Source organism: Ustilaginoidea virens, chromosome 3, assembly GCF_000687475.1.
Source record: "Ustilaginoidea virens chromosome 3, complete sequence".
Taxonomy (NCBI): domain Eukaryota; kingdom Fungi; phylum Ascomycota; class Sordariomycetes; order Hypocreales; family Clavicipitaceae; genus Ustilaginoidea; species Ustilaginoidea virens.
This window is the reverse complement of record NC_057318.1, coordinates 1,800,093-1,872,181: the sequence shown is the minus strand read 5'-3', so window position 1 is coordinate 1,872,181 and position 72,089 is coordinate 1,800,093. Positions and strand designations below refer to the sequence as shown.

At 36.5% G+C, this 72,089-nt stretch overlaps 4 protein-coding genes across 4 annotated transcripts; 2 read left to right on the top strand and 2 right to left on the bottom strand.

Annotated features, from left to right (window-relative positions):
- Positions 1 to 48,955: 48,955 nt before the first annotated feature.
- Positions 48,956 to 49,359, bottom strand: UV8b_03728 (uncharacterized protein; the record flags this gene model as incomplete). Its single annotated transcript, XM_043141226.1, has 3 exons — positions 48,956 to 49,069; positions 49,129 to 49,268; positions 49,332 to 49,359. The coding sequence occupies 3 exons, from the start codon at positions 49,357 to 49,359 to the stop codon at positions 48,956 to 48,958; spliced, it is 282 nt and encodes a 93-aa protein (XP_042997160.1).
- Positions 49,360 to 49,759: 400 nt separating this feature from the next.
- Positions 49,760 to 52,690, top strand: UV8b_03727 (uncharacterized protein; the record flags this gene model as incomplete). The annotated part of the gene is made up of 4 exons (XM_043141225.1): positions 49,760 to 51,251; positions 51,335 to 51,491; positions 51,542 to 52,553; positions 52,610 to 52,690. 4 exons carry the CDS (start codon positions 49,760 to 49,762, stop codon positions 52,688 to 52,690), a joined length of 2,742 nt encoding a protein of 913 aa, XP_042997159.1.
- A 485-nt stretch (positions 52,691 to 53,175) lies between these two features.
- Positions 53,176 to 54,084, top strand: UV8b_03726 (uncharacterized protein; the record flags this gene model as incomplete). Its single annotated transcript, XM_043141224.1, has 4 exons — positions 53,176 to 53,273; positions 53,344 to 53,401; positions 53,616 to 53,798; positions 53,968 to 54,084. 4 exons carry the CDS (start codon positions 53,176 to 53,178, stop codon positions 54,082 to 54,084), a joined length of 456 nt encoding a protein of 151 aa, XP_042997158.1.
- Positions 54,085 to 54,316: 232 nt separating this feature from the next.
- On the bottom strand, positions 54,317 to 55,462 carry UV8b_03725 (uncharacterized protein; the record flags this gene model as incomplete). Its single annotated transcript, XM_043141223.1, has 4 exons — positions 54,317 to 54,717; positions 54,772 to 55,118; positions 55,202 to 55,313; positions 55,411 to 55,462. The coding sequence occupies 4 exons, from the start codon at positions 55,460 to 55,462 to the stop codon at positions 54,317 to 54,319; spliced, it is 912 nt and encodes a 303-aa protein (XP_042997157.1).
- Positions 55,463 to 72,089: the final 16,627 nt, after the last annotated feature.

Sequence of the window (72,089 nt, the reverse complement as noted above, 5' to 3'; positions counted from 1 at the left end):
TTAAGCTTTTTAGCTATTTTTACGCAGTATTTATACTACTAAAGTTTTCAGTAGATCTTAACCCCTAGGAAATGGGCATACTATTTTGGTTGAATTATTATAATCCTAAATCGGACTAGCGTCTCGTCTGCCTTATAAGCGCGTATAAAATAGATAAGCTTACTCTTCCCTAGGTTAAAATTAAGCCTGGCTTATTTAGACTATTCTTTATAGATTATCTATACCTTTTCGAGTAGGGTCTAGGTCTCCCCTATACTCTTCCTATACGCTATAATATTAGTATTATCTACGAACCTTAGGGTAATAATAGAAGCTATTTTTTTAAGCCTCTTATAGAGCGGTATGATATAAACTAAGAAGAGGATAAAAGAGAAGAAAGACCTTTATAAGACCCTAGCGGTAATAAGTAGGTTATTGGTTAATTTGCCCTTAAAGTAAATTTATATTATACGAGAGTTGGTAAAATTGCAGACCTATACTATAATCTATAGTAATAATCCCTTTTCTAAGAGTAGGTAGGTAAATCGAATATAATTTACTATATTAAAGGCTATAGATATATTAAGCTAGAGGAGCGAGGCGATCTTACTATAGTGCTATACTATACGAACTATTTTTACGAGAGTACTAAAGGCTATATTTATAGAACGATTAGCTCTATTTCTTATCTAAAGGTCTAAGAGTAAATTGCCCTCCTTAAAGGTAGTAGTAAGCTAGTATGCTATTACGGCTTTTAGGACTTTACCGGTTAGATTAAATAAAAATATTAGTCTTTAGCCTCCCGCTTTAGAGTATTCTTTTAGTTTCTTTCCCGGCTTTCTTAATACGACTATATAGGCCTCTTAGAATTAAGCCGGGTAGTGCCTAGTATAGCAGGACTTATTGAGAAGGTGGGTGAGAGCTATAATTAAGGGGGGGCTATATGCCTTAAAGAATCCTATAAGTAGCCTATCCGGTCTAAGGGCCTTCTAGCTGGCTATATAGTAAAAAGCGGTATAGACCTTTTTATATATAAATCTCTTATATAGTGGGAACTCTATATTAGCGAATTAGGGGAAGGTCGGGTCTGGTATATCCTTAAATATTATATAGGACTAAGGGAAGAAATATTAAGCGAGGACCTATGCTTTTTTGCTATATATAGTTGCTAAGGGGTGGCCGGGGCTAGCGTATTTAAGTAGTAGGATCTCCCTAAACTCGGGGGGGAGGCCGCTATATAGTCTAGCCTATCGTTCTAAGGACTAAAGGTCTGCATTTTATATTATGGCTTTCCTTAATGCCTCTTTCTAAGAGCGTTATCGCTTTTCTTATACGACCTAGGTTTAGGTAGCTCCTATATCTTAGGCGGCCCTATAGTTTTTAAGGGTATAGTATACTACCTACTTTTAGTATACTTTCTTTGCGGCGATAGCAGCTATTTTTATGCGGTTATTTTACTATAGTTCTGTGGTAGGGGCTTTAGGGGTTTTCTTCGGGGCCGTAATATCTATAATTTCTTAGAGTTAGTAAGTGAGCTATTTAGTATATATATCTATTTCTTTAGGAGAGCTAAGTAGGGCTACAGTAGTAATAGGTATAAGGCGGTTTTTAGCTTTTGCCTAAGCGAGGTATTAATTAAGGGATTTCTAGCTGTTTTTCGGGTAGGCTTTAGCGGCTTATAGGTTGCCGGTATCGATATAGATAAGCTATAGGATATAGTCGGACCCAGCGAGGTCTATATTGCTGAGGTACTTAATAGTAAGGTTTTATATAACCTAGGTATAGTCTATAGTGCTATTTCTTTTACTTAGCGCTTGCTATATGATTTCGCTATAGGGGGTCGCTAGGCCGAATCTCTATTATATTATAAGGTTGAAGAGGGTATTAATACTAGGTAAGGTTCTATCTAGGCTATCCTATAAGGGATAATGCATATTAAAGTCCCCGATGAATGCGCTTTAGGGTTAGGGCAAAAGCCTTATAAGGTCTATAAGGGGGGTAGTCTAATTATATTTATAGCCTGGAGAGTAGATAGAGTAAATATTAGTTTTAAGGAGGCAGACTTTATATTAATTAGGTCCTTTCTCAGTAGTCTATATACCGAGACTATACCGCTTATAGATATATATTACTACTCGTCTGCTATAGGCTGCTAATATGTATTTGCTAAGGCTTAGGCTTAGCGGGGCGCGGCTAGGCGCGGCGGGTTCTTAGATCGCTATAATATTAGGTTTGCTTTAGTAGTAGAGTGCTATTCGTATAAAGGAGGTTTTCTTCTATATATTCTAATAGAGGACTAATATTATACGGATAGGTATATAAGGATCGGTAGTAGCGGTATATTAGTGGTTATAATAGAGGCAGAGGTTAGGGCCAGAGTAGGTATAGACTTTAGGGCCAATAGGGTCCCAGTCTATCCTAGTATTAAGACCGGTTATAAGAATATAGTAAAGGTATAGTTTAGTCTAGTATTAAATATTCCTTTAGAGATAGAGCCCCTTCGGCTAAGGCAGTAGCTATATTTATATAGGGAGGATCCTCTTAAGATAATACGCTTAATTAGTTCCATTAAGGGTAAGGCGCTAGCTACTCTATATCGGTTCTATTCCGCAATAAGAGTAGTATTTATAGATATTATAGGAGGCGCTATAAAGAGCCTAAGTCGGCTAGTATAAGAATTCCTGGCTAACTCCTACTGCTTATTTAAGGTTCTATAGAGGCGGGACTACGCTAGGTACGGGCCTTTGCAGTTAAAGTATAACTCCCTTTATCTATAGGAGACTATTAGGTAGGCTTACTCCCCTTCTAAGTGCTTTTCCGCACTATATCAGCCGCACTATAGGGCCGCTACGCAGTAGGCCGCGATATATCTAAACTTAAAGCAGTTGTAGTACTATTTGGGGTGTAGGGCGTTATTATAAGGTTCAGCTTTAAATATCTCTACCTAGTAGATAATACCAGACTTATAGAGCTTATTAGTGAGGTCAATAGAGTTTACGCCTATAATTAGGGGCGTATATATAGCGGTCCTATATAGGCAGCAGGGGGAGGCTCTAATAAAGCCTTCTCCGTTCGCTTTAGTAAGGTTTCAATAAATTTCTTTAGTTGCGATATTCGCTATATAGCTAGTAAGGAAATTCTTAATAATAAGACTGAATAAGCGTCGGTTTGGTTCTGCCTCCTGCCTAAAGGCGGGTCGGACTTAAGTTATATTAGCGATAAGACTTTTTACTGCTTCTTTTATAAAGGTAACGATAGTATCGCTGCTATATAGCCTGCGTGCCGCGATTATAGCATTTCTAGTAGTAGCTCTATTAATGGTATCTATAATTTCGATTAGTATTCGGTTGTATAAGACCTTACTAATACTATTACCTTTAATTAAAATTTCCCTATAGATATATAGCGGGACCGGAAGGGGAGCGATAGTATATTAGGGTAGTATAGTAGTAGCGGTGTATCCTTATGCTGCGATATTTGCCCAGGTGGTAGCCGGCGCCTATTTTAGGATATCCTAGAGGGCCGATTTAACGGCTTTTTTGATAATCTTCGAAATTATATCGATAAAGGTGCCGATAGGGTCTAGGGTGGCTTTACTATAGGCTATATTGGCTATAGTTTCTATAATTTCTCGCACTTATCTTAGTACTACTAGGGGGATATAATCCTAGAGCTTTTTTATCGATTCTTTAATTATAATAGTAGTAGGTCGCTTCTGCTCTTAGGTAGGCTTAATTTCGGTCTGGTTATACTACGTACTATTCGCGATCGTAGTAGTAGGGTTATAGCGGCTATATATAATGCCGCCCCTATTCCCTCCGTCGATATCTATTACTTTATTTGCGCCTGCCGCGCCTACTCCCTAGACGCGATACGCTATAGGCGAGGGGGGTAAACGGACGAGAGGAAGCGATTGGGATTATTAGAATTGATTTTAGAGGCGGTTCCGTGCCGCTACCTAGGTGCGGGCGAAATCGCGAAGAGTTTTTTTTTTAGGGCTATTGCTATATAGCTAGTAAATCTCTTTTGCGTAAGCCCTCCCCTTAGAAATAAAGCCGACCGATTAGAAGTATTAATAGGACCTCTTATATTAGGGCTAATAGTAGTATTACTACTTTCCTTCGAGCCGTCTTTATATAAAACTATAGAGCGACCGCGCCTGCCCTAAATGCCTAACCTATAGCTACCTCTAATATGCCGCTACTATTAACCCCCTTATAATTATCTATATAATAATAGTCCTCTACTAGAATATATAAAAAAACCACTCTTATAAGACTAGCACTTTATTATTAGCGTGAGCCCGATATTATAGCGATTTAAGAACCTATTCCGCCTAAATAGACCCTATTAAGCTTTAGCCTTAGAAGATATATATTAGCAGCATATAGCAGGAAAATAGCAATATATATCTATAAGCGGTATAAGCCTAGTATATAGTCTAGCGATAAAAGAACCGATTAATATAAGATTTCCCTACTATATACCAATATCTACTCTATCTACTCCTTAGGCTATAAGTTAAACTAAATAACCTCCTTTACCGCATTTACTAAGCTCCTACCCTGCCCCTATAGTGCCTTTATTAGGGACTTTAATATATATTACCCTTTTTAGGATAGCCTAGACTAGACCTCGCTTAATATTAATACTCTCTTTAAACTTATAATATAATAGTAGCTTAGGCTAATTACTCTTTATAATAAAATAATAAAAAGGGCCTTAGGAAAGAGAAATAGTATTATCGACTATATATAGGTTATACTAAATATTATAGTTAAATATCTTAAAAATGCCGACCTTATTAAGTCCGATTATATCCCCTAACTTATATATATTGAGACCGATAATTATTATATAAAAGCCCCCCTTTTAAAAAATAGTTAGAAATCTTTTAACCGATACTTTGCCTAAGCTAAAATAAAAAACCGATTTACTATCTGCTATATTAAGGCCCTGCTCTGCTCCCCTACTAAGATAGATATATACGCTAAATGGCTTACCGGCTAACTTTAGAGTATCGCTAATATTATAGCACTAAAGAGGGCATCTAAAGCTTTTAGTATAAAGCCTTAATAGAACTCCCGCGCTAAGATAGCCTAAATAGTAGTAAAAAAGGCCTACTAAAAATAGGTAGTACGCTATACCTTAGAGAACCTTAGTATTGCCTAAAAAGCAGGAGCGATTTAATCCTATATTATCTAGGAGGAATAGTGTTAAAATCCTATAGTAGCCTATTAGGCTGCTGGCCTAATGCTCTGCTGGCTTACTGACCTTCTGTCCCTTATACCGCCTCTTTGACTTATGGTAGTCTTACCTTAGGCCTTTGCCTTTTACCTTAGGATTTTCAGTGGATTATTTACTGTATATCAAGTAAGATAGGCCTTATTAAAAAAGGTGTGGCATTGCTAAATTAGCGTGGTGGGCCTACTAGTGTGGTGGCGGCCTACTAGTGTGGTGGCTAGTCCACTAGTGTGGTGGGTAGTCACTAGCGTGGTGGTTAGTCACTAGCGTGGTGGCTAATTACTAGTGCGGTGGTTAGGGTGGTTGGAAAGGCTGGATATAGTGGGGCTGCTGACGTATTATATACGTGGCATAGCGAGCATTACGGGGAGCTTTCTTACTGGCTACCTGGATGCCTGGGCCCACCCCTCCTTCGTGTATATATAGGATAGCTTTCCCCCTTCTTTCTAGATAGTAGAAGGGTAGCACAATCGAGTCTGTTAATGCACTATATGCCTCTTAACTTCCACCTTCCCTGCGTTTCTGGTTATCTTATATTTGCCTTGCCTTTACACTTGCCCTGCTTTATAGCACTTGTATAGTCTTAGGACTTAGTGAAAAATCTAGTATTTATACTAAGATTAGTTCACAGGTCGCAGACAGTCTTGCGCCATCTAGCTAGCTAGTAAGGCTTTGCTTTTATAGTGACCTTGAGAATTGCAATAAATAGTATTAATTATAGCGAGAGGCCTTTAATAAAGCAACTGCCTAAAATACCGACCTATAGTCTCTAGAGAAATAGGCTCGCCTATATAGTAGCCTCCTGCCTAAATTAAGAGAGATCCCCCTACTAGAATAAAGCAGTCTAGGCTTAAAGGCAATAATATATAAAAAAAAAGCACGAATATTTATTTAATAGTTCTTCCTTACCTTTTAGGCTATTTATAATAATATCCCCGATTTAATATTCCCTTAGCTTACTATTACTATATTCCCCTTTATAGACTCTTTTACCTATAAAGAGGTTTATTCTATATTACGCAATATAGTAGGCTAGAAAGTATCGGGCCCTAATAGGCTTTTAATAGGATATCTTAAAGTATATAGCCTTCTACTTATTTAAACCCTTATATACCTCTTTAACGAAATATACCGCATTAGGTATTACCTAGTATAATTCTAAGAGGCTAAAGTAGTAATACTATAGAAGCTTAAGAAAAGGCCTAAAGAATATTCGAAAGTAAAAAGATAAAGACTAATATCGTTATTTAACCTAATAGGAAAAATTATAGAAGCTATAATTGCAAAACGGCTTATTACTGCCTTTAAAGAGAGCAACCTCCTTTTAGACTTTTAAATAGATAATAAGGCAAACCGGTTAACTAATATAATACTAAGTATATTAATAGAGATTATTCGTATAACCTAGTATTATAGTAGGATCGCCTTACTCCTTTAACTAGATATATTAGCAGCTTTTAATATAGTTAACTATACCTACTTTATCTACCTACTCCTTAATAAAGGGCTCCTACTATAGCTTATAGTATAAGTATATAGCTTTATTAATTCGTAAATAGTATAAATCTACTTTAAGGGATAGCTTATAGAGAAATTACTAATTACTATTAGGGTACTATAAGGGTTCCCTTTTTCCTTTATCCTCTTCTTTATTTATATTATATTATTTTACGAGAGGCTATAAGAGATAGCCTTAACTATTATATTAGGCTTTACTAACGATATAAATATTATAGCCTATAAGAGAGATATAAGGGAGATGAAGGCGCTACTTAAAAAAGTATAGCTTATCTATAATAGCTAGTCTAAATAAGCTAGATTTAATTTTAATTTTAATAAAAGTAAGCTTATCTATTTTACCTATATATATAAGGCGGATAAGACTAAAGTATAGCTTAAGACTATAATAATCTAGCTAAAGTAGTATACTAGATTCCTAAAAGTCGAAATCTATTATAAGCTAAAATAGAAGGAATACTATATTAAAATTATAAAAAAACTTAAGCGGTAGCGATTCGCATTTATAGTAATAGTAGCCTTAACCTAGGGCTATTAATACTAAAAGGCACGCTTAGTCTATATATAGATTATCTAGACCTCTATAGCCTTTAGCGCAGGGGTATAATATACCTCTACCGCCCCTAGGGGGATAGCAAAAGGTATTACGAAATCCCTAGCTATAAAATAATCAGCCTACTTTCGTATAATTACTAAGGCCTTTAAGGCTATACTATTAAATACTCTTAAGACTAAAGCGGCTATGCCCTTAATTAATCTCTATCTTAATTATATCTATTAGCAGTTCCTAGAAAGAATAGATAAAATAGGTGTAACTAATAGGATTAACTATATATTAATAGCAGTAGCGACGATACTTTAATGCTAATAAAGGAAAGGCTACTAAAGACCCTTAGCCTATATACTATTTTTTAATTCTAACCTTAGCTAGCTTTTAGCTAAAGAGCGATTAATAAAAGACTAATATAACTAATAGTAAAGCAATTAAGTAATAATAAAGGTAAAACGCCCCTAATATGGGATCTTAGCGGCCGAAAGGGTAATAGACTTCTAATCTATAGCGAAAATAACTCGACTATATAAAGGCCTATAAAAACATAAGTCGGTAATATTTATCTAACTCTATATAGAAAAAATCGGCTTTAATTCATTCCTCTGCCTCTAATAAATACCCTTAATACTATTACCTTTTTACTACTATAGGGAAGGCCTAAAAGATTTCTATTATATTATCCTCTCCTACGTAAAGTATTATAGATAAAGGTATATACTCTTTAGATTTAATCCTAGCCCTAACTTATTTCGCAACCAATATAGTATATCTATCGCATTTAATAAACTATACCTTATATAGACGATTGCCTACTAAATATTTAGTATCGACTAATTTAATTAATTCTAGCTCGCTTAATCCCTCTAATATAATATAGCTAAAAGAGCTATTAAATACCCTTATATAGCCCCTATATAATATTTATAATAATCCTATAGTAAGAACAAAAAGCCCTAAGAATAAGTAAATCTTTTAGGCCCTATAGGCTAAAACTAATTGATAGTTATTATTTTAGTATTAGGGGTATCCTCTTTCCTTTTTCCCTTTTTACTCCCCCTACTATTTTCCCCCTGTTTATCTCTATTATCCTTAGTTTACTCCCCCTTTAAAGCCCCCTCCCCCCCCTCCTAGGCTAAGAAAACCTATAATAATATAATAATATCCTCTTAAGTATAGGCCTATTATTATAAAGTAAAGACCTTCCTTTCTTTAAGGTCTAATATCTCTTAAATTACCTTAAGAGCGCTAAAGCCCCCTACCGCCGCCGCTATTACTATTACTACTGCCCGATTATGCCTCTAAAAGGCAGATATTTATTTAGCCCTCTATTAGAAGGCCTTTTGGTCGTCTACCTAAAGGCAAAGATAGTTAGCTAGTAATTTATACTATATATAAATCGAAAATGCACTTTTATCCCCTTAGTAATAGTCTTTTATACGTTTAAGAGTTCTTATACTAAGACCCGGTTCCTAGGGGTCCTCTCTAGGGGTATATATATCTTACCCGCTAGGGTATAAGGATAGTAAGCCGCCTTAGTCCCTACCTATATTAGCCTTACTAGAGAGTAGGTATAACCCGGCCTATACTTTATTGACTGCAGTATTAATGCTTAGAGTCCTCTAAGCGTATTAGATATAGCCTATATAGCTATATGTATAATTCTCCGGGCTACTATATAAAGGTCAAAAGCGGTTCTATAGTATATAAAACCTATACTTACCCCTTTATCTAGTATCGCCGACCATTTAGGCATTTTTGCTTCTACTATTACTATTCTTATTCTTATTATTATTATTATAGCTATTGCTATTGCTATTATTGCTACTGCTGCCGATCTACTAATAGGATTAGTATCAACTCTATACCGCAATAGAGGGGTTATTATATATTTTAGAATTAGCGCTATAAAGGAAAAGAAGAAAAAGAAGAAAAGACATTAAATTAGGGGGTATTACTAACCTATATACTAATATAGTGTCTAAGGCCAGCCGCTCCTATCTTTAAATTCGGCTTACTTTTACCTATACACCATAGACTAATATGCCTGAGATACGCCCGGGCCCCTAAAGGCGTATGCCCGGCAAGAATACTATTAATCCTACCCCCCTAACCTTACCTTCCCTTTATTTTATACCCGATAGTTCTTCGACCTAGGCCTAATACTCCTAGAATTTATATTTGTATTCTTCCTAAGTAATACCGATAGATATGGTCCTAAGCGATTGCGCACTTTACTCTCTTACGCACTAAATACCCGCCGCCCCTACTGCGGGGCGATATAAAGCAGAAATCAAGATTGTAGGAAGGGTTTTCCTTCCGGCTACTAGGTTTTTCCTTTCCGAATTATCTTTATAGAAGTATTAGATAGGTTATTTAGCTTTAAATAGCCTCTAGCGTAATTTAATAATAATAATAATAGGCCTGGTATATAGTCTAGCGATAAAGGAACTAACTAATATAAGATTTCCCTATTATATATTAATATCTATTCTATTTACTCTTCGGGCTATAAGCTAAACTAGATAACCCCCTTTATTATACTTGCTAAGCTTTTATCCTGCCTCTATAATGCTTTTATTAGGGACTTTAATATATACCACTCTCTTTAGGATAGCTTAGATTAGATCTTATTTAGTATTAATACTCTCTTTAAACTTATAATACAATAATAGCTTAGGCTAATTATTTTTCGCGGTAAGGTAATAAAGAGGGCCTTAGGAAAGAGAAGTAGTACTATCAATTATATATAGATTATACCGGATATTATAGTTAAATATCTTAGAAAAGCTAACCTCATTAGGTCTAATTATATCCCCTAGCTTATATATATTAAGACCGATAATTATTATATAAAAGCCCCCCCTTTAAAGAATAGCTAAAAGTCCTTTAACTAATACCTTACTTAAGCTAAAGCAAAAAACTAATTTACTATTTACTATACTAAGGCCCCGCTCTACTCCCCTATTAAGATAGATATATATGCTAAATAGCTTACCGGCTAACTCTAGAGTATTGCTAATATTATAGTACTAAAGAGGGCACTTAAAGCTCCTAATATAAAGCCTTAGTAGAACTCTTATACTAAGATAGCCTAAATAATAGTAAAAAAGGCTTACTGAAAATAGGCAGTATACTATATCCTAGAGAACTTTAGCACCGCTTGAGAAGTAGGAGCGACCTAGTCTTATATTATTTAGGAGGAATAGCGCTAATTATAGTAAGAGGCCTTTAATAAAGCAACCGCCTAGAATACTAACCTATAGTCTCTAGAGAAATAGGCTTGCCTATATAGCAGCCTCCCGCCTAAATTAAGAGAGATCCCTTTGCTAGAATAAAGCAGTTTAAGCCTAAAGGTAATAATATATAAAGAAAAAGCATAAGTATTTACCTAATAGTTCTTCTCTACCTTTTAGGCTATTTATAATAATATCCCTAACCTAATATTCCTCCAACTTACTACTACTATATTCCCCTCTATAAACTCTTTTACTTACGAAGAGATATATACTATATTATGCAATATAGTAGGCTGGAAAGCATTAGGCCCTAATAGGCTCCTAATAAGATTTCTTAAAGTATATAGCCCTCTACTCATTTAAACCCTTATATACCTCCCTAACGAAATATACTATATTAGGTACTACCCGGCCTAGTTTCGAGAGGCTAAAGTAATAATATTATAGAAGCTTAGGAAAAGGCCTAAGGAATACTTAAAGGCAAAAGGATAAAGACTAATATTATTATTTAACCTAATAGGAAAGGTTATAAAAGCCATGGTCGTAAGGCGGCTTACTACCGCCCTTAAAGAGGGTAACCTTTTCCTAGACCTTTAAATAGGTAATAAGGTAAACTAGTTAATCGATATAATACTAAATATACTAATAGAAATTATTTATATAATTTAATACTATAGTAGGATTGCCTTGCTCCTCTAATTAGATATATTAGTAGCTTTTAATATAATTAACTATACCTACTTTATCTACCTACTCTTTAATAAAGGGCTCCCACTATAGCTTATAGTATAAGTATATAGTTTTACTGATTTGCAAATAGTATAAATCTACTTTAAGGGATAGCTTATAGAGAAATTGCTGATTATTACTAAAGTATTATAAGGGTTCCCCCTCTTTTTTATCCTCTTTTTTATTTATATTATACCGCTCTATAAAAGGCTATAAGAGGTAGCTTTAATTATTATATTAGGCTTCGCCAACGATATAAATATTATAGCTTATAGGAGAGATATAGGGGAGATAAAGGTGCCAGTTAAGAAAGTATAGCTTATCTATAATAATTAGTTTAAGTAAGCTAAACTTAATTTTAACTCTAGCAAAAGCAAGCTTATCTACTTTACCTATATATATAAAACAGATAAGACTAAGGTATAGCTTAGGATTATAATAATCTAGCCGAAATAGTATATTAGATTCCTAAGAGTTGAAATCTACTATAAGCTAAAATAGAGGGAATATTATATTAAGATTATAAAGAAACTTAAGCGGTAGTAATTCGTATTTATAGTAATAGCAGCCTTAACCTAAGGCTACTAATACTAAGAAGTATGCCTAATCTATATATAGGTTATCCAGACCTTTATAGCCTTCGGCGTAGGGGTATAATATACCCCTACCGCCCCTAGAGGGGTAGCAAAAGGTATTACGAAATCCCTAGCTATAAAATAGTCAGCCTGCCTTTATATAATTACCAGGGCCTTTAAGGCTATACCGCTAAATACCCTTAAGATTAAGGCAGCTATATCCCTAATTAACATCTATCTTAATTATATCTACTAATAGTTCCTAGAAAGAATAGATAAAATAGGTATAACTAATAGGATTAACTATATATTAGTAGCGGTAGTAGCGATACTTTAATACTAATAAAGGAAAGGCTACTAAAAACCCCTAGCCTATATATTATTCCCTAATCCTAACCCTAATTAGCTTTCGTCCGAAAAGCAATTAGTAAAAAACTAATACAACTATTAGTAAAGTAATTAGGTAATAATAAAGGCGAGATATCCCTAATATAAGACCCTAGCGGCCGAAAGGGCATTAGACTTCTAATCTATAGCAAAAATAATTCGACTTTATAAAGGCCTATAAAAGTATAAATTAGTAATACTTATCTAACTTTATATAGAAAAAATCGGCTTTAACTCCTTCCTCTACCTCTAATAAGTACCCTTAATACTACTACCTTTCTACTGCTATAGGGAAGGCCTAAAAAACCTTTATTATATTATCCTCTTCTGCCCGAAATACTATAGATAAAAGTATATACTCTTTAGACCTAATCCTAGCTTTAGCCTATTTCGCGATAGATATAGTATATCTATTGCACTTAATAAACTATGCCTTATATAAATAATCGCCTGCTAGATATTTAATATTAACCGATTTAACTAATTTTAATTCGCTTAATCCCTTTAATATAATATAGCCAAAGGAGCTACTAAATACCCCTATATAGCCCCTATATAATATTTATAATAATCCCGCAATAGGAATAAGGAGCCCTAAGAATAAGTAAATCTCTTAGGCCCTATAGGCTAGAACTAATCGATAGTTATTATTTTAGTATTAGGGGCATCCTTTTTCCCCTCCCCCCCTTTATTCCCCCTATTGCCTTCCCCCCCCTTATCCCTATTATCTTTAGTCTATTCCCCTTCTAAAGCCCCCTCCCCCCCTCCTAAGCTAAAAAAACCTATAATAATATAGTAATATCCTTTTAGGTATAGGCCAATCATTCTTAGGTAAGAACCTTCCTTTCTTTAAAGTCTAATATCTCCTAAGTTACCTTAGGAGCACTAAGGCCCCCTACTATTACTGCCGCTACTACTACTGCCGCCTAATTATACCCCTAAAAGGCAGACGCCTATTTGGCCCTCTATTAGAGGGCCTTACAGTTATCTACCTAAAGGCAAAAATAGTTAGCTAATGATTTATATTATATACAAATCGAAAATATACCTTTATCCCCCCGGTAATAGTCTCCTATGCGTTTAAGAGTTTTTATATTAAGACTTAGTTCCCTAGGGTCCTTTCTAGGGGTATATATATCTTGCCTATTAAGGCGCAGGGATAATAGGCCGCACTAATCCCTACTTATATTAGCCTCGCTAGAGAGTAGATATAACCTAGTCTATACCTTATTAACTGCGGCATTTATACTTAGGATCCTCCGAGCGCATTAGATATAGCCTATAAGGCTATACGCATAGTTCGCCGGGCTACTATATAAGAGTTAGCTATAGTTCCGCCGTACGTAAGATCTATACTTACCCCTTTATTTAGTATCGCTAACCGCTTAGGTATCTTTATTCTTACTATTATTATTCTTATTGTTATTATTATTGTTGCTGCTATTATTATCGCTGCTGCTGCTGCCGTTCTGCTAATAGGGTTAGCACTAGCCCTATACCGCGATAGAGGGGTCATTATATACTTTAAAATTAGTGCTATAGAGGAAAAGAAGAAAAGAAGAAAAGATACTAAGTCGGGGGGTAATATTACAGACTCGGGCTATACCTATATTATAGATTGGCTAGGGCTTAGGCTGCGCCCGTGCCTAACCCGAGACAGATTATATAAAGCAGATGCGCGGGACTGATAGAGTAATACTAGGGCTCTAGCCCGCGCTATATATGGATATATATAGACTATAGAAGGGACCCGATTCGGGCTCTTCTCCCTTCCTCCTTAGTTTTATTAATATATACATTTAACGCCTATTCGCAGTCGCCCTAGGGCCAGTCCTTTATAGCTCGGGCTATACCCGCGCTATAATGTAGCTAGGACTCGGGCTACGCTTGCGTTTAGCCTAAGAAGAGCGATAGATGGAGTCATGGGACTATACTAGGACTCCAATATATATTATAATCGGGATTTAAATAGACTAGATAAAAGGTTCCTATTTGGATCTTTTTCCTTTCCTCCTTAGTCTATTTAATATATATTATTGATGCCTATCCGCAGCCGCCCTAGAGCTAGTCCTTTATACTATTCGGCTATATATTACTTACTCTTTAAGGTAAATTGGTTAATACTTATTATATATATATTATTCTTTGCGTCCCCGCCGCGAGCGCGCCGCTGGCCCTACCCCCCCGGCTTCACCCTCCTCTCACTTCTCACCCGACAAGATTACCGACCCGGACCCGATACTCCGGGACTTCTCGCTCGCACTCTTCCCATGCAATACCGCCAGATATAGTCCTGAGCGGTTGCGCACCCTATTCTCTTACGCACCGGATACCCGCCGCCCCCGATGCGGGGCGACAAAAAGCAGAAATCAAGAAAGCAGGAAGGGTTTTCCTCCCGGCTACCGGGTTTTTCCCTTTCCGAATTATCTATATAGAAGTACTAGATAGGTTATTTAGCTTTAAATAGCCTCTAGCGTAATTTAATAATAATAATAATAATTATTCTTTACGTTTTAATTATTATTCTATTGGTTATAGGGAGGACTAAAGTAGCGGCTAATTATTAAGCTAATCTTAAGGTTAATAGCAATCTAGCAATAGTAATCGACTACTAGATAGTAGTTATTATAGGAGACCCTAAGTTTATTAATTTTATTAGCCATTTAAGCATTTAATATAGAATAATGGTATTTAAGCTTTACTTCTTTAGGCTAGCTAATTTCTCCTATAAACATTAGTTTTTCCTTAAATTAGATAAAAAAAAGCAGTAAAAGATTTTTTAAGGCTTTAGCGTAAAGAATACTTGAGTTTAATAATCGTACGGTCCTATTAGTATAGATTCTTAAAGAGATATTGGAGGTATTTAAAGAATTTTATTATACTATAGTTGTAGGCCTTACTATTCTTAAAAAAGGCTGCGATTTATAATTAAACTATTAAAGATAGATTCTAGAAAATAAATATCTATTAAGTCTTTTTATTACCGATAAAGTCCTTATTGACCTTAAACTTATATTATATAAAGGTTTATTAGGCTATAAATATCGCCTTTTTGCTATTAAAAGGGTCTTTTATTAGAATCGGCTCATGCTTAAGTTGGGTATAAGCTGTATTAAAGATAGTAAAAGGGATAGATCCGCCCTATTATATTACTAGGACTAGTTGGGGTTTAAGCTAGGGGTTACTTGCCTAATTTACGAGATAAGTCTATAAGGAGTATATCTGCAATTAAATCTTTTGCATTCCCTCAGAAAGCTATTGCATTTAAGTATATATATTACGCTGAGGGCGCTACGGCCTTATACTATCTAACCCTATCTTATTTAGTGTGCTTATTTTAATATTGCATAATGCTTATATTATTAGGTCTATAATATAGAGTTATAAAAAAAACTTTCGCGATTTCGCCCGCACCTAGGTAGCGGCACGGAACCGCCTCTAAAATCAATTCTAATATTTCTAATCGTTTTTTCTCGTCCGCTTACCCCCCTCGCCTATAGTATATCGCGTTTAGAGAGTAAGCGCAATAGGCGTAAACGAAATAATAGATATCGATAGAGGGAATAAGGGCGGCATTATATATAGCCACTATAACCCGACTACTATAATCGCAAATAGTATGCAATATTACTAGACTAAAACCGAGCCTACTTAGGGGCGGATGCGACCTATAGCCGATATTATTAAAGATTTTATAAAAGAGCTATAGGACTATATCCCCTTAATAATACTAAGAAGAATACGAAAGGCTATAAATTTTATAGTAGAAACCACCTAATAGGAGACCGACCTAAGAAATATCTATACCCTTATTAGAACCCTAATGCAGACGATTGAAACCATAATTAATAAGGCTATATAGAATCTCCTAAAGACTATACTAGCCCCTACTATATAGGTATCTATTGCTATATGAAGATATACTGCTATTATACCACCCTAATATAGTTTAGCTCCTTTAGCAGTATCCCCCTATATTTACTATAAAGTCCTTATTAAAGGAAATACTATTAGTAAAATCCTTTAAAACTATACTTTAATTAAAATTATTAATGTAATTAATAGGGCTACTACTAAGGGAATAGCAGTCGCGGCCTATAGACTTTATAATAGCGATATAATTATTATCTTTAAAGAAGAAAAAGTAAGCTATATTATAGATATAGCCTAGGTCCGCCCTACCTTCAGCTAAAAGGCAGAACTTAATTAATACTTATTTAGTATTATTATTAAAAATTTCCCGACCTATTATACTATAAATACTATAGTAGAAGATATCTAGTCGAAACTTATTAAAGCTAATAGAGAGGGCTTTACTAGGGTCTCCTTTTGCCACCCTAGGAGGACTATAATATAAATACCCCTAATTATAGGGGTTAATTCTATCGACCTTATAAATAAGCTCTATAAGGCTAGTATTATTATTATTATTAAATTACGCTAGAGGCTATTTTAGAGCTAAATAACCTATCTAGTACTTCTATAGAGATGATTCGGAAAGGAAAAACCCGGTAGCCGGGAGGAAAACCCTTCCTGCAGTCTTAACTTCTGCTTTATATCGCCCTGTAGCGGGGGCGGCGGGTATCTGGTGCGTAAAAGAGTAGGGTGCGTAACCGCTTAGGACTATATCTAGCGGTATTACTTGGGAAGAGTGCGAGTATAAATTCTAGGAGTATCGGGCCCGGGTTAGAGTACTATTAGGTATAAAATAAGGGGAAGGTGAGGTTAAGGGGATAGGGTTAATGGTATTCTTATCGGGCGCGTGCCTATAGGGGCCTAGACGCATTTCGAGCGCATTAGTCTATAGTGCATAGGCAAAAGTGAGCCGGATTTAAAGATAGGAGTGGCTGGCTTTAGGCACTATATTAGTATATAAGTCTATAATACCCCCCGACTTAGTGCTTTTTCTTCTTTTTCTTCTTTTCTTTTATAGCGCTAATTCTAAGGTATATAATAACCCCTCTATCGCGGTATAAGGCCGATGCTGACCCTATTAGTAGAACGGCAGTAGTAGTAACGACAGTAATAGCAATAGCTACAATAATAATAATAAGAATAAGAATAGTAGCAGTAGAAGCAATAGTGCCTAAATGGTCGGCGATACTAAATAAGGGGGTAAGTATAGGTCTTATATGCTGTAGAACCACTACTAACCTTCGTATAGTAGCCTAAAGAACTATATATATAGCTATATAGGCTATATCTAATGCGCTTGGAGGACCTTAAGTATTAATACCGTAATTAATAAGGTATAGGCCAGATTATACCCGTTTTCTAGCGAGGCTAATATAGGCAGGGACTAAAGCGGCCTATTATCTTTATGCCTTTATAGGTAAGATATATATACCCTTAGAGAGGACCCCTAAGAATTAGGTCCTGGTTTAAGAACTCTTAAATATATAGAAGACTATTATTAGGGGGATAGAAGTGCGTTTTTAATTTATATATAGCATAGGTTACCGGCTAACTATCTTTAGCTTTAGGTGGATAACTATAAGGCCCTTTAGTAAAGGGCTAAATAGGCATCCGCTTCTTAGGGGTATAGCCGGGCGGCAGTAATAGCGGTAGCGGCGGCAATAGGGGGCCTTAGCGCTCCTAGGGTAACCTAGGAGATACTAGACCTTAAAGAGAGGAAGGTCCTCGCTTTAGAATAATAAGCCTACGCCTAAGAGGATATTGCTATATCGTTATGGGTTTTCCTGGCCTAGGAGAGAGAGGAGGGGGCTTTAGAGGGGGGGTAAATTAGGGATAAAGGGGGGGAGAGCGGTAGGGAGGGTAAGGGGGGGGAGGGGGGGGAAAATACCCCTATTGCTAATATAATAACTATTAACTAGTTTCGGCTTATAGGGCCTAAGAGATTTGCTTATTCCTAGTGCTTTTTATTCTTACTATAGGATTGCCGTAAATATTATACGGGGGCTATATAGGGGTGATTAGTGGCGCTTTTGGCTATATTAGTTTAGAGGGATTAGGCGAGCTAGAATTAATCGAGTCGATTAATATTAAGTATCTAGCGAATAATCTTTTATATAAGGTATAGTTTATCTAGTGTAATAGATATACTAAATCGATCGCGAAATAGGCTAAGGCTAGGACTAGACCTAAAGAGTATATGCTTTTGCCTATAGTACTTTAGGCAGGAGAGAATAATATAGTAGAGGTCTTCCGGGCCTTCTTTATAGTAGTAGAGAGGTAATAGCATTAAGGGAACTTATTAAAGGTAAAGGAAAGAATTAAAGCCGATTTTTTCTATATAGAGTTAGGTAAATATCGCCGATTTATGCTTCTATAGACCTTTATATAGTTAGGTTATTTTCGCTATAGATTAGAAGTCTAATGCCCTTTCGGCTGCTAAGGTCCTATGCTAGGGGCATTTCGCCCTTACTACTGCCTAGTTATTCTACTATTAATTATATTAGTTTTTTGCTAATTGCTTTTCGGCTAGGAGCTAGTTAGGGTCGGGATTGGAGAATAGTATATAAGCTAAAGGTCTTTAGTAACCCTTCCTTTATTAGCGTTAGAGTATCGCTATTACTACTATTAATATATAGTTAATCCTATCGGTTATACCTATCTTATCTATTCTTTTAAGGAACTACTAATAGATATAATTAAAATAGAGGTTAATTAGGGGTATAATTACCTCGGTTTTAAGGGTATTTAGCGGTATAGCCTTATAGGCTCTAGTAACTATATAGAGGCAGGCTAACTATTCTATAGCTAGGGATTTTATAATACCTTTTGCTACCCCTTTAGGGGCGGTAGGGGTATACTATACCTTTGCGCTAAAGGCAATAGAGGTCCGGATAACCTATATATAGACTAGGCGTACTTTTTAGTATTAGTAATCCTAGGTTGAGGCCGCTATTACTATAAGCGTGAGTCGCTACCGCTTAAGTTTCTTTGCGATCTTAATATAGTATTTCTACTATTTTAGCTTATAGTAGATTTCGACTCCTAGGAATCTAATATACTACTTTAGCTAGATCGTTATAGTCCTAAGCTATATTTCGGTCTTATCTGCCTTATATGCGCGGGTAAAGTAGATAAGCTTGCTTTTGCCGGGGTTAAAGTTAAGTCTAGCTTATTTAGACTAGCTATTATAGATAAGCTATACTTTCTCGAGTAGTGCTTTTATCTCCCCTATATCTCTCCTATAGGCTATAATATTTATATCGTTGGTAAAGCCTAGTATAATAGTTAAAGCTATTTTTTATAGCCTCTTATAGAGCGGCGTAATATAAATAAGGAAGAGGATAAAAGAAAGGAGGGACCCTTATAATACCCTAGCGGTAATCGGTAATTTCTTTATAAGTTATCCCTCGAAGTAGATTTATATTATTTGCAAATCGGTAAAGCTATATATTTATACTGCAAGCTATAGCGGGAGCCCTTTATTAAAGAGTAGGTAGATAAAGCGGGTATAGTTAATTATATTAAATACTATTAATATATCTAGTTAAAGAAGTAAGGCGATCCTACTATAATGCCAGGTTATGCGAATAATCTCTATTAGCGTGCTTAGTACTATATCGGATGACTAGTTAGCTTTATTACTTATTTAAAGATTTAGAAGGAGGTTACCCTCTTTAAGGGTAGTAATAAGCTACTTTACGACTATAGCTTTTATAACCTTTCTTATTAGATTAAATAATAATATTAGTCTTTATCCTCCTGCCTTTAAGTATTCTTTAGGCCTTTTCTTAGGCTTCTATAATATTACTACTTTAGCCTCTTAGAACTAAGCCGAGTAGTACCTAATGCAGTATATTTCGTTAAGGAGGTATATAAGGGTTTAAACAAATAGGGGGCTATATGCTTTAAGGAATCCTACTAAGAGCCCGTCGGGGCCTAGTGCTTTTTAGCCTACTATATTGCGTAATGCGGTATATACCTTTTTGTAGGTAAAGGAGTCTATAGAGGGGAATATAGCAGTAGTAAATTAGGGGAATATTAGGTCGGGGATATTATTATAAGTAGCCTAGGAGGTAGGGAAGAACTATTAGGCAAGTACTTATGCCTTTTCTTTATGCGTTATTGCTTTTAGGCCTAGACCGCTTTATTCTAGCGGGGGGATCTCTCTTAATTCGGGCGGGAGGCTACTATATAGGCGAGCCTATTTCTCTAGGGACTATAGGTCGGTATTTTAGGCAGTTACTTTATTAAAGGCCTTTCGCTATAACTAGTACTATTCCTCCTAGATAATATAGGATTAGATCGCTCCTGCTTCTTAAGCAGCGCTAAGGTTCTCTAGGGTATAGCATACTACCTATTTTCGGTAGGCTTTTTTTACTGCTATTTAGGCTATTTTAGCGCAGGGGTTCTACTAAAGCTTCGCACTAGGAGCTTTAGATGCCCTCTTTAGTACTATAATATCGGCGATACTCTAGAGTTAGCTAATAAGCTATTTAGCGTATATATCTATTTTAACGGGGGAGCAGAGCAGGGCCCTAGTATAGTAAATAGTAAATCGGTTTTTTGCTTTAGCTTAGGCGAGGTATTAGTTAAAGGACTTTTAGCTATTCTTTAAAAGGGGGGCTTTTACGCAATAGTTATCGGTCTTAATATATATAAGCTAGGGGATATAATTAGACCTAGTAAGATTGGTATTTCTAAAATATTCGACTATAATATCTAGTATAACCTATATATAGTCGATAGTATTACTTTTCTTTCTTAAGGCCCTCCTTATTACCTCGCCGTAAAAAGTAACTAGCCCGAGCCGCCATTATATTATAAGTTTAAAGAGAGTATTAATACTAGGCGAGGTTTAGTTTAGGCTATCCTAAAGAGGGTGGTATATATTAAAGTCTCTAATAAAGGCACTATAGGGGCGGGGTAGGAGCTTAATAAGCGCGGTAAGGGGGGTTATCTAGTTTAGCTTATAGCCTAAAGAGTAGATAGAATAGATATTAATACTTAATAGGGAAATCTTATATTAGTTAGTCCCTTTATCGCTAGACTATATGCCGGGCCTATACCGCTTATAGATATATATCGCTATTTTCCCGCTATATACTGCTAATATATATCTTCTAAGGCTGGGGCTTAGCGGAGTCCGATTAGGCGCAGTAGGTTTTTAAATCGCTATAATATTAGGCTCGCGCTAGTAATAAAGTGCTAGTCTTATAAAAGTAGTTTTCTTCTATATATTCCAATAGAGGACTATTATTATATAGATAGTTATAAGGGGGTTAGTAGCGGCGGCATATTAAAGGTGGCTATAGGTTAGGCGTCTAGGGCAGGCGCAATCGCACTATAGTCTTATGTAGGGGCAGTTTAGAGGAAAATAGTAATACTACTATTAGCCTTAATACGGGGGGTCCTATTAACGCTTTCTATTAGTCGGCCTTATTTCTAGGGGGAGGGCTTACGCAAGGGAGATCTACTAGCTATATAGTAGTAGCCCCGATCCGCAATTAGGATAGTATTAGCATCTAATGCTATATACGAGGCAAAGAGCCTCAGTCTATCGCTATAGGAATTTCTAGCTTTTTCCTATTATTCATTCGCTACTTTATAGAGGTAGGACTATACTGGGTGGGATCCGTAGCAATTAAGGTAGAATTCGCATTAGTTCTATATAGTAACTAAGCAGCTTTAATCGCTATCTAGGTGGCATTTGGATCCGCACTAGCCGCAGCAGGCTGCTACTATATAGTATATAGCGATATAGCCGAATTTAAAGTAATTATAGTATTAGCGAGGGTGTATAGCATCGTTATAGGGTTCGGCTTTAAATATCTCTATTTAGTATATAATGCCGGCTTTATAAAGCTTATTTATAAGGTTAATAGAGTCTACCCTTATAATTAGGGGCGCCTATATTATAGTCCCCCTAAGGCGATAAAGGGAGACCTTAGTAAAGCCCTTTCTATTAGCCTTAATTAGGTTCGACCGGATATCCTCTATTATAGCATTTATAGTATAATAGGTTAGGAAGCTTTTAACGATAATACTAAATAAGCATCGGTTAGGTTTTACCTCCTAGCCGAAGGCGGGGCGTACTTAGGTCGTATCTATAGTATACTTTACTTTTTCTTCTTTAAAGGTAATAATTATATTGCTATTGTAGAGCCTGCGGGCTGCGACTACTACTCCCTCAGCAGTAGCCCTATTAACTATATTAATGATTTCGATTAGGGTATAATTTTAAAGGATTTCGCTAATAGTATTTCCTTTAATAAGGACTTTACGGTGGATATAGGGGGGTACCATAAGGGGAGCTAGGCTATATTAGGGTGGTATAATAGCTGTGAGTCCTTATGCGGCGATAGATACCTATATGGCAGGGGCTATAGTAGGTTTTAAGAGATTCTATATAGCCTTATTAACTATAGTCTCGATCGTCTATATGAGGGTTCTAATAGGGGTATAAATATTGCCTGGGTCGGCCTCTTGCTAAGCAGTCTCTACTATAAAGTTTATAGCCTCTCGCACTCTTCCTAGTACTACTAGGGGAATATAGTCCTAAAGCTCTTTTATAAAATCTATAATAATATCGGCTATTAGTCGCTTCTGCCCTTAGGCAGGTTCGGTCTCGGTCTAGTTGTACTGCGTGCTATTCGCAATCGTGGTATTAGGGTTGTGGCGGCTGTATACTATACTGCCCCTATTCCCTCTGTTGATATCTATTACTTCGTCTGCGCCTACCGCGCCTACTCCCTAGACGCGATGCGCTATAGGTAAGGGGGGTAAATAGACGAGAAAAAGCGATTGGGAATATTAGAATTGATTTTAGAGGCGGTTCTATGCCGCTACCTAGGTGCGGGCGAAATCGCGAAAGTTTTTCGGCTAAGGCTAGTATTATATACTAAGTAAAGATATTTAAAGCCGAACCCTATAACAATACTATATATCCCCGCTAATGCTATAATTACTTTAAATTTAGCTATATCGCTGCATACTATATAGCAGTAGCCTGCTATAGCTAGTATAGCTCTGAATGCTACCCAAAGGGTAAATAAAATTGCCTAACTATAATATAGAACTAATATAAATCCTACCTTAACTATTATAGACCTCACCCGGTATAGTCCTACCTCTATAAGGTAGCGAATAAATAATAGGAAAATACAAGAAATTCCTATAGTAATAGACTAAGGCTTTTCGCCTTATATATTATATTAGCTATTAATACTATCCCTATTGCGGACTAAGGCCGCTATTATATAGCTAGCGGGTCTCCCCTATATAAGCCCTCCATTTAGAAATAAGATTGCTTAATCGGAAGTATTAATAAGACCCCCCGTATTAGAGCTAGAAGCAGTATTACTGCCTTTCTTTAAGCTACTCTTGCCCTAGACTATAGTATAACTACGCCTACCCTAGGCACCTAACCTATAGCCACCCTAAATATACTACTACTATTAACCCTTTTGCGATTATCTATTACGGGCTCGGGCTACGCCCGCGCTATAATGTGGCTAGGACTCGGGCTGCGCCTGCATCTAGCCTAAGAAGGGCAATAGACGGAGTTACGGGATTATACTAAGACTCCGATATATATTATAATCGGGATATAAATAGACTAGATAGAAGGTTTCTATTTAGATCTTTTTTCTTCCTCTTTAGTCTATTTAATATATATTATTAACGCCTATTTGCAGCCGCCTTAGGGCTAGTCCTTTATATTTAAATAGACTCTCTCAGCCTTACTATTATAACTCTATATTATAGAACCAATAATGCAAGCGTTATATAATATCGAAATAAGCACGTCTAATAAGATAGGGGCAGATAGTATAGGGCAGTAGCGCCCCCGATGTAATATATATACCTAAATGCAGTAACTTTCCGAGGGAATGCAATAGATTCAATTGCAGATAAATTCTTTATAGGCTTATCTCGCAGAATAGGCGAGTAAACCCTAACCGGAATACTAACCGGCCCCGGTAATATAATAGGGCGGACCTATCCCCTTTACTACTCTTAATGCGGCTTATATCTAACTTAAGTGTAAGCCGATCCCAATAAGGGACCCTTTTAATAGCAAAAAGATAATATTTACCGCCTAGCGAACCTTTATGCAATATAAGCTTAAGGTTAATAAGGATTTTATTAGGGACGAAAAGATATAGTAGATATTTATCTTCTAGAACCTATCTTCTATAGTCTAATTATAAATCGCAGCTATTTTTAAGAATAGTAAGACCTATAATTATAATATAGTGAAGTTCTTTAAATACCTCTAATATCTCTTTAAGGATCTATATCGATAGGACTATATAATTACTAAATTTAAGCACTCTTTATGCTAAGGCCCTAAAGAACTTTTTATTACCTTTTTCGTCTAATTTAAAGAAAAACTAACGCTTATAAGAGGAATTAATTAGCCTAAGGAAGTAAAACTCGAATACCTTTATTCTATATTAAATGCCAGGATAGCTAATAAGATTATTAGACTTAAGGTCTCCCATAATAACTATTATATAGCAGTCGATTGCTATCGTTAAATCGCTATTAACCTTAAGATTAGCCTAATAATTAGGCGCTACTTTAATCCTCCTTGCGATCGATAAAATAATAACTAGGATATAGAGGGTAATATACAGATAATAGGTATTAATTAGCTTATTTTAAAGAGTAAGTAATATATAGCCGAATAAGTCTTATAGGAGGTCCTTAATAAGTAACAGGAGAAGGATTTTTGCTTTTATTATAATACTTCTACCTACTATATATAGAAATGCTATTTATAAAGGGCCTATAGACCGAGAATAATTAAAGTAGCTATAATAGACTTTTAGGCTGCTAAAGATAATAGTAGTAATAACTTTTAGGGAAAAGACTAGCCTTTAAGCCTAATCTCGCAAAAAGGCTTAAAGTATATACTTAAAACCTTAATTAATTATAAAAAAGACCTTATATAAAGGAGATAAAAAAGATTATAAAATATATAGATAGGCACCCCTTTTTAGTACCGATATTATATAAATCTTATACTTTTATTAATACCTTAATCGACTTAGGTTATAATTACTATAGTACTATAAGCGAAAAAAATAGTATAATAGTTAGGTCTCTAACCTATCCGCCTACTATAACGTAGGAAAATTGGAATAGTAATAGAGATTTAAAGCCATTTAGAGGAATATAAGGAAGCGACTTCCTCTATTATATATATTATTCACATAGATATTAATATTAATAGCTAGCCTTCTATAGTTATACTTTATATAATCTTAGGCCTTACCTATAATATTATTTTAGGTCTCCCTTAGATAGAATATTATAATATTATATTATAAGCGAAATAATATTAGATATAAATTAGAGCGGTAGGTAATCTTATTATTTAGAAATTAGCAGTATAATACTCTAGCCCTACTATAATTAATATTCTTAGTTTAATCTTCTATAATATACTTCGGTAGATAAAGCGTTCTAAAGACTAATCGACCTCTTTTATTGCTATAAGCCTATAAGAGATAATATATATCTTTTATATAATGCTTTTACTATATTAGGATCCTATATTATTTCTATAGAAGCCGCAGGTTCTACCCTTAGAGTTATAGGAATTTAGCGACCTATTTAATAAGGAAAAGGCCTCTAGCCTTCCTTTATACTAGGGTATATTAGATTATTATATTCAGCTTAAGAAGGCCCTAAATAAAAGCATACTAGACTTACCTTAGGGCCTATTATATAATATATTATAGGACTAACTACTTAAGGTTTGGAGATAGGTAACTAACCTTATAGATAAGGGATAGATTTAGGCAAGCTCCTTATTAGCGGTAACTCTAGTCCTTTTAGCTAAAAAGGGGAATAAAGGGTAGCATTTTTATATAGATTACCAAGCCCTAAATAAGGTTATAGCTTAAAACCGATACCCCCTCCTACTAATTAAAAAGACCTTACGATCTTTATCTTAGGCGAAATAGTTTACTAAAGTCAATATATATATAGTATTCTATAAAATCTATATTACAAAAAGCGATAAATATCTTACTATATTCTATATGCGATTTAGCCTCTTTAAATAGCTTATTATACCTTTTAGCCTTACTAGAGCCCTTATAATATTCTAATGATATATTAATAAGGCCTTAGGAAATATACTTAGGGATTTTGCAATTATATATTTTAATAATATTCTTATTTATACCTTAGGATTAAGGGAGGACTATATAAGATACATTAAGGATATACTCTAACAACTTTAAGATGCTAGCCTTAACTTAGACTTAGAGAAGTATAATTTTACTATAATAGAGGTCTAATATCTAGGTTATATTATAATAATAGGAAAAGAGATCTATTTAGACCCTAAAAAGATTAAAGCTATTTAAAACTAGGAAGCCCTTATAAAACTAAAAGGGGTTTAAAGCTTCTTTAGCTTTATAAATTTTTACTATAATTTTATTCTTAACTTCTTTTAATTCGCCAAACCTTTAATTAAGTTAATAAAAAAAGGGGTTCCTTTCTAATAGTTAGATAAAAAAGAGGCGGTATTCTAAGCGCTTAAGTATTACTTTATTTTATACCTAGTTTTCACTTAATAAGACCTTAATAAGGAGACGATTTTTAAAATAAATAGCTTTAGTACTACTTTTAGTAGCTACTTCTTTTAAATTAAAGAAGATAGAATCCTCTACCCTATTATATACTATTCTATATACCTTATAGATACTAAATAGAATTATATAATTTACGATAAAAAGCTTTTTATTATTATCTTTTATCTTAAGGTATAATTAGCTAAACTCTAATTAATAGCCTCTTTATTTACGATTCTTATAGACTATAAGAATTTAGAGTATTTTACTTAACCCTATAAGATATTAGAATAGCAGACTAAATAGGCTGAAATACTAGCGCTCTTTAATTTCTATCTTTAGTATAAACTAGGGTTATAAGCTTAATGCCTTAATGCCCTATCTCAATAAAAATAGGAAGCTAGCAGTATAATACTAAAAATTAGCTAGATTTTAAAACTCCTATTAATCTTAGTACTTTATTTAGACTCGATTACTAAACCGGTTCCTATAGCTATACCTTTAGGGTTAAGCTTACCTAATAGCTTATATATTTTCGCCGACTCTTACCTTTAGGCATTTGAGGATTAAGCTATTACTAAAGATAAAATATATTAGGTATACTAAATAGTAATAGCGATAGGCAAGAGATGCTTTTTAACCGAAGCTTTTATAAAGGAATAGATTATAAATTACATCCTAAATATATATAATACGCTTTTCTACCGGGGGCAGATATAGCTCCCTTTTTTTAAACCCCTAACTACTACGGTTATATAGCACTACTATAAATTACCTATTGCAGGCTATCTAGGGAAGAATACTATATTCTAATTAGTATATTACGACTATTACTTTGATAATATATCTTTAGCGGTAGCGAGATATATCTAGAATTATTAATGCTATAGGGTATATAAGAGCCGATAATTACGCTAAAGCCTACTATAGCTATTACCTATTTTAGACCGATTTTAATTGTAGATTTCTATCGACTTTATAATAGATCTTCCCGCATATAATATATCTAACCTATAATTCCTTATAGTTATTACTAATCGCCTATCGAAGTATATTTAGCTTAAGGTAATATACTCTATAAAAGCGGAAGACTATATAAAACGGTTCTAATAGTATTAGTAGTATTTCTATAGGTTCCCTAAAGAAATTAGTAGCAACTAAAGGTCTAATTAAATAAGATAATTTTAGACTATATTTTATAATTTAGTTAGGACTAAATAACTCCTTTCAATTGTATATTACCCTTAGACTAATAGCGGTATAGAATAGATAAACTAAAAGGTCTAGGCTATCTTATATATTATAATCTCTTTTAACTAATATAACTAGCTAAAATACCTTATGGTATACTAACTAGCATTAAATAACTAGATATTATTAGTAACTAGTTTTAGTCCTAATTGGCTCTTTAGTAGATTTAATATTCTAATAGTTATATTGCCTCTAGATATATATCAAAAAAACTCTTCGCGATTTCGCCCGCACCTAGGTAGCGGCATAAAACCGCCTCTAAAATCAATTCTAATAATCCTAATCGCTTCCTCTCGTCCGTTTACCCCCCTCGCCTATAGCATATCGCGTCTAGAGAGTAGATATAGTAGGCGCGAATAAAGTAATAGATATCGATAGAGGGAATAGGGGCGGCATTATATATAGCCGCTATAACCCTACCACCACGATCGCGAATAATATACAGTATAACTAGACTAAAACCGAGCCTGCCTAAGAGTAGAAGCGACCTACTGCCGTTATAATTAAAGAATCAATAAAAGAGCTTTAGGATTATATCCCCCTAGTAGTACTAAGATAAATACAAAAAATTATAGAAACTATAGCCAATACGGCCCGTAGTAAGGCCACCCTAGACCCTATTGGCACCTTTATCGATATAATTTTAAAGACTATCGAAAAAGCTATTAAATCGGCCCTCTAAGATATCTTAAAATAGGCGCTAGCTATCACCTAAGCGAATATCACAGTATAAGGATACACCGCTATTGCTATACTACCCTAATATACCGTCACTCCCCTTCCAGTCCCGCCATATATCTATAGGGAAATTTTAATCAAAGGCAATAGTATTAGCGAGGTCTTACGCAACCGAATACTAGTCGAAATTATAGATACCGTTAATAGAGCTACCACTAGGAATACTACGGTCGCGGCATATAGGCTACGCAATAGCAATACTATTATCACCTTTATAGAAAAAGCAGTAAAAAGTCTTATCGCCAATACGACCTAGGTCCGACCCGCCTTTAGGCAAGAGGTAGAACTAAACCGACACTTATTTAGTCTTATTATTAAGAATTTCCCTACTAGCCATATAGCGAATATCGCAACTAAAGAAATCTACTAAAACCTTACTAAAGCGAATAGAGAAGGCTTCATTAGAGCCTCCCCCTACCGCCTATATAGGACTGCTATATATATGCCCCTAATTATAAGTATAAACTCTATTGACTTCGCTAATAAGCTCTATAAGTCTGGTATTATCTATTAGGTAGAGATATTCGAAGCTGAACCTTATAATAACGCCCTACACCCTAAATAGTGCTATAACTGCTTTAAGTTTAGATATATTGCGGCCTACTGCGTAGCGGCCCTATAGTACGGCTAATATAGCGTAGAAAGGCATCTAGAAGGGGAGTAGGCTTGCCTAATAGTCTCCTATAGATAAAGGGAGTTATGCCTTAACTATAAAGGCCTATATTTAGTATAGTCCTGCCTCTATAGAACCTTAAATAAGCAATAGGAGTTAGCTAGGAATTCTTATGCTAGCCGACCTAGGCTTTTTATAGCGCCTCTTATAATATCTATAAATGCTACTCCTATCGCGGAATAGAACCAATATAGAGCAGCTAGTACCTTACCCCTAAGGGAACCGATTAAGCGTATTATCTTAAAAGGATCCTCCCTATATAAATATAGCCGCCGCTTTAGCCGAGGGGGCTCTATCTCTAAAGGAATATTTAATACTAGACTAAATCATACCTTTACTGCGTTCTTATAACCGGTCCTAATATTAGGATAGACTAGGACCCTATTGGCCCTAGAGCCTATACCTACTCTAGCCCCGACTTCTGCCTCTACTATAACTACTAATATACTGCTACTACCGACCCCTATATACCTATCCGTATAATATTAGTCCTCTATTAGAATATATAGAAGAAAACCTCCCTTATATAAATAGCACTTTACTACCGAAGCGAACCTGATATTATAGCGATCTAAGAACCCGCTATATCTAGCCGCGCCCCGCCGAGCCTAAGCCTTAATAAATACGTATTAGCAGCCTATAGCAGATAAGCAGCAATATATATCTATAAGTGGTATAGTCTCAATATATAGACCACTAAGAAAAGACCTAATTAGTATAAAGTCTGCCTCTTTAAAACTAATATTTACTCTATCTACTCCCCAGGCTATAAATATAATTAGACCACCCCCTTTATAGACCTTATAAGGCTCCCGCCCTAACCCTAAAGTATATTTATTAGGGACTTTAATATATACTATCCCTTATGGGATAGCCTGGATAAAACCTTACCTAATATCGATACCCTCTTCGACCTTATAATGCAATAGAGACTCAGCCTAGCGACCCCCTGCGGCGAAATTATATAGCGAGCGCCAAATAAAAGAAATAGTACTATAGACTATACCTAGGTTATATAAGACCTTACTATTAAGTATCTTGGCAATATAGACCTCGCTAGGTCCGACTATATCCTATAGCTTATCTATATTGATACTAGTAACCTATAAGCTGCTAAAGCCTATTCGAAAAACAGCTAGAAATCCCTTAACTAATACCTCGCTTAAGCAGAAGCTAAAAACCGCTTTATACTTACTACTACTATAGCCCCGCTTAGCTCTCTTAAAGAAATAGATATATATACTAAATAGCTTACTTACTAACTTTAAGAAATTGCAGATATTATAGCCCCGAAGAAAACCCCTAGAGCCCCCGCTATAGAACTATAGTAGAATAACTATATAAAAATAGCCGCTATCGCCGCAAAGAAAGCGTACTAAAAGTAGGTAGCATACTATACCCCTAAAAACTATAGGGCCGCCTAAGACGCAAGAGCTACTTAAACCTAGGTTATATAAGAAAAGCGATAATACTCCTAGAGAAAGGCATTAAAGAAAGCTATAGTATAAAATATAGACCTTTAGTCCTTAGAACGATAGGTTAGATTATATAGCAGCCTCCCCCCTAAGTCTAGGGAGATCCTACTACTTAAATGCGCTAGCCCTAGCCACCCCTTAGTAACTATATATAGCGAAAAAGTATAGGTCTTCGCTTAATATTTCTTCCTTTAGTCCTATATAATATTTAAGGATATACTAGACCTAACCTTCCCCCTATTCGCTAATATAAAATTCCCGCTATATAAAAGATTTATATATAAAGAGGTCTATACCGCCCTTTACTATATAGCCAGCTAGAAGGCCCCTAGACCGGATAGGCTACCTATAGGATTCCTTAAGGCATATAGCCCCCCCTTAATTATAACTCTTACCCACCTTTTTAATAAGTCCTACTATATTAGGCACTACCTAGCTTAATTCTAAAAAGCCTGCATAATTATACTAAGAAAGCTAGGAAAAAAACTAAAAGAATACTCTAAAGTAGGAGGCTAAAGATTAATATCCTTATTTAACCTAACCGATAAAATCTTAGAAGCCGCAGTAGTACGCTAGCTTACTACCGCCCTTAAGGAGGGCAACCTACTTTTAGACCTTTAGATAAGAAATAAAGCTAATTATTCTATAAATATAGCCCTTAATACTCTCGTAGAAATAGTTCGTACGGTATAATATTATAGTAAGATCGCTTCGCTCCTCTATCTCAATATATCTATAGCTTTTAATATAATAAACTATATTCGACTTACCTACCTACTTTTAGAAAAGGGATTACCGCTATAGATTATAGTATAGGTCTATAGCTTTACTAACTCTTGTATAATACGAATTCACTTTAAGGGCAAATTAATTAATAACCTACTTATTACTACTAGGGTCTTATAAAAGTCCCCCCTTTCCCTTATCCTCTTCCTAATCTATATTATACTACTTTATAAGAGGCTTAAAGAAGTAGCCTCTATTATTACCTTAGGATTCGCAAATAATACTAATATTATAGTATATAAGAGGAGTATAAAAGAGACTTAGATCCTACTTAAAAAGGTATAGATAATCTATAAAGAGTAATCTAAATAAGCTAGGCTTAATTTTGACCTAAGAAAAAGTAAGCTTATCTATTTTATACGCGCCTATAAAGCAGATAAGATGCCGGTCTAACTTAGGACTATAATAATTTAGCTAAAGCAGTATGCCTATTTCCTAGGGGTTAAAATCTACCGAAAACTTTAGTAGCGTAAATACCGCATAAAAATAGCTAAAAAGCTTAAGTAGTAGCGACTCGCCCTTATAGTAATAGCAGCCTCTATATAGGGATATCAATATAAAGAGGCCCGATTAGTCTATATATAGGTTATTCGCACTATTATTACCTTTAGCATAAGAGTTTAGTATACCCCTACTGCCCCTAGTAGGGTAGCAAAAGGTATTGTAAAATTATTAACTATAGAATAATTATTTTGCCTTTGAATTATTATTAGGGCCTTTAGGGCTATACCAATAGATATCCTTAAGACCGAAGCGGCTATACTACCTATTAATTTATATCTAAACTATATCTGCTAGCGATTCTTAGAAAGGATAATAAAAACTAGGATAGCTAAGTAAATTAACTGCGCCTCTACTATAGTAATAGCGATATTCTAATACTATTAGTAGAATGACTATAAAGAACCCTAGATATATATCCTATTCTTAAAACTCGACCTATAGCAGCTAATAGCTAAAGAATGCCTAATAAAAGAGTGGCTTATTAAATAGTCTAAATATTAAGCCGCTATAAGAGTAAAACGGCAGCGGTATAGGCCTATAGCAGCAGAAAAGGCCCTAGACTTTTAATCTATAGCTATAATAATTCAGCTCTATAATAGCCTCTTTAAATATAAATCGGCCGTATTTACCTAGCTTTATATAGAAAAGATCGGATTAAACTCCTTCCTCTATTAGCGCTAAGTCCCTATTATGCCTTCGCCTTTCTGCCGATATAGAGAGGCCCCTAAAGATTATTATTATTTAATCCTCTTTTACCTAAAATATAGACAATAGCGCTAATAGCTATATAAGACTAGCCTAAGCCTCTTCTAAGACTGCTAAGGGATCTCTATTACCCTTAATAAGCTAAGCCTTACCTGCCGATTTATATATTAGATCTTTAGCCTTAACCGCTTTAATTAATTCTAGCTCGCTTAATCGCTCTAGCGATCTGCCCCTAGAGAGGCATTAGGCCGACCCTAACCGCCCGATACCGCCCTTAATATCTAATAATAATATCCCGATATAGGAGAGAGGAGATATAATAGGCGGATAAATATAATTAATTCTTAGCTACTTTGAAGCTATAATATTAATATTAGAGCCCCCCTCCCCCCCCCCCTTCTCCCTCCCCTGCCGGCCCTTATAATAGCCCCCCCTCCCTCTCCCCCCTCTCCCCCTCCCCCTCTGCCGCCCTCTTTTGCCCCTAAGATATAAGTAGCTTTAATGCGGCCTAAATGCCCTCTAATACTTCTACCTTATGCTCTTTAAGGTCTAGCGCCTCCTGGGTTACCCTAGGAGTAATATTCCCCCCTACTACTACTACTGCCGCTACTACCTTCCCCCTACTATAGGCAATCGATACCTATTGCGCCTTTAACTAGAGGGCGTAGTAGTTATTAACCTATCTATATTAGTACCTATCCTATATAGTCCCTATACTTTATATGTATCTCCCCCCCTACGGCTAGCACCTCTTAGGCACTTAAGAGGGCGTAAATAGACTCCTAGTTCTTAAGAGTCTATTTAAAAGATTAATAGGTTTTCCCTACTATAGTATACGTAAAATACGCCGCCTTAGGCCCTATATAGTATTATACTATATTACTATTATTCGAATGCTAGTCGGATTAGGGTTCGATCGGTTAAGTCTTATCTTATTAAGAGTAGTAATAATATTTAGGGTTTTTAGCTTATATTAAGTAAGGGTCGTAGGGCCAGCCTTATAGCTCGCCGGGCTAATAATAATAGATTAGTAATACTAATACAGCGGGAGCGGGTAGTACTTACCCCCTTATCTAAAGATACCGACTTTTTCGGCATACTACTGCTATTATTATTACTATTGCTATGGCTATTGCTACTACTGCTATTACTGCTGCTAATGCTATTGCTGCCGCTATTGCTAATGCTGATGCTGCTGCTATTATTACCGCCCTACCGCACGGGTTAACATTATCCCTGCAGCGCCAGAAAATAGGGCTTAAAGGGATTATATATAGAAAAATAATAGCTATATAGAAAGGAAGAAAAAGGGATTAAGAAATCGGGGGGCACCTGTACTTTTATATTTTCGCCTGATTAAAGGCCCCTATACCTTCTCTTTATATTCGGCTTATTCTAATCTCTAATCTAATACCGCTTGCCTTCTACTAAGCACCCCCCCTGTAGCCAATTCGCCGCCGATATAGCCCTAATAATAGAAAATTCCCTTACTTTTGCTCTAATGCCCCCGCGCAATACGCATGCCGTATAGCCGGCGCATATACTATACAGCCGGCGCTGCCCCGCTTATATAACCTCTACTTCACTTTCGATTTATAGCATACCGACCCGGGACCACCCTTCCCCTATAGATATTAGACCTACCTTTTTCTGGACCTATTTTCTCCGGATCGCTCTCGCACTTTTCCCAGTACTGCCGCTAGGTACGATCCTAAGCGATAGCGCACCTACCTTCCCTATATGCCGGAAACCCGTCGGCCCCCCTAGGGGCCCGACTCCCTAATCGTTATAATTATACTAGTAGGAAGGGTTTTCCCTCCGGACCTCGGGTTTTTCCCTTCCGGATTATTTGCCGGAGTACTAAATAGGCAATTCTAGCTTAGAATAGCCCCCTAAAGTAATTTAATAATAAATAATAATTGCCTCTAGATATAATATTAAGTTTAATAACCCTAAAAGGGTAAGCCGCCCTATTCTTAGTTACCTTCTATAAGGGATAAAAAGTAGCCTAGGCTGCTATCGCCTTTATATAATAGCGATAATAAGACGTAATTAACCGTTTATATTACCTAATAGAATATTTTTAAATTAAAAATTAGGTATAGCTTACCTTATATAATATTAAGATAAACCGGCCTTATAAAAAGCTTAATTAGGTCTTAGTAAAGTATATAGTTATAGCTATACTATCTCTGCTTAATATTCGATTTAATATCCTATAGGGTATTTACCTAGTTTTCTATATTAATTTAGTCGAATAAGCGGCCTTTAATCTATTTTTAAATTAAAAGCTAACTAATATATAATCTAGTCCCCTACTTATACTACCTTAGGACTCTAATCGGCTATATAAAAAATATAAAGTAGAAGAAATTTTAGCTATAAGGAATACTTAAGGTTAAGGGTGGAACTATAATATACTTATTAAATAGAAAGGATATAATTTACCTATATAGGAACCCCTAGAGAACTTCTTAGAGATAATAATATAAAAAGCATTTAAGGCTAAATAGGGGGATATTTAGATATATAATAGACCTATACGGCTTTAGGATTAGATTTTAGACTTATAACTTTAATATCATCTAATAATATAAAAAAAAAAAAAAACTAATCCTTTTCTTTTTTAGTAAAATAATCTAGTAAGTTTTAGCGTTTATCTTTTATTTCTTAGCAATTTTAGCCCTATTTTTATATTCTTAATTCTTATTGCTTTTACTACTTTTACCCTTATTAATATTCCTTTACCCTCCTATAGGATTTAATAGGGGGGTATATAGGGGAAGGGAGGGGACTATAAGATAGTAAGATAGGAAAAGTAGTAGCGGTATTAGCGGTATAATTAGCGGATACTAACTTAATATAGTATGGCTTAAGTACCTATAATAGGGCATAATAGGTCTGGGGGGATATACTTATAATACCGGGCCGGTAGTAATAGAACTGGCTTTAGCTAGCGGTATAATTATTAGTATAGGGGCCTAAGGTAAGGCTATACTAGTATATAAGGAGGATGCTAACTAAAGGGAAGTAGGCGGAGTATAAAGCATAGGTATAATAGGGGTAACTTAATACGTAAAGCTAGTTATTACTTCTGCTATAATCTATATATCTTATTATTATTCCGCGAGTAGTTATATAATAGGCGCTATAGAGTTACTACTAGCCTATTAAGACCCGATAATTAAAATAAAGGGAATAATAGTCATTATAGGTATAGCAGGAGTCGACCCGCTAATATTAATAGCCGGGGTATACGCAGAAAGGGCTATTATAATATACTCTTACGCTATAGCCTATAGTTTATCCTATTAATAATATAGTAGATTGAACTTAGGGCGAAGATAGGCCTTTCGGCTTAGGATATCTTTTACCTTTAAATAGGCGGCCTCTTTAATACTTTATTTCTTTTATACTATACAGATAATGCGCTTTATTATCTACTGCTGTTAGGGATTTATCGATATTATATACTTATATTAGATATATATCTTATATTTCTAATAGTATTAAATATAAGCTTAGGAGCGATTAAACCGTATATAAACGATATATTCTCTAGTATTTATAATATTCTATATATAGGCGATATAGGTATACTCTACCTCCTTAATATTATTAGTATTTAATCCTTTAGAATCCCTTTAGATAAAGAACTCCTTTATAGTACATTTCTTCTATAATTGCTAATATAATAATCTAATAGTAGGTAAGGGCAGTATTTTCCTAATGCGCGAAGGCATTTAGGGTATATTAGTAGATAAGAAGGGAGCTAATAATACTCTAGATAGGGTCTTAAGGGTAATAGCTATTAAAGAAGAAGTTTTTATTAGTATTATCCCTATCGACGATAGGACTTTTATACGAAAAGGGGCAGGAGAATATAAGGGCGATAATAAGGCTTTTATATTAAGCGATAAAAGTTTTACCAGACTCTTATTATTATTAGAAATAATAATAAGCTTAAAGCTAGGGGGGGAAATATATAACCGTCCTAAGGAAGGTATAGACTATAGCAGCTATAATAGCGTTTCTAGCTAGGAACCTTTTCTATACTTAGCACTTCTAGAGCCTTTAGTAGACGCTTAGGATAAACCTAATAGGGTTATAAAAGGGTTTTAGGTAATAGGCGTATTTCTATCTATTAATCCTCCGGATAATATAGCGATAAATCCGATATAATAGCAAATAGGGGGGGACCTAAATACCTATTAGTATCGGACGATTTATTATATAGACTTAATACGAATAATCTAGGAACTTTCGATAGTATAACTCTATTAGTAGAGACGATTCTTACAATAGTAATAATACTATAGACTTACTATTAGGAATAATAGCCTTAGTAATAATAGGTATAGGGATAGAGAAAGGGAGAAAAAAGTATAAAAGAGAAGTAGATAAAGGAAAAAGCCTTAGTATAAATAGATTTCTGACTAATAGCTAGCGATAAAATTTTTCTGCTTTATGATATAAGTTACGTAAAATATTATAGTCGAATACTTTAGAAATACCGACCTTATAGGGTCCGACTATATCCCTTAACTTATATATATTAAAACTGGCAATTACTATATAAAAGCCCCCCCTGTAAAGAATAATTAGAAGTCCCTTAACTAATACCTCGCCTAAATTGAAACTAAAAACCGATTTACTACCTTTTATACTAAAGCCCTACTTTACTCCCCTACCGAAATAGATATATATACTGTATAGCTTACTAGCTAACTCTAGAGTATCGCTAATATTATAGCCCTAAAAAAAGGCACCTAAAGCTCTTAGCATAAAGCTTTAGTAGAACTCCCGCACTAAGATAGCCTAAAATACTATAAAAAAGGCCTACTGAAAATAGGTAGTATATTATACCCTAGAGAATCTTAGTGCTATATAAGAGGCGGGGGTAACTTAGTCCTATATTATATAAAAGGAATAGCGCTAATTATAAAGAGAAACCCTTAATAAAGCCACCGCCTAAAATACCGACTTATAATCCCTAGAGAAATAGGCCTATCTATATAATAGCCTCCCGCCTAAATTAAAAGAGATCCCTCTACTAGAATAAAGCGGCCTAGGCCTAAAAGCTATAATATATAAGGAAAAAGTATAGGTCTTTACTAAATAGTTTTTCCCTACCTCTTAAGCTACTTATAATAATATCCCTAACCTAATATTCCCCTAGCTTACTACTATTATATTCCCCCCTATTAATTCCTTTTCCTACGAAAAGGTATATATCGCATTATATAATATAGTAGGCTAGAAAGCATTAGGCCCTAATAGGCTCTTAATAGGATTCTTTAAAGCATATAGCCCCCTACTTATTACTACTCTTATATATCTCCTAAATAAAATATACTATATTAAATACTACCCGGCTTAATACTGGGAGGCTAAAGTAATAGTACTATAGAAACTAAGGAAAAAGCTAGAAGAGTACTATAAGGTAGGAGGCTAAAGACTAATATTTTTTTTTAACTTAATAGGAAAAATTATAAAAGCTATAATTATATAGTAGCTTATTACTACTCTTAAAGAAGGTAACCTCCTTTTAGACCTTTAAATAAATAATAGGATAAACTAATTAACCGATATAGTACTAAATATATTAAACGAAATTATATGCATGACTTAGCACTATAGTAGGATCGCCTTACTATTTTAATTAAATATCTTAGCTATATTTAATACTATTAATTATATCTGCCTTATCTATTTACTATTAGAAAAAGGGCTTCTACTTTAATTAGCAGTATAAATATACAGCTTTATTAATTTATGCTTAATATAAATCTACTTTAAGGGGTAATTTATAGATAAATTACTAATTACTACTAGGATCCCTTAAGGGTCCCTTTTTTTCTTTATCCTCTTCCTTATCTATATTATACTACTTTATAAAAGACTATAGGAGGTTATATTAATTATTATACTAGGCTTTACTAATAATACTAATATTATAGCCTATAGGAGAGATATAAGGGAGATTAAGGCACTACTTGAGAAAATATAGGCTATCTATAATAATTAGTCTAAATAAGTAGGATTAAATTTTAACCCTGGTAAAAGTAAGCTTATCTATTTCACCTATATATATAAAGCAGATAAGACCTTAGTACGGCTTGGGACTACTATAATATAGCTAAAATAATATATTAGATTCTTAGGGGTTGAAATCTACTATAAGATAAAATAGAGGGAATACTAAATTAAGATCGTAAAGAAACTTAAATAGTAATAATTTACGCTTATAGCGATAGTAGCCTCTACCTAAAGCTGCTATTATTAGAAAATACGCTTTATCTATATATAGGTTATTTAAACCTTTATTGCCTTTAGCGTAAGAGTATAATATACCCCTATTATCTTTAAAGGGATAGTAAAAGGCATTATAAAATCCCTAGCTATAAAATAATCAGCCTACCTCTATATAGTCATTAGGGCCTTTAAAGCTATACTACTAAATACCCTCGAGACTAAGGCAGTTATACCCCTAATCGACCTTTATTTTAACTATATCTCTTAATAATTCCTTAAAAGAATAGCTAAAATAGGTATAACCGATAGGATTAACTATATATATATATATATATATATATTACGCTAGCTAAGCTATCTAGGGGGGGGATAAGCCCCCATCTAGCCTAATGCTAGTACCTCTATGCCTAATCTATATAGGAAACCCGAGTGCCGGGAGGAAAACCTATATATTGTCTGTAGTCGATGGTATCCCTTTAGAATCGAAGGGGGTTTACTATATATTGCGAGGAGGTGTCCTATCGCGCGAGACTAGGTCTGGCGGTAGGGCTGGGAAAGTATAGATAGTAGGCACGCCTCGATAGGCGCAGTGATTTGCATTAGTAGTCATTAGTCATTAGTTATTGGGCATTAGTTAGGCTCTAAGGTAGGTGTGAATCGGAACCGATATAATTAATATTATTGGGTATAGGGGGCGGCGGTAATATTAGTATCGGGTGGGCGGCGGTATCGCAGTAAGTCGTGCGTTTTGTTATTATTAACTTCGTCTGATGTAGGTTAGGGCAGCTGGCGGACGGTCGAGTGATCTAGTGCGGGTATATAGCGGTATAAAGTCTCCCTTACCTACCCTACCTTTTTAATTCCTTTCCTCTTCCCTTTTTATTCCTTATTGAAAATTACTAAGAATTTTCCTTTACTTCTCCGCCTCAATTACACTATAGTAGTTTTTATGCATCTTTTATTTTTTAATATGCCTACCATTCTGAAGTTAGGTCCTGGCCTAACTTGAAAATGGCTATATCGTCCCTGCATATACCGCGGTGCCGATATAGCTGCTTATTGTTATAACCAATAAGGTAAAAGGTTCTCTTTAATTATTATCTATCTTTTTCTAATAGTAGGTAGGGCTTAAGGGTGCCTATTTCGCTTATACTTCGAAGCGGAAGCCTTATTATATCCTAGTGTGTAATACTATAAACCACGAACCGGTAGAGAATATGCTTATATTGCAGAAGGCCTATGCTTATAAGCAGGAAGTAAGTATATTAGTTTGCCGGTATCCTTTAACTTTATAGTTAACTTTAGTAGGTAGATAAAGACGATTACTATAAGGCCTAATAGGCTATATATTAGTCTATTACGCTAATTACCTTAGTACCTTAAAAGGGTCAAAACGACTCTACTATTATAATATAAATAATAATACCTATAGTCCTAATCTTACTACCAGCCGATTTCTTTAGGCTTATTAAGAAAGGGGTTTTAGCTTTAGAGCGCGCCTATAACGGTAAGCCCTAGCCTCTTTTATCGGTCGAGGGACCTTAGCCTCCTACTACTATTACCGGCGATAAAAGCCTTACTAGTTCTATTATTATACTAGATATCGATAACGAGCCTACTCCTAGGCTTACTGCTATAAGAGAACTACTTTATAGCGAGGGGGTCTTGCTAATATAGTCTAAGACTCCTATAATACTATCTTCTAGTAAATTGCAGTAAACGGTTATATTTTTAAAGTTTATAAAGTCCTAAGCGGAGTCTTAGCTAATAGCATCTGCCTCTAAAGCGCTATCTATACCGCTATTAAAGCCTCCCCTACCTATTACTCAATCGGTATAGCCTAAGCAAGCTAAATTAGTAGTTCTATTGCTATCCTCTCTTTATCTTTATACTAATACCCCTACCCTTTCCCCCTTTAAAAAGAAGAAAAAGGGGTTAAAAATAATAAAATCGCCTATAAAAGGAATACTAGGTTTAGCTACTAGGGTTAAACGAAAAATATATTCGAGATCTATAGTATCCCCTTCCCTAAAGGGGAAAAAGAAGGGAAAAAGGAAAATAAAAATAGCCCCTAATAATAGCTATAGTAATAGAGAGGGTAGTATAGAATAAATAAGGATCTAAAGGGTTAAGGGTATTAAAAAGATTAAAGGTCTAAATCTATCGACCGTATAAATAGCTTATATAAAAAAGACGTTCTTCTCCTATCTATATAGTCAATTATATTTTTATCTATAATTATCTATATATATATATATAGTCTAGGGTTAGGGTGTAATTATATTAGGTTGCTATTAGAGCTAAAGTCTATATAGGCGGTAAGTATAATAGCTAGGGTAAACTATTCGAGCCGGCGGATATTAAAGACCTATTTAATAACCTATTTAGCTAAGTCTTTATTTTTAAGTGCTTAGGTAATATTACGCTTATTTAGTATAAGGCGGTCTTAGATATAAAAAGGAGGGTTTTTAAGATAGTTACTATACTTTAAGATTATATATTCGATATTTTTTATATTAAAACCGCATTAGCAATATAGGTAGCAGATAGATAGGACCTTTATCTTATATAAGAACTTATTAAAGCCTATTTTTTCTATTCTAAATTAGGTAAAAAGGGAAGACTTATATTTATAGAGGTTTTTATAGAGATTTAGCATCTTCTTTATAAAGGTAAAGTTAGGGGTATATTTAGCAGTAGGGCGGTTCTTTAGCGGGTATTATACTTAGGTAAATTATTACTTCGATTACTATCTTTTTATCTATTTAAAAGCTAGAAAATAAATAGGGGATAATTTATTATCCTAAAGTAAAATCGAATCTTTAAAGGCTATATAATTTAGTATTCTATTCTTAGTCGGTCGCCTTTATCTATAGGTAGGTCTTTATTATAACTAAGTCTAGATAATAGTATATATATTAGAGATAAGGTCGGCTATACTACTTTTTTAGGTTCTAGTAAAGAATTATTATCAGGCTAGGTTAAGGTAAAGGTTGAGTAGCGGGACTACTACTTCAGTTTCTATAATTACATTAGGTATTATTCGGTAGGCTCTTATAATTATATAGAGGCACTTCGACTATTTAGCGGCTAAACTATATATAATACCTCTTATTATTTCTCCTAGCTTAATAGGAGTATGCCAGATTCTAATACTAAAGGCAATTATAGTTCTAATAACCTATATATATAATAGTCAGGCTTTGCAGAACTAATATCCCTATATAAAGGCCGCTAGAGCGATAAAGGCAAGCTTCTGCTTTTTTAGCTTCTTTACTATTTAGGCCCTATAATCAGTCTAGCTAAATTTATAATTAATCTCTACTCTAAGGAATCGGGCGTATTATATAGGCTAGATAGTCGTATTACTAAATCGTATTATTATAATATCCAGTCGGTATTATTTAGTAAAGTGTATTAGCTTACTCTTTACTAGGTTGAATTTCAATCTAGCCTCTACTAACTATTTTTTATAGATTTTCTATACTTTCGAGAGGGTTGCGACTATATCCTATATTATTTTGCCGTATGTAATTATATTAATATTATCTGCGAATCCTAAGGTTAGCAAGTTATCTACTACTTCGAGTCTATAGTATAGGGGTATAATATAGAAGAGGAAAAAAACTAGGGAGATTAAAGAGCCTTAGGGTACTCCTACCGTAATTAGGAATCTTTAGGTAGGTTAGCCTTTAAAAAAGATTTTAGCTAAATATAATACAGTAAAGCCTTAGACCTAGGCTACTATTTATCGGGGGGCGCTACTTTAGAGGAGGAGGTATATAAGCCTAGTATAGTTAATAATATCGAATACTATAGAGATATTTAATTATAGTAGTAATACTATTCCTTTATACTACTAGGTGGCCTTAACTACTTCTACTAGGGTATATAGTACTATATCTATTAATCTATTTACTCTATTGCCTATTTATATATCTAATAGTAATTTCCATTCTTTTGCGATTATTATTAGTCTTTTTGCTATTATAGCTTTAAGGATTTTACTAAAAAGGTTTAAGAGGGATATTAGGCGCTAGGCTCTTACTTTTTAGTATTTTTTAAGTATTTTGCCGGGTTTTCTTAATACTACGATTTTAGCTTCCTAGAATTATATTAGGTAGTAACTAGTTCTATATATAGCATTAAGGAGTATTATTAGAGCTCTAAAAACCGGTTCTCTATAGGCTTTAAGGAATCCCGCTAGTATACTATTAAGGCCTAGTACTTTCTAGCTGGCTATATATCGGAGGGTATTATAGATATCTACTTTAAAGAATTTATCTTTAAGGGCAAATATTGTATTAATAAAGTAGGGGAATTACAGGTCTAAGATATTATTAAGGGTGGCTATTAATATCGGGAAGAATCTTTCTATTAATACTTCTGCTTTAAAGGAATATATTTTTACTTCTTATATTTAGGCTCTTTTGCCTTAAAGAAGTATAAAGATTTCTCTTAATTTTAAAGGGAGTCTACTATATATCTAGGCCTATTTCTCTAGGGACTATAGGTCTGCATTTTTCGTTATAGCCTTATTAATAGCTTCTCTCTATATCTAGCACCTTTCCTATTAGATAACCTTAGTTTAGTTTATCTCTACTCTTTATACTATTAACTAATTAAGGCTAGTATAATCTTTTCTTTAATTTCTTATAGCCTTATAGGCTACTATTATGGCCGATTATACTTCCTAGGTCTACTATAGGGCCCTTTTTAGTAGTTTAATTCCTCTTTTAGGCATAGCGATATTAGTAATAGCCTATAGTTAGGTCGTAAGCTATTAGGCGAAAGTATCGATCTCTATAAGGGATTAAAATAGGTGCGAGGCATATAGGATAGCTATCCTAACTTTAGTTTTAGCTTAAGTAAGGATTTTATTAAGTTTCTTTTATTAGTATATTAATAATAGTTTGCGAAATTTATTTAGTTTTATTTCTACCTAGATTACATAAAGGATATAATTAGATCTAGTAATATCTGCCGCCCCTATAAACTCTATATTAAGGTCTCTTATACTCTATATATAGTCAATAGTGCTATTATATTTGCCTAGGGCTTATCTAGTTATCTCTCCCTATAGTATTATAAGGGTTAGCTTCTATTTTAATATAAATTCGAAAAGGGTATTATAGCCTAGGGAGGTTTTATAAGAGCGGTCCTATATAGGGTGGTAGATATTAAAGTTACTAGTAAAGATACTATAGGGGCGAGGGGTAGTTTAGGCGAATTCCTAGAGGGGGGTAGATTAATTTAGGGAAGGGATTAAGGAGTAAATAGAGTAGATATTAGTATTTTAAAATATAATACGGCATTAATCTAGGCCTAAGTCTATTGCCTAGGAGCCAAAAGTATATCTTTTATAGATATAGATTGCTATGCATTTGCCATAGGCAGCTATTTAGTATCTACTAAGGCTAGAGTATAAGGGGAGTCTATCTAAGGCTATAAATTCCTAGAGGGCGATAATATCTAGTTTAGATTTATAGTTAAAGGCGAGGTACGCTAATAGTGATTTCTTTTATATATTTTAGTATAGTACCTCTATTATTAGTATTAGGGCTAGGGGGTCGGGGCTTTTAATATATTAATAATAATAGGCTCGGATAAATTAGATTAGAAGAATACAGCAATATTATTACTACTATTAGTCCTCTTGGGGGTAATAGAGCTTTCTTTATATAATCTATCGATTTATTTTTTTAGGGAGTCCTCCCTTAGGGAGTTACTAATAAGGCATCTATAGCCCCTATCCTTTAGGATAGAGGGGGAAGGCATTAATAAAGTGCCGGTATTTACGAATTATATTAGTCTAGTACTATAAGCCTATTTTATAATATCCTATTGCCTATTCGCTATAGGGCAAAATCGAGACTAAGCCAGATAGGGTCCTTAATAATTAAAGCAATACTCTCTTTTATTGCTAATAATGCTAAGGCAATCTTTATCTCTATTAAGGTATCTCTTTGCGCTATACCATTTACATCGAGGGGTCTCTATACAGTAATTTGCAATATATCTGAATTTAAAGCATTAATAGTACTATCTTAGGTAGATAGTTTCGTTATATAGTTCAGCCTTAAAGATTTCTACTTAGTAGATAACTTTAGTCTTATAGAGTCGGTTTACTACTTTTATATTAGTTACTTTAATAATTAGGGGGGCTTTTATTACTTTTTCGCGGGGTTTCCTTATAGTAACTCTACTAATGCCGGGGCTATTAGCTTAGGCTAGGTTTAGTTTAATATTTTTAATAGGGATATTCTTAGAGAATCAGGTAAAGAATCTTTTAATAATAATACTAAAGGTGCGGATATTTAGTATAGCTCTTATGCCGAATATAAGGGGGATTTAGGTGGTTTCTATAGTAAAACGGGATATAGCTTCTATAAAGGTAACGATTATATCTCCACTATAGAGTCGGCGAGCGGTAATAGCATTAATACCTCTAGTAGTAATATTTACCGCTTTTATAATCTCGATAGGGGTTCTCTATTATAGGTTTTTAGTAATACTATCTCCTTTAATTATTATTTTACGGTAGATTCTCGGCGGTATAGGTAAGGTGGTCGGTCTAGGTAGTATAATCGTTAGTATGCCTTTAGTAGTAATACTAGCCTAAATCATTCTAAAGGGGGTCTTTAAGGCAAAAGCTTTTTTTATAGCGCTCTCTACTACTTTTTCTAGATTATTAGTCGTAATAAGGTTCGAGTTCGGGTTTAGGGCGGGATTAGTTCGGTTAATATATTTAATGCTATCGATTAGGCTAATAATAGCATTCCATATATTTCCCAGCGTGGCTGCTAGGATATAATCTACAATCTTTTAGTAATACTATTTAAGTAATTCGGTTTCTTCTCGGGTTCCTATATTAGTTTGTGCGATATTACTGCTGATTCGTCCGTGATTATCGTTAGCGATAGTGATATAGTGGTTATGGTGGCTCGACTTGAGTCTATCTTTATTTCCTCCGTCTAAGTCTATAATTTCTGCCGCCTCGACCGCGCCTTCCTCCTAGTGCCAATACGCTATCGGCGGATAGGGTAAGACGAGGTGAGGAATTAATCTAGCAACTTTTTAACTGTTTTAGGGGTATATTCGCGCCGGTACCGAGGTGCGGGCGAAATCGTTCGATATATATAGGATTAACTATATATTAGTAGTAATAGCAGTAATACTCTAATACTAATAAAAAAAGGGTAATTATAAACCTTTAGCCTATACTTTATTTCCTAATTTTAACTCCTATTAGCTTTTAGCTAAAAAAAGACTAATAAAAGACTAATATAACTAATAGTAAAATAATTAGATAGTAATAAAGGCAAAACGCCCTTAGTATAAAACCCTAGCGGCCGAAAGGGCATTAGACTTCTATTTTATAGCAAAAATAACTCGATTATATAAAGACCTATAAAAGTATAAATCGGCAATACTTACCTAACTCTATATAGAAAAAATTAGCTTTAACTCTTTTTTTTACCTCTAATAAGTTCCTTTAGTACTATTACCTTTTTATTACTATAGGGAAGGCCTAGAAGACCTCTATTATATTATCCTCTTTTGCCTAAAGTACTATAAATAAAGGTATATACTTTTTAAGTTTAATCCTAGCCTTAGCCTACTTTATAACCGATTCGGTATATTTATTATACTAAATAAACTATACCTTATATAGATAATCGCTTACTAAATACTTAATATTAACCGATTTAACTAATTCTAATTTGCTTAATCCCTTTAATCTAGTATAGCTAAAAGCGCTACTAAATACCCCTATATAGCCCCCGTATAATATTTATAGTAATCCTATAGTAGGAATAAAGAGTATTAGGAATAAGTAAATCTCTTAGGCCCTAAAGGCTAAAATTAGTTAATAATTATTATATTAGTAATAAAGGCATTCTCCCTCCCCTCCCCCCCCTTACTTTCTTTATTATTCTCTCCCCTTTTATTTTTAATTTACTCCCCCTTTAAAGCCCCCTCCCCCCCCTCTTAGGCTAAAAAAACCTATAATAATATAATAATATCCTCTTAGGTATAGGCTTATCGTTTTAAGGTAAAAACCTTCTTTTCTTTAAAGTCTAATATCTCCTAGGTTACTTTAGGAGCATTAAGGCCCTTTACTGCTACTACTATTATTATTATTACCGCCTAATTATGCCTCTAAGAAGTAGATACCTATTTAGCCTTCTATTAAAGGGCCTTATAGTCGTCTACCTAAAGGTAAAGATAATCAGCTAATAATTTATACTATATATAAATCAAAAATATACTTTTACCCCCCTAGCAATAGTCTCTTATATATTTAAGAGTTTTTATATCGGGATTTAGTTCTTAGGGGTCCTTTTTAGAGGCATATATATCTTACCCGCTAAAGCATAAGGATAATAGGCTGTATTAATCCTTACTTATATTAGCCTCGCTAGAAAGCAGGTATAACCCGGTCTATATCTTATTAGCTATAATATTAATATTCAGGATCTTCTAAGCGCATTAGATATAACCCGCAAGGCTATATATATAGTTCTCTAGGCTACTATATAAAGGTTAGCTATAGTTCTGCTGCATATAAGACCTATACTCACCCCTTTATCTAGTATAGCTGACCGTTTAGGCATTTTCGCTATTATTATTTTTATTATTATTATTATTAGTATAGTTGCTATTATTGTTGCTGCTGCTGCTATACTGCTAATAGGGTTAGTACTAGCCCTATACTGCGATAGAGGGGTTATTATATACCTTAAAATTAGCATTATAAAAGAAAAGAAAAAAAGAAGAAAAGGCACTAAATTAGGGGGTATTACCGATCTATATACTAATATAGTGCCTAAGGCCGTCCGCTTTAACCTTTAAAGTTAGCTTACTTTCTCTTCCGATTAAAAAAAATTAATATATACCGAGAAGCGCCTAGGCTACTATAGATATACGCCTGGCGAGAATACGCCTATTACAAGCGCGCTATTAGCCCTACCCCCCTGGCTTTACCCTCCCTTTACTTCTCACTTAATAAGACTACCGACCTAGACCTAATATTCCAGGACTTCTTACTCGCATTCTTCCTATATAATACCGCTAGATATAGTCTAAAGCGGTTGCGCACCCTACCTTTTTACGCACTAGATACCCGCCGCCCCTATTGCGGGGCGATAAAAAATAGAATTTAAGAATATAAGAAGGGTTTTCCTCCCGGCTATTAGGTTTTTCCTTTCCGAATTATCTTTATAGAAGTATTAGATAGGTTATTTAGCTCTAAATAGCTTCTAGCGTAATTTAATAATAATAATAATATAGAGTTATAATAGTAAGACTAAGAAAGTCTATTTAAATATAAAAGACTAGCCCTAGAGCGACTATAAATAGACGTTAAATAGATATAGTAAATAAATTAAAGATAAAAGGAAAAGGATCTAAATAGGAATCTTTTATTTAGTTTATTTATATCTATATATAATACGTATCAGAGTCCTAATATAGTCCTATAACTCTATGCGTTTATCTCCCTTTTTAGATTAAACGCAGGCGCAGCCCGTATTTTAGCCACATTATAGCACAAGCATAGCCCGAGCCTATGACAGATACTATATAAGACAATCATAATTAAACTAGTACCTAAAATCTTAATACTAATTTATATAAGAAAATTTAAGACTTAAGAGAATACCCTACAAATTATTATACTAATTAAAATATATATATATATCATTTTTAATATTATATTTTAACTGCAAAAGGAGATAATAAGTAATAGTATTTTTCTTATAATACTAATTTCTATGTACAAGCACCATTTAAAAATTTAAGTATTTTTTTAAGCTAGTTAATCACCTGCTAAATAGTATCTTACTTCTTTAATAAACCGAGATCGCGTACTTGTTCGGCACTTGGCGCGTTGTTTCGAGGCGTTATTATACCGGCCCGGGCATAGGCGGCTTTCATGGCAATTGCTCTTGCATGCTAGAGAACCGGGTTATTCGCGATATTATAATTAGCACTATACTGGGGAAGAAACAAACCTCTCTTTTATGATGCAAGCATTCGTAATAGTCCTCTAATGCAGGAGAACATTTTTTTTTCCCAGAATCGTCTTCTGCTGTCGTGTTTACGACATAACAGGCCATCACATCTTGCCAGAACGGAAAGCATCGCCCGACACCTGCAATTTATATGGTCAGTTGTCACAGAGAAACAGAATAAGGCAGATTTCCCCAATGCGTACCTCCGTGCATGCCATATCCTGATGCCATGATAGACGGATAGATTGTGCGATCGTGATATTCAGAACGTGATGTCGTGGAACATAGCTGTCAAGAAGAAATGTGAAGTCAAAAGTTCACTGAAGAAGCACTAGGTAGGTATATTGGTGCCTGAGGTACCAGGCATCCATGAGGCTTCTAGTATATGTCCCTTTTAGCGCCGCGATTCTTGCATTCCTCACCATAATTGCAATTTTACGACCATAAACTTCTTCCTGCCTGAAGTACGTAAATCCCCTAAGCAGCAGCCCCTTGCTCCAGCTAAGGACAAACCAGACGCTCGCTGTACAAGGAAGCCTTCTAACCGGATGCAAAGCAGCAGCAGTATATTCTCTCATAAGGATCAGAGGGTACTGCAATCCTCTTCCGTGGTAATCCGCCGACTTTCACGATGATTAGCGCTTTATCGCCCGCGAAGGTGTTGCTTTCTGCCGTGCACGCCGCTCTGAATGCAGACATAGGTAGCCTTGCCGCTTTGGCCAAAGTTTACGCTTCCACTCTGCATCATCAGCTTCTGCTGCGAATTATCCTCACGTACTTGCCCGAATCAGTGAAACCTGCTGAATACGTGGGCCTTCTTACCCAAACAGCCGATGGACGCCTTCTGAACGGGGACACTGTCGCCGTGGAGGATATACTGGTGATAGATTTGACAGACGATCAAGCGGCTAAAGAGGCCAGAAGGCTGCTGCTACGGCCGCTATCATGCTTTGATGCGCCTGAAACATTCCGAAACGATCCACTCGGACGCTTTCTGTCACTAAGAGCTCGATCCATGAATCACGAAGCTGGAATGGTCGGTCAGCTGCTGGATTTACTGCTGCCATTCGTTAACCACAGTACCGAATTACATGACTGGATTGTATGCACCGCTCTGCCATACATAAGAAGGAACTCGGAGCTTCGAGTTGGGGAATTACCCGAATATTCCCTGCATCAATTTGAGAGCTTACCACATCGCACAGCTAGCGAGTACCTTGTATCCCAACTGAATCATTTGGATAGACGACAAGACGGGGCTGTCATGATAATGAGAAGCATTTTAGGACCATGGCTACATGATACAGCGCGATGGGAGCATGCTTTGGATGTGAAAGAGGTCCAGCCAACAGTGCTGCTATGCCCAGTCTGGCATCAGATATGTGAGTGGCTCCTCAGTCTAGCTGCATCGTCGTGGCCAGTCGCAGTTCAGATTTTGGAAGGTTGGAATGGCCTCGAAGATGTTGAATTTGGCTACGGACTAAGCTCGAAACTCCCGCCCTCATGTTATAAATACTTCAAACGCTCTTATGCCGCATTGACCCTGGCATGTGTCTACATAACCCCGGAAGCAACACTGGAGTGTTTAACCAGCCTTCAACGGATAACAGCCAAGGTAAGGTCATACCTTGCGTATGACGAACCATGCAAATCGTTGGAGGAAATGTTGTCTGACTTGCCCGATTTTTCCATCGAAAACCTGTCAATATTTCGAGAGGGCCGTATTGCGAGCTGTATGAAAAACGATTTACTCGAGCAGAGCAACCCACTCACTGACCCGCAAGAAAATGCCACGAAACTTCTGTTAGCTTTAATTCTAAGTGCGTACATCTTGACTATCCATGGTCGCCCTTCTTCGGTCAAGAATGTGGGTGAGCTCACGTTTTTACGCGACGAGTTGGCTCAAAAGACAGAAGTGGCCAAACTGTTGCGTGAAATCGGTTCCCAGACCTCTCCGGATGGGGACGCGAATTTGCTGCGAGCGCGGAGATGCTTGTTGTGGCTTCATGACTGGGGTAAGACTGATACCGCTGGTCTGTATGTTTCGGCCTGTGGCGCGCTGGGAACAGTCAAGAAGGCATATATTGAAACCGAGTTTCTAAAAATGCTGCTTTCCACGAGGCGTATGTGTCTGATAGCCCTTGCCCAATTGGATCCCTCTTGACGGCCAGTATCGGTAACCATTGTACACTAATGTTCAATACAGGTTATGCTTTGGCGCGTTCATTGTACGAAGATGACAGTTACAACTATCTGTCTGCTGATATAGTGCAAGAAGTGGTTTATCAATCAGCTTTATTAGCGTTTGATAACGCTACAAATCCAGACCGAAGTGGAGGAGGTCTCCAGCATTGTCATGATATGCAAGTTCCGCTCTTGGTGTTGTTTGCTGATCACTACTAACTGCTCGAAGCATTCATGCTTTTCCTGGCACAGTAGGGCCGTCACTACCTGGGACAAAGGAAATATGGGCTCTTTTGAAAGCAACATACGCTTTGAGCAATTATCAGTTGGCCATTCAACCAGAAGAGCCGTTTCGACCCGTCGTTCTTCGAGTGCATTCAGATCCTATATCAATCATCCAAAAAATTCTTGAACAGAACCCTCGCGCTTATACTAGGCTTCAAGAATTTGTAGAAATGGGCACGAATATCGCTAGAGCTGGCTTGCCGTACCCAAACGTTGGCATGCCAGCGGATGTCCAAGTCACGGCAGAGCAGCCCGAAGCAACCATTGAAAAAATTGAGCGCCGCATCACAGCCATGTGTATCAAGGCTGCCCTGAGAGAAGACGATTTTGAGACGGCTTATTCGTATGTGGCTAGTCGACTGGCTTGCCTTGTGACAGATTCTTCAACGCACGTGCTATCAGACGGATGGTCCTGGAAGGCCGCCATGGAGGCAGGACTATATGTCCGCACGGCCTGGTCGCAATTACCTTCTCATTTGGGGACTGCGAGTAGCGATCTTAATATTAGGCACGTTGAGCAACGGATAGAGTGTCTCGCGACAGCGCTACGTTTGGCACCAACCAATGAATTACAAGATATTCTGAAGAACTTCAGACGATGCGAAGAGCAACTAGACTCGATAATGAAGGAGGAGATTATTGGCAAAATAATGTGTAGAGAAGGAATCCACAATAACCACTCATCCGGGGCCTTCGATGATCTACAACTTGAGCAGCAGTCCTCATTAAGTCCTCTCGAGGAAAGCATGGTAACGCGTCAGATGGAGGATGTACCAATGTCTCTGTTTGACCTTTCCCGGGCGACGGCCCGCCTCGCCCAGAAAAATATAACCGCTTTTTCAAGTCGACAAAGTATTATTGAAGGTGCTCGTTCGGCTTCTCCCGATTACTCAGATGCGCTCCAGCAGCGTGTAAGGAAACGGGATCAACTTCGTGAAGCAGCCACGGGAACGCTGGTATCTGGTGTTGGATGGCTCATAGGAGCTCGTGCTAATCATGATTGATGTCTCAGACTGTCATTAAATTAAGGCTGTGGAATCGCGGGCTATATTACATTATATTTATCTACTTCGTAGCGGCCGTGTTAGAGTAGCAAACAAGGATCATTCTCAAGGTTGCATCACCGGCTTCTCGCTTGAACAAAGTGCAACAAATTGGCTTGAAATTTCGTGGATGTTGTCATGACAACATTCTGAAGGTGATATAAATATCTTCATCTCGCTGGCAGAGCAGCATATACTGTCAGTATCCGATCTCAAGCCATTGATTTTGTTTTTGTGTACAGTCACTTAGTCGAGCCTTGTAATAGCACCTTGGAGATGATTATTTCTCGAATATGAGATCATTTGGTACATATATAGTATGCTGAAGGAGCTTAAAAGTGCAGCCTGCTTCTATGATGGTCCGAAGGGTCTATTCGTACACTGTGGCGAGGCAAACGGAATTAGTACTATGCAATTACAAAGGCCCTAACAAGGACCCTCACAAAGAATTTTATAGGGATGTGCGTCACACAGCCCTGGCCAATGAAGCATTTTACCAGTCAAATTATGTTTAGTATTCTGAGCCAAGGTGGTTATGGTTTCTGGAGTCCAATGGTTGAATGGGATACTGAAGCAGCGAACCGAATGGCATTTTTATCTCCTGTGTTGTACAAACGATGAATTAGTAATGATGTAAGCAGAACATCTTTATCAAGGAACCCATGAAAGTGACTCAGCTTTTTTTATCACCTCAAAAACTCAGTCATGCTGGCGATATTGTTGCTTGGATGCAGAATACGACACTGACTATGGCGAGAGGGGTGTATTGGTTGTAATTTGCATATTGCAACGAACACTGGCATGTGAGAAAACCCAGGTTGCTGTGATGATAGGCGAATACAGATAGATAGGTTTTTGGGCGGTCCGTCGTAAATAGCGGCAAATCTTTTCACGATCAACCTCCGAGTCTCCTGAAGTAAGGCGGATCAACAAAATGCGCGGGTGTTAACGTGCTCAAAAATTGTATATCGATAGTTGCGATCCACTTTAGCTCAGCAACACCAAGGTAGGGACACTGCTTCTCATAATAATGTTACAAGCGACTGCAAGGCGCAGCCTGACGTTGTCGACTGTGGACTTTTATGCATATTGACTTTTTTCCGGCCAGATGCCGAAACCGATGTCTGGGGGAGTGTTGTGCTGCCAAAGCTACCCCAAGTATGCCGTGCAACGTGCGATTGACGATACGATTGAAAACTTGCGGATTGAAGTGCTGCCCAAGAGGTCCACCAAACCCAGTGTCGCCGCATAAATGACCAATGATGAAGAATGAGAAAGGAGACAAGTAAGCACCAAAATGAAATGAACACTTGTGTTGTAAATAAAGGAAGAAAATTGCAATACAAGACGACCGGCCGGCTATTCCATCCTGAGAAATCTTGCTTGGTTGGTTCCTAGTTCAGGTCGTCTCGTACGGATTTTCACGTATTCGGAAGTCGTATGACTACGTCAGCAAGCGAGAGGAAGAAGAGGGGATCCGTAACCCGCGTAATAAACCAAGTCAAGGAATGGAGTTGTCGAGGCAAAGGTGCAGTTGCTCTTTGGATTGCAGTGATCATCTTGCTGATGAATCAGTTCCTGCAAAAATTAGCGGCGACGAATCAAAACGATGAGATGCGACACGAACCTCCATATGCCTCCCGAGCTTCGGATCGGGAGGCAGCGTCACCATAGCCCTAACCACCAGGGACTGGTTCTCGGTCTCTCGGGGCACTGCGGTCGACCTGACGGTCATACCGATCACGTTCATATCCTCCAGGACCGCCTCGAGCACTGTAGCGATCGCGATCATCACGTCCTGCGTATCGCTCTCGACCGTAGTATTCATCGCGGTCTCTGCGTTCATAAGGCCCACGATCAGACTCGCGACTATAACCGCGATCATCGTACCGGCGGTCCTCCCTGTAACCCCCACGTTCGTAGTTTCGTTCGTAGCCACCGCGCTCGTGACCGCGATCGTCATTTCGACGATCATAGTTGCGCTCATAGCCACGGTATCTATAATTGTCATCACGTCCGTAGCTACCTGTGCCGCTATAGCCACCACGTCGGCGGTCATCAAAGCGAGGACGAGGATCTTACTGCAGTTAGATAGAAAGAAAAAGATCCAATAAGTGAGCTTGAGACTAACCTCGCTTAGGTGGCCCAAAATATTTGCCGGGCGTTGGAGTGCGTGGACGAGCGCGTCGCGCCTTTTCAATGCTAAGGGTGCGGCCTTCAATCTGCTCGCCCTGAAGACCTTCTTTCGCTGCTTCAGCCTGTTCGGATGTTACCATCTTAACGAAGCCGAATCCACGAGATTCCTTCGTATGAGGATCACGCATGATCTGGCATTTTTCGACATCACCATATTTTTCGAACATCTTCGAAACCTCCCCTTCGGTTAAACGAGGATGTATACCGGTGACGAAAAGATTGGATCCTGGATTGATAGCGCCATCGTCATCATCTTTTGGGCCAGAGGATTCTTTTGCAATACTGAAAGACGGATGAAATCAACAGCCATTGTTAGTATACCAACGAGCGTTTTGACACGTCAAGTGCATGGAATGTGATCTTACGACTCGGTGTTTCCATTTGGTGAAGCTGACCTCCTACGTCCACTATCAGTTTCATCGCGAGTCGGCCGAGGAGACGCGCTCCTGTTATCGCGATCATAGCGAGTAACATCGTCTGACAGCAACATGCGAGATTAGAACTTTGAATGCAGAAAAAGCACGCGAATGGCGGTGGTGTGTTTTGAACAAGAGTTCGTAGCTTTTAAGCCTACCATCGTAGCGGTCACCGCCCGCCGCCTCATAATCCATCGAAGTAGTTGCCATTGTAGAGATACGAGTTCTCTGTTAACGAAGAAAGTGCAATATTAAAGTAATGCGCCAAATTTGCGGTTATCAATGCGTTGACGATGGAGATTTTCAATGGCGCGAATGAGTATGGACTTTAGTGTAGGAACGGAGTAGGCTTGCTTGAAAAGGGAAAGGAAAAAAAAAAGGGCGGCGCGAATATGACTGGTTAGGTGGCTAGACGAAGCCCCAATATTTCGGCGGGGCAATAAAATGTAGATAAGCTATAATATTCGACCTAATCGGCTGCTTATAATACATTTTCTTATACAAATACTACTAAAGATAGGAAAAATAATAAGCATAAGCTAGTAATTATTAATTTAATTATATATTTCTATATATTTGTCACGGGCTTGGGCTATGCCCGCGCTATAATGTGGCTAGGACTCGGGCTGCGCCTGTGTCTAGTCTAGGTAGGGTCATATAAGTCAGCGGCATAGGGTTACGGGACTATACTAGGACCCTAACCCGTGCTAACGTATAGATAAATAGACCATCAAAAGGCCCCTATTTGGGTCCTCTCTCTTTCCTCCTTAGTCTATTTAATATATTCATTTAATGCCTATTCGTAATAGCCTTAGAGCTAGTCCTTTATATTGAAATAGACTCTCTCAGTCTTACTATTGTAACCTCACATTATAAAGCTAATGATATAGGCTATATAAGATATCGAGATAAGTATACCTGGAAAAACGGGTCTAAATAACCCGGGACTATAACGCCCCCGATATAATATACATACCTAAATAGAACAGCTTGCGATAGGGCTATAATAGATAGAGGCGCAGATGCAAACTAATATATAATACCTTACTGCTGTTACCGCCTTACTATAGACCCTTCTTGCGAATTAATTAAATAGCTCCTAGGCTGCTACTTAACCGGCCCTAATTATATAATAGAACGGCTCCCTTCTTACGGCTTAAGACCCGACCTATAGCTAGCTAAAACGCAAGCCGATCCCAATAGGGGACCCTTTTAATGGCAAAAAGGCTATATTTACAGCCTAGTAGACCTTTATGCAATATAAGCTTAAAGTCGATAGGGACTTTATTAGAGACGAGAAGACCTAATAAATATTTATTTTTTAGAACCTTTTATCTATAGTCTAATCATAAGTCGCAGCCTTCTTTAAGAATAGTATAGCTTATAATTATAATATAATAAAGTTCTTTAAATACCTTTAATGCCTCTTTAAGGACTTATACCGGTAGGATCGCGCTATTATTAAGCTTAAGCACTCCTTACGCTAAGGCCATAAGGAACCTTTTGCTGCTTTCTTTATTCGATTTAAAAAAAAACTTATACTTACTAGCGGCCTTAATTTGCCTAAGAAAGTTAAAGTAGAATACCTCCGATCGGCGCTTAATGCTTATATAGCTAATAAGATTATTAGTCTAGGGGTCTCCTATTATAATTACTACTTAGCGGTAGACCGCTACTAATAAATTGCTATTAATATCGAGATTAGTCTAACTATTAACTACTAATCGGGCTCGGCCTATTCCCGACTAACTTATGCCCGGGATTCTAAAGGCGATATATAAATATCGGGCGTTAATAAGCTAGACTCGAAGGGTAATCTGCCTAAAGCAATATAAGTCTCTATAGAATAATATAAAGAATATAGGAAGAAAGGCTTTTATCTTTAATACGGCTCTTCCTAGTATTAAAGGAATATATACTACCTACTGCCGGTAATCTAGCCAGATATAGTTAAAGTAGCCTTACTAGACTTATAAATCGTAAAGGTCGAAAGTAGCGATAAAAATTAAGGAAAAGAATAGCCCTTAAGCTTAGTCTCGTTAGAAGGCTTAAGATATATATATAGACCCTAGCCCGATTATAGAAAGAATTAGATAAAATTACAAAACGAATAAATAAATACCCCTTTTTAATACTAATTTTATATAAATCCTATACCTTTCTTAATACCTTAATCGACTCGGGATATAACAGCTATAGCGCTATAAGCGAAAAGATAGTATAATAGTTAGGCCTTCAGCCTATCCGCCTGCTATAACGTAGGGAAATTAGAATAGTAGTAGAGATTTAGAGCTAATTAAAAAAACGTAAGGTAAAATATTCCTCTATTACTTATATCGTCTATATAGTAATCGATATCGATAGATAGCCGTCTATAATTATATTTTATATTATCCCGGCCTTTACCTGCAATATTATTCTTAGGATGCTCTAAATAGAGTACTATAATATTATATTATAGGCGAAGTAGCGCTAATTAAAGATCGGAGCGGCAGGCGGCTTTATCATTAAGGAATTAATAAAAAGATAATAAGGTTTAACTGCGATAAATATCCTCGGCTTAGTCTTCTACGGTATACCAAAGCAGGCGAAACGCTCTAGGGACCAGTCGACCTCTTTTATTACAATAAGCTTATAGGAGATCATATATATCCTCTATATTACGCTTCTACTATATTAAGACTCCGCCCTACGATCGTAAGAGCTATAAGTGCTCCTAACGGAATTATAGGAATTTACTGACCTCTTCAATAAAGAGAAGGCCTCCGGCCTCCTTCTACACTAAGTGTTAAGGATTCGGGCTATGCCCGTCTTATACTAAGGATAAGCTTATAGTAAGTGCGCGCGGCTAGTATATATAGGTGTCAATTATACCAAGTCATAGTAACTAGGTACAATACGTATTCTTTTGGCCGTATAGTCAAGAGTGTAGGTTTTTACCTAGCAATATACGCGGCACCCGCTTAGGGCCCAATTGGGCCATATCGTTACATTTGTACTAAGTTACGTAAGGTTATAGGATCGAATCCCGCATGCGGTACGTGCGTATAGCGGGCTTTTTATCTAGGCTTATAGAGGACATGCTATTAGCCTCTAGGGGGTGTATGATATTATATAGTCGGCGCCAGCTGCACGAGCTTAAAGGGCCTGTAGAGAAGGAAGCTATATCAAGGATTTGGGCTATGCCCGTCTCATATTAAGGACAAGCTTATAGTAAGTGCGTGCGGCTAGTATAATATAGGTATTAATTGTACCAAATCATAATAACTAGGTACAATACGTACTCTTTTGGTCATATAGTTAAGAGAGTAGGTTTTTACCTAGCGATATGCGCGGTACCCGCTTAAGGCCCAATTGGGCCATATCGTTATATTTGTACCAAGTTACCCAAGGTCATAGGTTCGAATCCCGCATATAGTATATGCATATAGCAGGCTCTTTATCTGGGCTTATAGAGGACATGCTACTAGCCTCTAGGGGGTGTATGGTATTATATGGTCGGCGCTAGCTGCACGAGCTTAAAGGGCCTGCAGAGAGAGAAGCTATATTAAGGATTTGGGCTATATCCGTCTTATACTAAGGACAAGCTTATAGTAAGTGCGTGCGGCTAGTATAATATAGGTATTAATTGTACCAAATCATAATAACTAGGTACAATACGTACTCTTTTGGTCATATAGTTAAGAGAGTAGGTTTTTACCTAGCGATATGCGCGGTACCCGCTTAAGGCCCAATTGGGCCATATCGTTATATTTATACCAAGTTACCCAAGGTCATAGGTTCGAATCCCGCATATAGTATATGCATATAGCAGGCTCTTTATCTGGGCTTATAGAGGACATGCTACTAGCCTCTAGGGGGTGTATGGTATTATATGGTCGGCGCTAGCTGCACGAGCTTAAAGGGCCTGCAGAGAGAGAAGCTATATTAAGGATTTGGGCTATATCCGTCTTATACTAAGGACAAGCTTACAGTAAGTGCGCGCGGCTAGTGTGATATAGGTGTCAATTGTATTAAATTATAGTAACTAGGTACAATACGTACTCTTTTAGCCGTATGGTCAAGAGAGTAGGTTTTTACCTAGCGATATGCGCGGCACCTGCTTAGGGCCCAATTAGGCCACATCGTTACACTAGGATACAATAGACTAATTACCTGCGTATTCCCAAACCTATATATACAGCCCTTATGAGCCTATCCTTCTCCTCTGAGAGTTAACATTTAAAAGACTACGCCCTATTTCCATCTATATTTAATATATATATCGGTTTGAGCCTAATGCAATTCTATATTCCCCTAATTGACTGCATTAAGACCTTAAATATATTCAAGCCGAACGCTAGTAGCGGCTAAGCTGTAGGCGGCATAATAACCCTTATAGATCCCGATATTATAAAAATCCCGCGACTTATAAGCGGTCTAACCGCCCCATCTGCTAAGCGCTCTAGCCCTTTAGAGCGCAAATATAAGCCGTAGCGTATTATAGGCGACTACTTATTAGAGGATGATTCCTCTAATAAGGAGCATAAATACGCCTATAATAAGGAGTTCTTATGCAAGCGATATAACTGAAAAATACAGGCAATTAGTATTCTCCCTATTTGCATACAAAAAGGTAGGAGTAAAAACTATTCTTACTGCTAAGACGCGTATAACTCGTGCGTATAGCTTGACTTTAAGCTTACTAGCAATCCCAGACTCTGGCGGATCTACCGGGCATAGGTTAAAGCCTATAAGGACGGCACCGCCGTTATTAAACCTGCGCGTCCTGCAATTGATATTAGGCCTAGGCCCCTACTTATTCTCCCTTAAGATTCTGATCAGCTATATAAGGAATATAAGGTTAAGGCGATATTAGCAGCGAAAAACGCTCGGGGCTAGGGTAGGAACCATAATATAATAGTTAAATAGAAAGGGTACGACTTACCTATATAGGAACCCTTAGAAAACTTTAAAGATTTACTGGCACGAGAGGCATTTAAAGTTAAATAGGGTAATATTCGTATATATAATAGGCCCGTTAGGCTATTAAAATAAGGTCTACTCGATATATAAATAACGCCTGAATGCCTACTTATAAAAAAAAAACCCCTTAAAATATTAAAAAAAAATACTAAGCTTATATGCCCCTCTCCCGGGCTAGTACTATCCTCCCCCCTCTCTTGTATTATAACTACTATACTCGTCGCTATATAGGCCCTCTTCAGCACTATTAGGATTAGTATACCCCTACGGCAGCTACTGCTGCAGGGGTGGTAGTAGCAGGGGCGGCTGTATATAACCCCTAGGATAATATCCCTAGAGGGTCAGATATATATACGGCGAGTAGGCTTAGCGCGGATGGTTGCCTATATGACCCCAATAGGATGGCATTCCGGGGGACATACTATATAGGGAATATAGGGGGGCTATAATAGGGCCTGATAAGGATGCCGCAGGATCTATAGCAGCAGCGGCGGGGGATACGGCAAAATTAGCTAGGGCTATTATAGCGCCGGGGGGTTCTATAGCAGGTAGTATAGCTAGGCCTCTAGGAGAACCTATACACCCTGCTTATAAGCAGGCGGTTCCCCGGTATAATAGATTAGTAAGGGGCGGGCTAAAAGGAGAGCTAAATAGGGCTAGATAAAAGGCGCTACATACTACTCTATTCAGGCGTAATACTTCTGGGCCTCTTATTATATATCCCGTATTACGCTTAATATAAGGGCTAGATTGATAACCGACCCGGCTTAATAATGGGAGGGAGTTATAACCTAAGAGATATTAATTAACGCCTTACTGGCGGAACCATAGGACCTAAAAGCAAGATATAGGATATAAAGAGTTATTTAGTCGGCGGCTATAGCGTACTACTATTAGTTATTAAAGGCCCGAAAAGAAGACGAAAGAATAGCAGCCTAAGCCTTAGACGTCTCAGTTGCGGGATATATAGGTTTAATAATGGTAGTGCTATCCTTATAGGCCTTAACCTATGCCTAGTAGATCTATTAGAGTCTAGAATTACCAGTAAGCTTAAAGTCAAGCTATATATATAAGCTATATGCGTCCTAGTAATAAATGCAGCCTTTACTCCTACCTTTTCGTATATAAATAAGGAGAATACCAATCGCCTATTTTTTTCAGTTATATCGCTTCCATAAAAACTCCTTATTATAGGCATATTTATACTCTTTATTAAAGGAATCACCTTCTAATAAGTAATCGCCTATAATATACTGCGGCTTATATCTATACTCTAAAGGGTTAAAGCGCTTAATAGATAAGGCGGTTATACCGCTTATAAGTCGCGGGATTTCTATAATATTGGGATCTATAGGGGTTATTACACCGCCTATAGCTTAGCCGCTACTAAAATTCGGCTTAGATATATTTAGGGCCCTAATATAGTTAATTAGGGGAATATAAAGTTATATTAGGCTTGAACCGATATATATATTAAATGTAAATAGAAATAAGATATAGTTTTTTAGATATTAACTCTTAGAGGAGAAGGATAGGCTTATAAAGGCTATATATATAGGTTTGGGAATATATAGGTAACTAGTCTATTAATATTAGTATCTATTATAACCCTAGGTAGGGGAGGATAATACTTATGGTAGGATACTAATAATAATTAAATCGGCTATAAGAAGGAAGAGAAGGGAAGAAAAAGGCGATAAAAAGGGCGCGAGAGAAAATATACTTTTACTTAAAGGGATTAACTACTAATAGCTAGCGGAAAATTTTTTATAATACTAATAGCTGCTATAAATAGCTTCTAATTAATAATATAACACCAGACTTCTATACGTTTTTATTATTATTATTATTATTAAATTACTCTAGGGGGCTATTTTAAGCTAAAAATGCCTATCTAGTACTCCGGCAGATAATCCAGAAGGGAAAAACCCGAAGACTGGGGGGAAAACCCTTCCTGCTAGTATAATTATAACGATAGGGAAGTCGGGCCTCTAGGGGGGCCGATAGGTTTCTAGCATGTAAGAAAGGTAGGTACGCTATCGCTTAGGATTATACCTAGCAATAGTGCTAGGAAAAGTGCAAGAGCGGTCTAGAAAAAGTAGGTCCGGAAAAAGGTAGGTCTAGTATCTATAGGGGAGAGATGGTCCTAAGTCAGTGCACTATAAATCGAAAGTAAGGTGGAGGTTATGCGGGCGGGGCAGCGCCGGCTATATAGTACGCACGCCGGCTGCATAGCGTGCGTATTGCGCGGGGGCACTAAATTAAAAGTAAGGGAATTTTCTATTATTGGGGCTATATTAGCAGCGAATCGGCTATAGGGGGGGTGCTTAGTAGAAGGCAAGTGGTATTAGGTCGGGAGTTAGGGTGAGCTAAATATAAAGAGAGGGCGCAAAGGCCTCTAGTCAGGCAAAGATATAAAGGTACGGGTGCCCCCCGACTTTTTAATCCCCTTTTCTTCCTTTCTATAGGGCTATTATTTTTTTTCCATATATAATCCCCTTAAGCCTTATTTTCTAGCGCTGCGGGGACGATACTAACCTATACGGTAGGGCGATAATAATAGTAATAGCAGCAGCAATAGCAATAACAATAGCAAAAGCAATGGCAGCAGTAGCAGCATTAGCATTAGCAGTAGAAGCATTAGCAGCAATAGCAGCAGCAACTATAGCAGTAGTAATAATAATAATAACAGTAGTATGCCGAAGAAGTTAGCGTTTTTAGATAAAGGGGTGGGTACTCCCCGCTCCCGCTATACTAGCATTACTAACCCGTCTTTACTAGCCTAGCGAGCCGTAGGGATAGCCTTACGACCCTTACCTTATATAGGCTGAAGACCCCGACTATTGATACTGCTCTTAATAAGGTAGGATCTAACTAATCGACCTTTAATCTAACCGACGTTCGAGCGATAGTAATATAGTATAATGCTATATAAGGCCTAGGGCGGCGTATTTCACGTATACTGCGGCAGGGAAGACCTGCCGTCCCCTTAAGTAGACTCCTAAAAACCGGGAGTCTATTCACGCCCTCCTAAGTGCCTAAGAGGTATTAGCTATAGGGGGGGAGGTACATATAAAGTGCGGGGGCTGCATAGGATAGGTGCTAATATAGATAGATCAAGAACTACTATGCCCTCTAGTTGAGGGTATAATAGGTATCGACTGCCTGCAGTAGGGGGAAGGCAGCGGCGGCAGCGGTAGTAGTAGGGGGGAGCATCGCTCCCGGGGTGACCCAGGAGGCGCTAAACCTCAAGGAGCGTAAGGTAGAGGCGTTAGAGGGTATTTAGGCCGCATTAGAGCTGCTTATCTCTCGGGGGCAGAAGAGGGCGGCGGAGAGAGAGGGGGAGAGGGGGAGAGGGAGGAGGGGCTACTGCAGGGGCCGGCGGGGGGGGGAGGGGGATACGTTTCTATTATACTACCTTCCCGAATTGGCTATTCTACGATATCCTTTACTCGTATAAGTTAAACCCGATAAACAAACTTAAAGTTATCGCAATAAAAATCTAGGCAACCTAATTAGGTCTGCGCAAAAGAGGGACGGGCTTCTAAATACAATTAATTCGATTATAAGGCAAAAGAGGGGGGTATATTACAGGCTCGGGCTATGCTTACGCTATAATATAGCTAGGACTCAGGCTGCACCTATGCCTAACCTAGGCAGGGTTATATAAGTTAGTGGTATAGGGTTATAGGACTATATTAGGACCCTGACCTATGCCAATATATAGATAAATAGACTATCAAGAGGCCCCTATTTAGGTTTTCTCTCTTTCTTAGTCTATTTAATATATTCATTCGATGCCTATTTATAGTAGCCCTATGGCTAGTTCTTTATATATATTATTATTATTATATTACTTTAGAGGCTATTTAGACCTAAATAACCTATCTAATACTTCTATAGGATAAATCGGAAAGGAAAAACCCGGCGGCCGGGAGGAAAACCCTTCCTATATTCTTAAATGCTATTATATATCGCCCCGTGGCGGGGGCGACGGGTATCTAGTACGTAAGAGAGTAAGGTGTATAGCCGCTTAAGACTATATCTAGCGGCATTGCTTGGGAAAAGTGTAAGTATAAACTCCGGGGGTATCGGGCCTAGGTTAGGGTTCTATCGGGTGCAAAATAATAGAGAGGTAAGGTTAGGGGGGGGTAGGGTTAGCAGTATTCTCGCTAAGCGTATGCCTATAAAGGCCCGGGCGCATCTTAGGCGTATTAGTCTATGGTATATAAGCAAAAGTGAGCCGAATTTAAGAATAGAAGCGGGTGGCCTTAGATACTACATTAGTATATAGGTTAATAATTCCCCTGATTTAGTACCTTTTTTTCTTTTTTTCTTTTCCTCTATAGCGCTAAATCTAAGGTATATAATGGCCCCTCTATTGCGGTATAGGACCGATACTAACCCTATTAGTAAAGCAGCAGCAGCAGAAATAATAGCAATAGCAGTAATAACAATAATAGCAATAATAGCAATACTAATAATAGTAGCGATAAAATGCCTAAGTGGTTAGCGACTTTAAATAAAAGGGTAAGTATAGGTCTAATATGCGATAGGGCCGCAGCTAACCCTTATATAGTAGCTAGGGGAGTTGCACGCCTGGCCTTACGAGCTATACTTAATACACTTAGAGGATCCTAAGTATTAATACTAGAGTTAATAAGGTATATATTGGGTTATACCTACTCTCGGGCGAAGCTAATATAGGCAGGGACTAGCGCGGTATACTATCTATATGCCTTAGCAGGTAAAACTTATATGCCTTTAAAGTAGACCCTTAAGAACCAGATCTTAATATAAAAACTCCTTACTATATAAAAGATAGTAGCTAGGGGGGTTAAAGTATATTTCCGATTTATATATAGTATAAGTTATCAGCTAACGACTTTCTAGGTGGATAGCTATAAGGCCCTTTAGTAAAGAGCTAAATAGGTATTTACCTCTTAAAGATACAGTTAAGCAGCAGTAATAATAGCAATAGTAGTAAGGGGTTTTAATATTCTTAAGGCAACTTAGGAGATATTAAATTTAGAGGAGCAGAAGGTAGAGGCCTTAAAGTAGTAGGCTTAAGTATAAGAGGATATTACTATATTATTAAGGGTGCTTTTAGCCTAGTAAAAGGGGGGAGAGGCTCTAAAGGGGGGGTAAGATAAAGACGATAAAGATAATAAAAGCAATAAGGATGAAAGGGGGAAAAGCAATAGGGAGAATAAAGGGGGGGAAAGGAAGGAGGATACCTTTAATACTAAAATAATAACTATCGACTAGTTCTAGCCTATAAGGCCTAAAAGATTTACTTATTCTTAGGGCTCCTTATTCTTACTTTAGGATTACTATAAATATTATATAGGTGCTGCATAGGGGTGCTTAGGGCTACCTTTAGCTATATTATATTAGAGGGATTAGGCAAATCGGAATTAATTAAATTAATCGATACTTAATATCTAGTAAGCAATTATTTATGTAAAGTATAGCTTATTAAGTGTGATAGATATACTATATTAGTTGCGAAGTAGGTAAAAGCTAGGGCTAGGCCCGAGGAGTTTATGCCTTTATCTATAGTATTTTAAGTAGGTAAGAATAATATAATAGAGGTCTTTTAAGCCTTTTCTATAGTAGTAAAAGGGTAATAGCACTAAAGGGATATATTAGAGGCAAAAGAAGGAATTAAGGCTAATTTTTTCTGTATAGAGTTAGGTAAATATTGCCGATTTATATTTTTATAGGCCTTTATATAATCAAGTTATTTTTACTATAGAGTAGAAATCTAATGCCCTTTTAGCCGCTAGGGTTTTATATTAGGGGCGTTTTGCCTTTATTATTACCTAATTATTTTACTATCGATTATATTAGTCTTTTACTAATCTTTTTTTAGCTAAGAGCTAGTAAAGGTTAAGGTTAGGAAATAGGGTATAGGCTAAAGGTTTTTAATTACCTTTTCTTCGTTAGCATTAAAGTATTACTACTACTGCTACTAATATATAATTAATCCTATTGGTTATACCTATTTTAGTTATTCTTTTGAGAAATCGCTAATAAATATAGTTAAAATAGAGGTTGATTAGGGGTATAACTACTTTAATCTTAAGGGTATCTAGTAGTATAGCTTTAAAGGCCTTAATAATTATATAAAGACAGGCTGACTATTCTATAGCTAAGGATTTTATAATGCCTTTTACTACCCCTCTAAGGGCGGTAAGGGTATACTATACCCCTATGCTAAAGGCAATAGAGGTTTAAATAATTTATATATAGATTAGGCGTACTTCCTAATATTAGTAGCCCTAAATAGAGGCCGCTATCGCTATAAGCGTAAGTTACTACTACTTAAATTTCTTTATAATCTTAATACAATATTCCCCAGCGGTATATTTACTAAATCGAAGCCTTAGGAAGTCAGAAAAACCTTATAATAACTAAAAGTTACCTCTTTAAATACTTTAACTTTAGCTCTATAAAAATAAGCCTGCTAAACGATAAAAAAAATTTTTTCGCGATTTCGCCCGCACCTAGGTAGCGGCATAGAACCGCCTCTAAAATCAATTCTAATAATCCTAATCGCTTCCTCTCGTCTATTTACCCCCCTCGCCTATAGCGCATCGCATCTAGGGAGTAGGCGCAGTAGGCGCAAACGAAGTGATAGATATCGATAGAGGGAATAAGGGCGGCATTACATATAGCCGCTATAACCCTACTATTATAATCGCGAATAATATATAGTATAACCAGACCGAAACCGAGCCTGCCTAAAAGCAGAAGCGACCCGCTACTATTATAATTAAAGAATTAATAAAAGAGCTTTAAGATTATATCCCCCTAGTAGTGCTAGGATAAGTGCGAGAAATTATAGAAACTATAGCCGATACGGCCCGCAGTGAGGCCACCCTAGACCCTATCGGCATCCTTACTAATATAATTTTAAAGACTATCGAAAAAGCTATTAAATCGGCCCTCTAGGATATCCTAAAACAGGCGCCAGCTACCACCTAGGCAAATATCGCAGCATAAGGACACGCCGCTATTGCTATACTACCCTAATATACCATCGCCCCCCTTCCGGTCTTACTATATATCCATAGGGAAATTTTAATTAAAGGCAATAGTATTAGCAAGGTCCTATGCAACTAAATACTAGTTGAAATTATAAATATTATCAATAGAGCTACTACTAGGAATACTATAGTCGCGGTACGCAGGCTATATAGCGGCAATACTATTATTACCTTTACAGAAAAAGCAGCAAAAAGTCTTATCGCCGATATAACCTAAGTCTAACCTGCTTTTAGGCAAAAGGCAGAACTAAACCGACGCTTATTTAGTCTTATTATTAAGAATTTCCCTATTAGCTATATAGCAAATATTGCAATTAAAGAAATCTATTAAAACCTTACTAAAGCGAATAAAGAAGGCTTCATTAGAGCCTCCCCCTACTACCTATATAAGATTACTACGCATATGCCCCTAATTATAGGCGTAAACTCTATTGACCTCGCTAATAAGCTCTATAAGTTTAGTATTATCTACCAGGCAAAAATATTTAAAGCTGAACCTTATAATAATGCCCTATACCCTAAATAGTACTATAACTACTTTAAGTTTAGATATATCGCGGCCTATTGTGTAGTAGCCCTATAGTATAGCCGATATAGTATAGAAAGGCACCCGGAAGGGGAGCAGGCCTACCTAATAGTCTCCTATAGATAAAAAGAGTTATACCTTAACTATAAAGGCCCGTATTTAGTATAGTCCCGCCTCTATAGAACCTCGAACGAGTAGTAAGAGTCAGCTAGGAATTCTTATACTAGCTAACCTAAACTCTTTATAGCGCCTCCTATAATATCTATAAATACTACTCCTATTATAAAACTAAACTAATATAGAGCAGCTAATACTTTGCCCCTAAAGGAACTAATTAAGTATATTATCTTAAAAGGATCCTCCCTATATAAATATAGCTGCCGCCCTAGCCAAAGGGGCTCTATCTCTAGAGGAATATTTAATGCTAGACTATACTATACCCTTACCGTATTCTTATAACCGGTCCTAATATTAGGATAGACTAGGACCCTATCGGCCCTAGAGCCCGCACCTATTTTAGCCCCGACCTCTACTTCTACCGTAACTACTAATATACTGCCGCTACCGACCCCTATACGCCTATCCGCATAATATTAGTCTTCTACTAGAATATATAAAAGAAAACCTCCCTTATATAAATAGCGCTTTACTACTAAAGCGAACCTAATATTATAGCGATCTAAAAACCCGCCGCGCCTAGCTACGCCCCGCTAAGCCTAAACCTTAATAAATATATATTAGCAGCCTATAGCGGACGAGCGGCAATATATATTTATAAGTGGTATAATCCTAGCATATAGACTACCGAGAAAGGACCTAATTAATATAAAGTCTGCCTTATTAAAACCGATATTTACTTTATCTACTCCTTAGGCTATAAATATAATTAAACTACCCCCCTTATAGACCTCGTAAAGCTTTTGCCCTAATCCTAAAGTATATTTATCGGGGACTTTAATATATATTATCCCTTATAGGATAGCTTGGATAGAACCTTATTTAGTATTAATACCCTTTTCGACCTTATAATATAATAAAGACTCGGCCTAGCGATCCCCCGCAGTAAAATCATACGATAAGCACTAAATAAAAGAAATAGCACTATAGACTATACCTAGGTTATATAAGACCTCACTATTAAGTACCTCGGCAATATAGACCTTGCTAGGTCCGACTATATCCTATAGCTTATCCGTATTAATATTAACAATCTATAAGCCGCTAAAGCCTACCTGAAAAATAGCTAGAAATCCCTCGACTAATACCTCGCTTAGGTAAAAGCTAAAAACCGCCTTATATCTACCGCTACCGCGGCCCCGCTTAGCTCCCCTAAAGAAATAGACGTATATACTAAATAGCTTACTTACTAACTCTAAGAAATTATAGATATTGCAGCCCTAAAGAAAACCCCTAGAGCCCCCGCTATAGAACTATAGTAGAATAACCATATAAAAATAGCCGCTATCGCTATAAAGAAAGCATACTAAAAATAGGCAGTATGCCATATCCCTAAAAACTATAAGGCCGCCTAAGACATAAGAGCTACCTAAACCTAGGTTATATAAGAAAAGCGATAACACTTCTAGAGAGAGGCATTAAAGAAAGCCATAGCATAAAATATAGACCTCTAGTCCCTAGAACGATAGGCTAGACTATATAATGGCCTCCCCCCTAAGTCTAGAAAGATCCTACTACTTAAATATACTAGCCCTAGCTACCCTTTAGCAACTATATATAGCGATAAAGTATAGGTCCTTACTTAATATTTCTTCCCTTAGTCTTATGCAATATTTAAGGATATACTAGACCTAACCTTCCCTTAATTCGCCAATACAAAATTCCCGCTATATAAGAGATTTATATATAAAAAGATCTGCACCGCCTTTTACTATATAGCCAGCTAGAAGGCCCTTAGACTGGATAAGCTACCTATAGGATTCCTTAAGGTATACGGCCCCCCTTTAATTATAGCTCTTACCCACCTTCTTAATAAGTCCTATTATACTAGGCATTACCTAGCCTAGTTCTAGGAAGCCTATATAGTTATATTAAGAAAGCCGGGAAAGAAATTAGAGGAATACTTTAAAGTAAGAGGCTAGAGACTAATATCCTTATTTAACCTAACTAATAAAATCCTAAAAGCTGTAATAGTATGCCGGCTTACTACCGCCCTTAAGGAGGGCAACCTACTCCTAAACCTTTAGATAAGAAATAAAGCTAATCATTCTATAGATATAGCCCTTAGTACTCTCATAGAAATAATTCGCATAGTATAGCATTATAATAGGATCGCCTTACTCCTCTAGCTTAATATATCTATAGCCTTTAATATAATAAACTATATTTAATTTACCTACCTACTCTTAAAAAAAGGATTATTACTATAAATTATAGTATAGGTCTGTAGCTTTACCAACTCTTATATAGTATAAATTCACTTTAAGGGTAAATTAACTAATAACCTACTTATTACCACTAAGGTCTTATAAAAGTCCCCTTTCTCCTTTATCCTCTTTTTAATCTATATCGTATTACTTTATAAAAGGCTTAAAGAGATAGCCTTTATTATCACCCTAGGGTTTATAGATAATACTAATATTATAGTATATAGGAGGAGTATAAGGGAGACCTAAACCCTATTCGAAAAGGTATAGATAATTTATAATAAATAGTCTAAATAAGCTAGGCTTAATTTTAACTTAAGAAAGAGTAAGCTTATCTATTTTATATATACCTATAAAATAGATGAAACGCTAGTCCGACTTAAGACTATAATAATTTAGCTAAAGTAGTATGCCTATTTCCTAGGGGTTAAAATCTACTAAAAACTTTAGTAGTATAAATACCGCGCAAAAATAGCTAAAAAGCTCGAATAATAGCAATTTACCCTTATAGCAATAGCGGCCTCTATATAAAGATATTAATATAGGGAGGCCCGATTAGTCTATATATAGGTTATTCGCACTATTATCGCCTTCGGTATAGGAGTATAGTATACCCCTACCGCCCTTAGTAGGGTAGCAAAAGGTATCGCAAAATTATTAATTATAGAATAATTATCTTGCCTTTAAACTATTACTAAGGCCTTTAAGGCTATACTAATAGATATCCTTAAGACTAAGGCGGCTATACTACCTATCGATTTATACTTAAACTATATCTACTAGCGATTCTTAGAAAAGATAGTAAAGATTAGGATAGCTAAGCAAATTAACTATGCCTTTACTATAATAATAGTAATACTCTAATACTATCGATAGAGTAATTATAAAGGACCCTAGATATATATCCCGTTCTTAGAACTTAACCTATAGTAGCTAATAGCCGAAGAATACCTAATAAAAGAGTAGCTTACTAGGTAGTCTAAATACTAAGCCGCTGTAAAAGCGAGATAGCGGCAATATAGGCCTATAGCGGCAGAAAGGGCCCTAGACTTTTATTCTTTAGCTATAATAATTTAGCTCTATAATAGCCTCCTTAAATATAAATCGGCCATACTTACCTAACTTCGTATAAAAAAGATCGGACTAAACTCCTTCTTCTACTAGCGCTAAGTCCCTATTATACCCTCACCTTTCTACTAATATAAGGAGGCCCCTAAAAACTATTATTACCTAATCCTCTCTTGCCTAAAATACAAATAATAGCACTAATAGCTATATAGGACTAGCTTAAGCCTCTTCTAAAACTATTAAGGGATCTCTATTGCCCTTAATAAGCTAAGCCTCGCCTACTAATTTATATACTAGATCTTTAGCCTTAACCGCCTCGATTAGTTCTAATTTGCCTAATCGCTTTAGCAACCCGCCCCTATAGAGGCACTAAGCCGACCCCGACCGCTTAATACCGCCCCTAATATCTAATAATAATATCCTAACGTAGGAGAGAGGAGATATAGTAGGCAGATAAACGTAATTAATTCTTAGCTACTCTAAAGCTATAATATTAATATTAGAGCCCCCCTCCCCCCCCCCTTCCCCCTCCCCCGCCGGCCCTTATAGTGGCCCCCCCTCCTTTTCCCCCCTCTCCCCCTCCCCCTCTGCTACCCTTTTCTGCCCCTAAGAGATAAATAGCTCTAAGGCGGCTTAGATGCCCTTTAATACTTCTACTTTATACTCCTTAAGGTTTAATACCTCTTAGGTCACCTTAGGAGTAATACTTCCCCTTACTATTACTGCCGCTGCCGCTACCTTCCCCCTATTGTAGGCAATCGATACCTACTATACCTTTAACTAAAGGGCGTAATAATTATTAACCTATCTATATTAGCACCTATCCTATATAGTCCCTATAC